The sequence below is a fragment of the Henckelia pumila genome, unplaced genomic scaffold (genome assembly GCF_033568475.1).
Source record: "Henckelia pumila isolate YLH828 unplaced genomic scaffold, ASM3356847v2 CTG_466, whole genome shotgun sequence".
Classification (NCBI taxonomy): Eukaryota; Viridiplantae; Streptophyta; class Magnoliopsida; order Lamiales; family Gesneriaceae; genus Henckelia; species Henckelia pumila.
In genome coordinates, this window is record NW_027331833.1 from 1,239,304 (window position 1) to 1,308,292 (window position 68,989).

Sequence of the window (68,989 nt, forward strand, 5' to 3'; positions counted from 1 at the left end):
TGTATTGTGTGTTGTTAAAACATGAATATTTATCATTATTGTTATCGTTGTTGTCATATTTTTATTTCTAATCCTTCTTTAATTTAAAATTAAAATGAGACACAAAAAATGAAGAAAATCATGGACACATAAAGTTTTAATTCGATTAATAAGTAGTGCACTTCTTTAATATATGCGATAATTTTGCAAGTATATTGTGTAATAGTTGCAACAAGTATCATGCAACGTAGTAGGATTTTAAATTATGTATTGGATAAATAAATTTTTTTTTTTATCGGTGTATTGGATAAATAATTAAACATAGCTTTTCTGCACGTTCAAACTTTAAGTTATTATTAATTGGTTAGCTGCATTTTGAACAACTCGAACATGTTTACGGTTTTTATCTAACCGAATTCTAGTTTACATTGTTTTCTTCGATAGCATGCGAACTTTATCATATTATTAATTATTAACTTAATATAATTATATATTAAATATATTTATTTCAAAACTTTCTATTAATATTTATTTTTTTAGCAATATATAGTTCGGATAACTTGAGAATATGTACTTATAATGTTTCGAGTTGAGTTCCAACTCGAGCAATTTTTTTTAAAAAAAACCTTTCGATATTTAAATCAAAATCGAGTTCATCAAATATATCTAAAGCGAACGGAATTCAAAACTCAAAATTCTCTCACAATTCAATTCAATTCAATTCATTCACACCTTGACCAGAATTCCTTTGGGGGAAGTTTACATTAGAGCATGTACAAGGATGTGAGGAAGTTGGTGTGGTCATGTTAGTAACTTGATCGCATGATGATGTCAGCGTTGATGACTTCATTGCATGTTTGTACAGTGGTGTGGTGATGTTGTAGTGGTGATGTTGAAATATTATTTTTTAATTTATTAAACAATAATTTTTAAACATAATAAAAATATAATTAACAAATTAAAAATATACATAATTAAATTTAATAATTACATAATAAAAATGCACATAAATATAACAAATTAAAAAACATTGTATAAAAATACCGATAAAAAAAATTTAAAATTACAAAATATTCCAAACTAAAAAGCACACAAGAAAAAATGTACATCAATTAAAATTAAGCACAAAATATTCCAAACTAAAAAGCACATAAGAAAAAAAGGTACATCAATTAAAATTAACACAAGTAAATAAAAGTGGACAAGTTCCACTATGCATCCCCATGTAAATTCCAAATATGTTCGATCAGGTCTTTTTGAAGATTGTGGTGCAATTCTCGGTTTTGAATACTGACACAACGTTCTAAAAAGGCGTTGAACTCTACAGTAGGATCTCTTGAAAGGACAACTTTTGGTGGCACATGTTCATCATCTCTAGTTGAAAAATCGTGATCTTCGAGTATATCCTCTCTTTCGTCCTCCACAATCATGTTATGTAGAATGATACATATTTTCATTATATAATCTAGATCAATTGGATCCCACAAGCGAGATGAACCTCTCACTATATACCAGCGTGCTTGGAGTACACCAAATGCTCGCTCAACATCTTTTCTCACCCCCTCTTGATATTGTATAAAAAAATCCTATGTTTTTGCGAGAGGGGTCGAGAGATAGTTTTGACAAAGGCAGCCCAAGATGGATAAATACCGTCGGCGAGATAGTATCCCATGTTGTATTCATTCTCGTTCACCTCAAACTGAACTGGAGGGGCTTCTCCCTTTGCAAGATTTAAGAACAAGTTGGACCTCTCGAGTACGTTGATGTCGTTGTTGCATCCTGATACGCCGAAATATGCATGAAAAATCCATAATCTTTTGATGCAACCTCTTGTAGTATGATTGAAAGTTCTTTTTGATGTCCACTTTGATATTGCCCTGCCCAAGCTGCCGGACAATTTTTCCAAGCCCAATGCATGCAATCAATGCTTCCAAGCATCCCGGGAAATCCTCTTCTAGCATTTTCAGCATTTAGCCGAGCAACGTCCTCAGATGTTGGTTGCCTCAAATATTGTTCAGAAAATATCTCATGCATCCCCCTGCAAAATGTTTTCAAACACTCCAGTGCTGTCGATGCACCTATCCTCAAATATTCATCAACAGCATCGCCTGCAACATCATATGTAAGCATCCGAACAGCAGCCGTAACCTTTTGTAGTGATGACAACCCGAGTTTACCGGTTGCGTCCCTCCGTTGGACAAAGTAAGGTACATTGGTCTGTAGAGCTTCCATAATTCTCAAAAACAAAGGTCTTCTCATACGGAATCGCCTTCGAAAATCATGCTCGTTGTAGACGGGACTGTCGGCGAAGTAATCTTTAAATAATCTTCGAGCCCCGGCAACACGTTCTCGATTTTTTTATTTCCGTTTGTAGCCACGTACGCGACTTGACTCCCCCGATTGAAGCGTACAAACGTTCATTATTAATTTCTGGGTTATTGAACGTGGTGGGGAGATAAAGTCGTCCATCATCGGATCATGTGACATAATTTCATCGTCCGATGATGAAGAACTCATGTATGCCATGAAAAATATTGAAGATTTAGTGTGTGAATATGTTTAAACAAAGTGGAGAATGTGTAAATGAAATGAAAATGAGTATATTTATAGAAAATTTCATGAATTTTGAAAATTATGGCCGTTTGTACTTTTTCAGAATATTTTTAAAAAAAAAATCGAAATTTTTTAAATTTTTTTTTTGAATTATTAATAATTTTTATGAAAAAAATCAGACTGAAATTGATTTGGCCGTTGATCTTCAACGACCAAATCATCCCAGCCCTTCTTTTTTTTTTTGTTCCGTTTTTCTTTTCTTTTTTTTTTTAAATAAAAGGGCCAAATTTTTCTTGCCCTTTATTTATCAACGGCCAGATAATCTGGCCGTTGATTTATTTAATTTTTTTTTTATTAATTGGTGGGCCCCGCATTAAAAAAAGTTAAAAAAATAAAAGAAAACCAATAATGATGTAAAAAAAAAATTAAAAAAAATTAAAAATGGATGGGTTTGACCGCGGCACGGGACCCACCACTTGATCGCACGCGGATAACATCCGCGTGCGATTTCCTCGCCGGGGGCGATCAAGTTGGACATGCTCTTACTCTGGAAACATGCTCACATGTATTTTTGGGATATTTTATCAAAAAAGGCCCGCGACCTTAATTATGGGCATTAATTACTGATTCACATTTCCCGTGTATCGAAGATCGCGACTAATTAATCCCTCGATCCACTGTTATACCTCTTAATCCAGTCATTACCCTCCTAACCATCTCCCCGCGTTTAAACACCACCGCCCAACCAGAATAGAGGGTGTCCAGCACGTGCCCCATTACGAGTGGTGAACAGAAACCTCATCGCAATTAAAGGCGAGCTAAAATCTAGACCGTCGGCTACATTAAATCTAAGTAAATGTTGACCGGACTCAGTGACGTACGGTTGAGATCTTATTTGGTGGGCTAAAATGCAACACTAGATTTTTAGCCCCAACGCGTCTTTCCAGGCTGGCTTTCACAATCCTCATCCTCCATCGAGTTCTTGGTCCTACCACCCATTCAATATTCAGATGCCAAAATATTATTCCTTTGTTCAGTAAAAAACACAATAATAATACATATTATTTTTGTTTATTTTTTTGACTGTTTGTTCTATAATACATATCATATGCTGAATTATATATATAATTATTATTTTATATATAATAATAAAACAATAATGGACATAGACATGTCGGAATCAAGTCTTGCATGTGTATATAATATTAGGTTTAATAAGGCAAGTGGGCAATCCCTCTTTTTCGCTAGTTTAGTTAAAATATCTATTTCAATTAAATTTTAAATCAAATAATAATATATTATAAGAAACTGAACTAAACTAAATAAACAAAAAAGAGTTGGCCAAACCAAAAAGTTTAGTTTTATTCATTCCAATACTTTTTACTCGTCCCCTCCATATCACACCTCCTCAAAATCCCACCAAATCGCCATGCCAACCGATCTCCGTCACCTAGCCACCGCGGTCGCCGCCGTCCTCCTCCCTCTCCTTCTCCTCCCTCCGCTCTCTGCCGCCGCCGCATCCGGTCATCAACAATTCCGTGAAGCTCCCGCATTCCGCAACGGAGTCTCATGCCCGCCGCCGAATGACAACTCCTCCACAATACATATAGCCATGACTTTAGACTACGCCACCCCTTACCTCCGTGGCTCCATCGCCGCCGTGCTCTCCGTCCTCCAGCACTCCTCGTGCCCGGAGAACACCGTCTTCCACTTCCTGGCGACGCCCGACCACCGCTACAACCTCCTCAGGACCATCATCTCCACCTTCCCATACCTCCGCTTCCGCCTCTACTCCTTCAATCCCACCACCGTCAACCACCTCATCTCCTCCTCCATCCGCCGCGCCCTGGACGAGCCCCTAAACTACGCCCGAATCTACCTCGCCGACCTCCTCCCCTCCTCCGTCACCCGCATTATCTACCTCGACTCCGACCTCATAGTAATCGACGACATTGCCAAGCTCTGGCAAATCAACCTCAACTCCCACGTCCTCGGAGCCCCCGAATACTGCCACGCGAACTTCAGCCACTACTTCACCTCCAAATTCTGGTCCAACCCATCATTCTCCGCCACTTTCAGAAGAAGATCCCCTTGCTACTTCAACACCGGAGTAATGGTGATCGATCTAACCAGATGGAGAAACCACGGCTTCACCAAGAAACTAGAGTATTGGATGAAAATACAGAAAAGATACAGAATCTACGAATTGGGGTCCCTGCCGCCATTTCTACTGGTTTTCGCCGGTAATGTTGAAGGAGTGGAGCACCGGTGGAACCAACACGGGCTGGGCGGTGATAATCTTGAAGGTTTATGCAGAGATCTGCATCCGGGTCCAGTGAGCCTGCTGCACTGGAGTGGAAAGGGGAAGCCATGGTTGAGGCTGGATGCAAAGAGACCCTGTACATTAGACAATCTTTGGGCACCCTACGATTTGTTTAAACATCAATATTTATTTTCTGATATCTGATAATAATTGGTATTGGTATTTTTCCTTGATAAAAAAAAAAAAAAATTCATATTCTTGTTGCTAAATCGATCATGGGATGGCCCATATCCATTAATGAAATTAAAGTGTGAGTGAGACGGGGACTGGCAGGAAAAGGACAAAGAGTGGGAGGATATCATGACGTGGCATGAGGGTCGACATTGGAATTCGCGGCGGCGACGGTGGTGAGGATGGGAGGTTCAGCCGTGACGGGCGGCGGTGGATGATAAAATCTATGTATAGTACTTGTGGAAGTTGTCGGATTATAGAAGATTGGAAGATTATCACTTAGCTGTCAAAGTTATCCTGGCATTTGTGGATGATGATCTATTAACGCGTACAAATTTTATACGCGTAATCCATATGTTTCTATACTTGCATACCCATACTGCCTTGGTGATCTTTTATTTACGTTTTTAGGGGGGAAAAGTTGGAATAAAAACAAAACAAAACAAAATGCATTGTGTTTGTAATTTTTATTTATTATTATTATTATTATTTTTGTTCATAGTGATGCACTTGCGATTTGTTCATAATTATGTAGATATTAATCTTTATTCTCGTTTCAATATTGCAGATAATTATTGTTCATAGTGACACACTTGCGATTTTTTATTGGGCCACGTGAATATCCAATTAACATGATATAAAGCTGATAAAATTTATTGGGCCAAAAGAAGACAAGTTCATGAGGCCAATTCACTAGGCCTATATTTAATACTGTGACCATATATGTAGCCTGTGGGTAAAGACGGCCCGGCCTGTCCGAACTTGTGATCCAATTGGGTTGGTCTGTTTAGGTCCGCGTCCAAAGGAGCCGTTAAAACCCCAGCGTGTCTCGTCACGTCGCGGATTTCGGGCTAGACGGGCCAAAAATAATAAAAAAATAATAAAAAATGCAAAAAACAAAATTAGTATTTTTGATTAAAACAATATATTAACATTGTCACACAATAACAAATAATAAATGTCATAATCAAATAAATCATATAAAATTTTGATATTAACTATTATATTTTGTATAAAAATCACATACTCAAATAATATGAATAACATTAGATATTTTGTATAAGATATTAAAAACACATCAAATAATAGTTATAAATATTCAAAAAAACATAATTAAAAAAATAAGTGTTTTTAGGTCATAATTTTAAATAAATGAAAATTTTTAATTTTTAAAATAACTGGTCGGTCGACCAGCCCTAGCCTGCCCCGTGCTCATTTAGGCCCGCCTCCAAACGAGCTAGTAAAACCATAACCCAACCCATCAATTTCTCATGACGGGACGGGCTGGCCCGACAGGCCTGGCCCGTTTAGACAACTCTACCTGTGGGCGAGCACCACATTAATCAAATAAACTGTATAAGAAAAGTCTTGTGCGACGCTGACATGCTTGCCCATAAAAGTATTGGTTAGATGAATTGAACTCCTAACAATTGGACAAACACTCATCTACTCTAACTCGAACATCTCCTTGAGAGCATACCACACAATTTCTACTCATGTATATATAGACAGGGGAGGAAACTGTACAAATATAGTAACACGACGAGTTGAGACGAGTCTGATCGAACTTGAGATCCACCTCACCTCGTCTCGCATCATTTTTAGCCTATCCCCAAAACTTGGGTTGAACCCATGAAACCATTGAACATTAAACGTGTTTTTCAATTCTAGGAATTACACGACCAAAAAATTTCAAAATTAGTTAATTAATCAAAATTAAATCGCAACCATAACATTTTAATAATGAGCTGCAAAAAACTTCAAAATAAATAAATAATAATAATAAGCTGCAAAAAATAGAGATGTTTATTACAAGTTACAACCTAGCTATTTATACCATTTTAAAAGAAACATAATTTGAGAACTCATGTAGGTATGGCAATACTGTGAATTAAAGTTAGATATTATTGCATTCATTATGGTATAAAATATAACTAAATTATCATCAATGTATACACACACTGTTAATCAAAGTTAAAGCCCTAATGCTAACCAACTTTTAGTAGTTTGTGAAACTTTTTCATAGTTCCAAAAATGTCCTTAACTATTCAATTCCATACAAATATCTTTTCATCCTATCTTTTATCTCATATATATTATTTCAATTTAAAAAATTGTTAACTTTAATTTTAATTTTTTTAAAAAACATTTTTTTGCTATATCTTTTATGGATATCCATAATGCGCGCGCTACATATATATACTGCACATCATACATACATATATATCTGTGTGTGTGCATGCACATGCTTTTAGATATGTTGACATGGTCTTAGCTTAGTTCATCGTTCATTTGATTTGTTTAGACTCGTTCAAATGAGACAATTTAATACGAAGTCTAATTTAAAACCGATTGATTATCATTCCTGAATCATTATCAACTCTCCAGGAAATCAATTATCTATCTGTATCCAAGTCTTCAAATTCATCGAGCAATATTTTATTTTATTTAGGCATATTTCCGTAGTTCCATCGTCAATATTGTTGTAAAGCTGTTTGATATTGTTTATAATTATTGTCAAATGAAACGTTTGTTTTCCGAATTTCTTTCAGATTGCGTTTGGATTGAAGGATTTTAAATCGATGGATTTCGATTGTATTTTATGATTAACAATGAAACAATGGATCACATGCATTTTAAATATATGCACTATTATTTACATATTAGTTATCTGAAGTAAAATGTATTTCAAATGATTTCATTATTGGATGAACTTGAAATCCATCGTAATTAACATAAAATACTACGTGGACATGAAAAGAGTGAATTTGAAATTTATGATTTAAACACAAAAATACATTTGAATATATTGAAATCAATGGTTTTGAAATCCTTCAATCCAAACACAAAAGTGTATTTTGTTCCATGATTTCATGAAATTTGGAGGATTTCGAATTAAAAATCTCTTCGAGTGTTTGATAAAAGATGAGTGTCTTTTGTGAGATTGATATCTTCTTAGGTGATATAACTAAACGAAATCCTAGCAAAAATGAAAAGGAATGAGATTTTTTAGGATTTAGGTTATATAAATAAAATAATTTTTTGTAACTTTCGAAACTTACAAAATATCATTTTCTCAAAAATCAATACAATTAATTCGCACACATTTCCTCTCAAAAATAAATTAAATTCACACACGTGTTATCATACATTTGAAAAAATGTTTTAAAATCGATTATTTTAAAAATTGTGTAAATTCTTTAATTTTCTTTTGGACCTCAATAATTTTTAAATATTTAAACTTTATTTATCATAGTTTTGATAGCTATATCTCAATTTATTTTTTATGAAATTTTTTTTTTATTGAAAAATTTATTTTATAAAAAATATTTTTTCCTCACGTTTATAAATCATTTTTCTTGTGTATAATATATAAACGTACACTATATGAGTATTAAATTTTATTAATAAAGAAGAGATTTAAAAATAATAAGTAAAACAAATTCTTTTTAATATCAAATGATATCGATTAACTCTCAAATTCAATTCTTAAATAACATTAACCAAACTTCATAATGGAAATATGGAATTCTAAATCCATGGATTTAAAATCCAAGAATTAATTTCTAGCGCCTTTATTATCAATATTCAATGTCGAGGAGGTTACAACCGTATGAAACTAAGACTCACATCGTCTAATTTAGAAGTTACATTAGTTTAATCATTTAATAATTACGACTGCTGCTCAAATTAAATGTGATTAGTATCACAAGTAATACTGAAAAATTGAAATGTATATATATATATATTGACATTTTTCATTCAGCATGTCCTTATATGATATTAAATTTAATGTATAGAAAATCGATCGAATTTTTTTAGAAATATGCTCTCGCGAGTCTCGTCTTTCGAAATATACACATTCGAAAAAATGGTTTAGTACATACCACCCGCAGGGCACTACCTTACGGGTGACGTGTAACCCCATGATTGGTCAAAATTAGTGGGTCCCACGTGAGATCCATTGATTTTAACCAATCATGAGCCGCCACGTGACCCACAGGATAGTACCCTGCGGGTAGCATCTACTCAACCCGAAAAAACTTTGTATTAAATCAGTAGTACCTAATTTTCATAAAATTCATGCTGCAATTTTATACTCGGAAATATTATATTTATTTCACTAAGTTATTTATTTTTTAATCAACTTTTTGAATTTTTTTTCTGTGTAATCGAGTTGTTGGTCCTCTTTGCCAAACAAATATTGGGTTGGGCTCGGTCCACTGTTTTCAGTAACCCAAATATTTGGACATTGATAGCCCAACAAGGAAGATGATTACGTGTCACTTGTGGTTTATATTACTTTCCCATCCCAATGAAAACCCCTCACAACCACAAAAAATACCTGAATTAACCGTCATTGAAAAAAAAATACATTAATTAATGAAAAATAATCCAAGCAAACGCCAGCTTCCGCAGGCAATCAAAGAATTCCTATGATTTCCCAGTTTGATGTTTGATTGATTTTTTCAGACGAAACCGCTGATTCATTAGAGTTCGATGGCTACTGTGGCCACTGGTGCTGGTGTTGGACTCGGGGGAGTGAAGCTTCAGCCCTTCAATACGAAACCCCTCTCTTCATTTCTTGGCAAGAAGCTAAATATCAAGCATCTTGCTAAATCAAGAGGAGCCGACAAGAGATTCTCCACTTCTAAGGCCAGGAATATAGTGATTTTTGCTTCGGCGGGCGAAAGTTTCAATCTTGTTCATGATCTGTTTCTGGGTGTTGGAGTGGGACTCCCATGTACAGTAATGGAGTGTGGGGATATAATCTACCGAAGCACTCTGCCCAAGTCAAATGGGATTGCGGTTACTGTTCCTGGGGTGATTTTAGCTCTGGGTACACTTTCTTATCTCTGGGCTACTCCTGGTGTGGCGCCTGGATTCTTTGATATGTTTTTTCTTGCTCCTGCGGAGAGAATCTTTAGGCCAACTTATAAGAAGGTCTCTGAAATGAGTGTTTTTTTTCCTTGTTTGATGAGTTTATGATTTATTGATTATGATTGTTTGTGGGTTTTGTGATTTTTGATTTGTGGATAAATCGCAGGATGACATTGTGTTGGGGAAGAAGTTAGGCGAGGGATCTTTTGGAGTGGTCTACAAAGCTTCAATGACTAAGAAGTCTTCAAAGGTTTTTAATTTGACAAATCTCTAGGAAACATTACAATTTCCCCCCTATATTTGTGTATGACATTCAGCTGAATAATTGTGCTTGAATTCCATTGTGATGTTTCTAATATGTGTGATATCGAGCCATGGATCATGTTAAGTTTTTGGTGAAAGACTTAGAAAAGTTATTTACTAATATTGCTCATGTTTTGTCCAAAGTATAATGATGTAGTCCTGAAAAAAGCTACTGAATATGGAGCCGTGGAGATATGGATGAACGAGCGGGTTCGAAGGGCCTGTGCTAATAGCTGTGCTGATTTTATATACGGCTTTCTTGAGGTTTCAGTTACTCCAGTATTTTTGCTCCGCAGCTTTGTAGTGTGACGTTGAATCTCAATTCAAAACTCTTTACACTTTATATTTCAGAGTTCTCCTAAGAAAGGTGCTGAATATTGGCTGCTATGGAAGTTTGAAGGAGAATCCACGCTTGCTGATTTAATGCAGAGTAAAGAATTTCCTTACAATGTTGGTACCTTCTTGGACTATCTTTAAGAAATTATTAGAATGCGATGAGAAAATGGTCTCTTTGTGCCCCAACCCTTGGTTTATGGAACTTGTTCCGCCTATTGTGCTGTTGAATTAGTGTAGTTAGTAACTATGTGACAGTATTCATTTCCATTCATCCCAGATCCATGGAATTCGTTTGGCTGGATAAAAACTTTGAATTATGAAATTCACATTTCCCAAAACTTAATCGGCTTCATAGCCATTCCATTTGGCATGACCTTTGAGTTTTATGAGGCATTAATGTTGGTTGTAAATTGATTCCTGTCCACTAAAACTAAGAAACGTTAAGCATGTAGCCTCGTAAATTTCAAGTTATAGATGTTTATTCCTTGGTTTTTGATTGAATGCCACCTCTGCTGGTTGTAAAGAAAGTACAAAATCAATTTGAATGTGCCCCATTAGTTGTTTTTTTTATATCAGCTTCAGCAACGTTATATCGATGAATGGTAATATAAAGGTTGTGTGTAATCCTAATTACTATCTACTGGATGCTACCATGGTGACTTTGAGAACCAGACATTCACGAACAAAAGATCACATGATTTTACTTTTGGTAGCTTTTGGACAAATTTGGTACGTTATGGCCTGCAAAGTAACCAATGCGATAGTTTGTATCATACCAAGTAGCCGATGCAATACTTTTCTGGTCATGTTTAGACAATATTCTAGTCAGATTCTATGCTAGAATTGTCATATTTTCAAGATCCTTCTAGAGTAAAGGGCAAATACGCGACAACGAACATAGTGCACAGTGACATATTTGTTAAAAATGTAGTTGCTTTAGTTCACGCCTGTGCATGGTTATGTCAAGCGACTTTGTTATCTACCCTCGTTGAGCTACATAGCGACATGATGTCATCCAGACTTGATTTGAAATCTCCCTCTAAATTTCCGCTGATGGTCACACTGTGGAAGTAGATCGAGTTGCATTTCCTTGACAATCCTTAATAACTCATTCCCCCCAGAAAATCACTCACATTCTGCACATTTCTTATATATGTACTGCAGTGTTGTTCAAGAGAAGATTTGACTTAGAACTAATAACTGTAACATGTGAAAGTATTCCATGTCTGCACTTCCGGAATGTGGAGTAATTGCTGGAAAAAATAAAATGGACTTCTAGACTCAAAATATTATCTTCATCCCAGTTGCATTGACATTTGCAACCAAATGATCTATTGCCATTTTCAGGTGGAAGCATTGATTCTTGGAGAAGTTCTGGACACACCAAAGGGACTAGAAAGGGAAAATAGAATCATTCAGACAATTATGAGACAGCTCTTATTTGCATTGGAAGGTCTGCACTCTACGGGGATTGTCCATCGGGATATTAAGCCCCAAAATATCATCTTTTCTGAAGGTGACGGCACCATCACAATGATCTGCTCACGCTGGATTTTTGCTAAAATATTCCTCTTTTACCGGAAATACTTTTCGTTAATGACAATATTGTGGCAGATTCTCGAACATTCAAAATCATAGATCTTGGAGCGGCCACAGATTTAAGAGTTGGTATCAATTACATCCCTAAGGAGTTCTTACTCGATCCAAGGTACCTTTCTTGAAACACAGGATTGGTTTCTGGTTATATTATCAGTTGTAGCCAGTTAGAAACAAAGGTCTGTGGCATGTATGTCTTTGTAATGATTGAAATAGGCAATTTTCATGGTTAAGTCTGATAATCTATCAAATCCACTTAAAACCATTTGTACTGATAAAGGTAGATAACAATCTATCTGATCCTTCTTATATGAGGCGCTAACATTTACATTTAACGATTTATAGTTCAACGTATAGTTGAAAATTGATTGGTTATTTATCTGATTCTTTTTCCCTATAGATACGCTGCACCTGAACAATATATTATGAGCACTCAAACCCCCTCAGCGCCCTCACTACCTGTTGCCACTGCCCTTTCCCCTGTTCTATGGCAGGTTTTCCATCAAAATTCTCTTTATGTAATATAACTGTTGACCAATATTTCACATGCATATCCATTTTGATTCTGAATTCTTCTATCAGTTGAATTCACCAGACAGATTCGACATCTACAGTGCTGGTTTGATATTCCTACAAATGGTAAGTATGTTTGATGAATGATCCTACTGTAGGCCAATACTATCATTTATAAAGATTATTTTTTGGAATATATTATACTGATAAATGCTATCATGATTGTTTGACACAAGATATTTTTTTAATGCAGGCGTTCCCAGCATTGCGAAGCAATAGTGCCCTCATACAATTCAACCGCCAACTTAAAAGATGTGATTATGACTTAATTGCATGGCGAAAAACCGTAGAGCCACGTGCTAGCCCTGATCTTCGACGTGGATTCGAATTGTTAGATTTGGATGGTGGAATTGGATGGGAACTTTTAATGTCCATGGTTCGGTACAAAGCTCGACAGAGAATCAGTGCAAAGGCAGCCTTGGCACATCCCTATTTTGACAAAGAAGGTCAACTGGCTTTGTCGTTCGTGCAGAGTCTAAGGCTACAACTTATTCGAGCTACACAACAAGATTACAGTGATGCTGCAAAGTGGATTATTCAGCTAATGGCCAAGTCAGGAACTCAGAAAGATGGTGGCTTCACAGAAGCTCAGCTCCAAGAACTCAAGGTTTGTATCTAAACTATTCATAAACTGTAAGTACTAATTTACGTCGATATCCTTTGGCATGATCATATAAATACTTCTCAAGAATTTGAATAATTAAAACCAAAGATCCAACATAGTGGCCTTCCAAATTCATGCAGTCATCCCAACCTCCCCTTTGTCCCGCATTCCTCCGTCTGCCTCTGAATTTGTAGGTATTTATTGACTTTCGAGATGTAACAGGAAGTCGCACCAAAGAAAAAGGCGAGCTTGGAGAGGAATGCACTGGCCTCAGCTCTTCGACTTCAGAGGAAGATCATCCGAACAATAAACGAAAGTGTCGACGAACTGAATGAGCGTAGGAAGAGCTTATGGTGGAGCAAATGGATCCCGAGAGAGGAATGATTTTTGTAAAATACACCCTTGGCCTTTTTCTGTTCTCCCATGTAAATTTTGTGCAGTTTTCACGTCTAATACCATGCTGGTTGGGTACCAAATAATGACAGAAAGAAAAACAATTAGTATTGACAATAGAGATAATTAAATATGAGATGATAAAGGTTATGTGCTTTCATAATTACTTACGAGTATTAAACAACTTTATTATATAGCTTTTCCTATCATTACTCGGCGTATGCAGCCACTAAATAAAATTCTCTTATCAATGAATTATATACATCTTATTACTGCATAACACCATTTACATAAATTATTAAATTATATCATAGATTGCATGATAAATTAATGTTAATAAAATGGAAAGAGTATGAACATCAAGTCGACTTTAGTGGAGCAAATACCGCATATAATTTTTTTTTGTGATATATACGTTAATAAAAATAAATGATGAATTTATTTTGGCTACCTCGAGCTCGAAGGCGTGATGAGTTTTGGGCTGAGCTGGAATTCTTGTGTACAATTTTCTATTAAATTAAATACGCATATATAGATAGAGTAGTAGGTAATTGCAATGAATGTATTATATTTATTGGGAAAGTATATATATAGAATGTATTTAATTGCATATATTTCACGTTGGTCAACCATTTCGGCTGATGTAACCAGAAAGTATGACTAGCTAGTACATTCATTCTAGGGGTGGACATAATTCGGTTAAAACCAAAAAAACCGATTGAATCGAAAAATTCGGTTTATTTGGTTCGGTTTTTTTGGTTTTTCGGCCAGTTTCGATTTTAAAATGTATGAAAACTGATTTTTCGGTTCGGTTTTCGGTTTTATGCCCCGAAAAAAACCGAAAAAACCGAACCGACCGAATTTTGATTAAAATAAAAATTTTAATGGATATTGACCATTTGGCATTAAAAATGGGCCTTTTTTAATCACTTCTATGTTTTTTTCTTACAAAAAATAAGCCTATTTTAATTAAATATGATTTTTATAAAACTTAATAGTCGCTTTATTGTTTTAATTGAAGTTCATATTGTTAATTCTAATGGAATAATTTATGTTTTATTGTTATTAGTTCTCTATTATGTATTACATGCATCAAGTGAGATATCATTTTAGTTCTTAAATTTTTTTTAGTATTAACCTTTTTATATTTTGGTTTTTATTTTAGTTTTAAATCCATAATTATTTTAAACAATTCATAATTTTCTTTGTCCCTAACTAATATATGCAGTCGTGCAAAATAAATTTAATTCATTACTTAAACCCGTATAAAACCGACCGAAAAAATCGGACCGTATCACAAAAAAAACCGGACCGAACCGTAATAAAATGGTTCGGTTTCGGACCAAAGATTTTAAAAACCGAAACCGAAAAAACCGAACCGTAATAGAGTAAAATCGAACCAAACCGGCCGATGCCCACCCCTAATTCATTCTATGCGAATTAATATATATATATATATATATATATATCTCCATTTTAATTATATAAGTCATGTATTATTTTTGTCCCAAATATATAAGCATATATTATATTTAGTGATATTTTTACACTTTTTTATTAATATATCTTTATTAACTATACCTTGAAAATTGTGCAATCATTTTTACTTTTTTAGAAAACATTAGATACAGATAAAATAAGATGTTTGTATAAAATTTGTTTTTCCGATATTTTTTCTTAATATGTGTGAAAAAGATAATATTATATATAATCGGGACGAAAAAAATATAATATCAAGCATTAGACATTTTAAGATGGTTTTCGAGTATCCAAAACGCTAAACAGTGACCTAGCTAAAAGCACTCACACTATGGGTTAAAGGGTCAGAAGTTTTCCCCCTAATTAAACCGCCTATATAATACTCCAGTTGGGGGTCTGTTAGGGAGCAATGAGCATGACATAAATATAATTATATATACATGGACATCATGTACGTTATTAACAATCACAAGTCCAGAAGAAACTAGTCAAATCCTAGGGTTTGCTGAATGTGTTTGATCTGCTCATGAACTATCGACGAGTGCGACTGCGCGAATAGTTGAATTAGACGTCTCATGCATGCCTTCTCTTTGGATTTAATTCGGATGTTGGCCGAGTGTTTGGGATATATATTCAGAAATGTTTGTCGCTAAGTATTTTGCGAATTTGCACGATCCTAATTATCAAGAAGCTAATTAAGGGTGTGATTTTAAGGTATCATATATATATAAATATATATTCTCAAAAAATATATATATATTTGAGTTCTTTATCGATTTTATTTTAAATTTTTTGCTGGATAAAAAATTTGGCTCTACTTGAGGGATCGGAGGGCCAAACGATGCATGAACCAAAAATCCTGTCAATTTTCACAAGCGTGTGCTACTTTTCTGATTCAATTTGGTTGCTTTCGCAGGAAATTTCATATGACAGAGACATAAAGCATAAAATCCTAGTCATTTTAGCACCCCCACATAAAAACTGCAACAATTATCTACTAAACCTATGACACCTTATCCTTCCCTTCTAGATTTAACATTTGACCTACCTATACACATAGTCCAATCAATATTTTTCTCCATCAGAAAATAAAAACAACATTTATGTAATTTTTTAGATTTTTATTAAAATAAACACTAATTTTATCATTTTTCCAAACATTTTAGATAATCCTTGTGATTCACAACGTTTACAAAATATTTATATATCATGATATTTCACAACAATCCACACTAGCTATAATATTGTCCATGATGAGGTAAAATACTAAGTTAAAATTCAAAATTAAACCATATATATATATATATATATATATATATATATGATACAAACTATAGAAGATGAACGATTTTATTTTCTAATAAAAAAATGATTATATAAAGTTGAATCATTTATAATTGTGGCACACTGGAACAAATTCAAGCATTTTTTCACTAAAAAAAGAAAATTTAAAAAGTAAATCAAAGTTGAACACAAAAACAAAAGTCACAAAGGTACATTTGAATATTTAAAAAAAAACCTCACCAAAAATAGTTATTATTAATCTCTCGCCCTTTATTAATAATATAGATATGTATATGTGTATATGTTAGTACATACCGACATACGTACATACATGAGATGTGATGTACATGGTTGGCCGTAAAAGAAAATGTGGTGAATAATTGGTGTCATCCTACTCGAACTCGATAAAATTACAGTTAGTTAAGATGTAAAATTTTGAAGTAGGATCGAATTCGAACCCACTTCTCAATTATTCGATGGTTGAGTTTAGGTAGAATGTCAAATAATAAATAAATATTTGGCTACACATTTTTATATAGTTTAGTTTAATTTAATTTAATTTCATCACTAGCTCCAAATCCAATAATTGTAATATATATTTCAATCATCAACTCCAAGTTACAATACATAGCCATTAATCAACGGAAATATGTTGCCTGATACAAGCCACTGCCGACCCACTATGCCGGTTGGTATACACAACAAATATGGGGACACAAATATTCAATTCCACTTATTATAGGTTTCATGGCTTCCAGTAAATTAATGGAGCTAGCTGATGGAATTATATATATTGCATGGATATATATAAGTTATAAATTATATATAATATTAAATAAGATAAGCATATAATGATAATAGCAAGGAGACCATTGTACACACACTCTGACAAATTGGAATTTCATCATTGTGGGCAAACAATTATATTAAATGGACTGAGAAAATAAAATAAAATAAAAACACAAGACGTGATTGATTTTATAACATGTATGTTATCAAGAATCTAGAATTACGTGTGAAATCTTGTCTTCCTTTCGATTTTTCCAACTGAATAATGAATAATATTATTATTCCGTTGGGGAAAAAAAACCCAATAAGAGTTGATTAATTGAATTTGAAACAAGAACAACTAGCTAGCGACTCTAACTAATCGAAATCTTGTATTTAATTAGTACAAAAACTAATGATTTTTTCTCGTGGATAAGATCTAATAAAAATAAGTAGAAAATAGTGTATAATTCAAGATAAAGAAACAACTCGCCCCCAAGAGATGTCTAAGTTGATGAAATAGATAAATATTTGACCATTAGTAGTCATGTGTTGATTCTCCTTACCATTATTTTTTTGGACTAGTCTATCACATAGATCTTTTCCAGTATGATCTATTTGACTAACGTGATTTACGAACCATTGTTTTAATTCAAAAGTTTATTTAATGCGCACCGAAAGATAACCGCGGCTGTTTTTTTACGTCATTAAAAAAAAAAACCAAATTGTGTGCAAGTTGAGTATGGTATTTTAATGGTGGGAATGGAATCCCAAGTGGAGAGGGGACCCATGGGAGGAATTGTCCGTTGAGCTAGGGAGCACTCGCACGCTCTTTCATGTCCCGTCCTTTGCCCCACCACTTCCCCCAATCAATTACAAATTAAAGTCCCCTCCTCCTATTTTTACTCTATAAAAACATCGATCGCCTCACACTTATTGTAAACCACTTCAAAACTCAACTTCTAAGGAAAAAAAAAAAAAAATTCATCACTCCCTTTCCTTTTTAGGCTCGTTTCGAGGTGCAAAATGAAGTTGATTGGTGGCGAGAAGAGAAGGATTTCGAGTAGAGGGCTCGGACGAGTCCTTCGAGAGCAAAGGGCTAGGCTTTACATCATCCGAAGATGTGTTGTCATGCTTCTGTGTTACCACGATTAAGATTCAACCCTTTGTCGATTCGGTTGAGTTTGTTTGTTCTTCTTCCCGATAGTCGGAACGACAATTAATTCGGATACAACAGCTCGAGGGTACGTTTAACTCCACCAAAGAACAAATATCGGTTGATCTTGGACCTAATTCACTCCATTGGAAAGATGTGTCGAGGATTAAAGAGTTCTCTCTGTATATGCTCACGTTTTGATCCTTGTCTTTCTGTAGGATCGCGGTGTAAATATCAGAAAAAGATTAGTCGAAATCTCAACAATTTTGTACTAATTGGCCTTATGGAGCCATTCTTGTACGTATGGGATAATATACCAATTTTGAATTGAAATTTTCATTTTGATTCAGTTCTTGAATGTGTACTGTTTTTTTCTTGCACAATCATCGATCAATTGAACTGGAAATTGGCCTTAAGAAAGATCTTGAAATGAGACCAAAACATTAGAGAAGAACAAATTTCAATAATCGCAATGGCGGATTGTACTCTGCGGAAAAAAAATTGTTCCTTAATTTTGTTATTTTGGTCTTCCTTTTTTGTGGAAAAGGGACATCGAATCTATGGTTGATATCCAATCTTGTGCCAAAGATCAATTTCAGAACTTTACTCGTACATCTGAATTTATCCTAAATTCTCAAATAATTTGACCAGTCTAATTAATATCTTTTTTATGCTTATTATTTTTGCCAATTTATTTATGTTTTAATTTGAAATGCTTCTTTATACAGATTCAAATGCACTATATCAATTTTTATAGTCCACGTTCTTTTAATTCTCTTGTATTTTGGAGGGATGTTTCTAAAATGTTATCCCATTTTTTTAACTCCAACGATCGAGTATCAAGGGGGATGTTTGTATTTTTTTGATTAAATGAAATATCCTTCCTTTTTGTTTTAATTTTATTGATTTTTAAAATTTATTTCTAAAAAAATATCAAACTTTATTATCTTATATACATTTATATTGAGTATCACCCTTTTTTTTTTTCAGTTCTCAGTCATGAACTTTTTCCTCATATGCATGTTCGCTTATGACTTGTCTAAACTTTATTTTTATCTTTTTTTTATTACCTTTAAACTATTTTGAAGTATCCGATATCACCAAAGTTTTTTTTGAAAATAGTCTCACGAATATTTATATGTAAGATTGGTAGAGTCGATCTATATAAAGTGAAAAATAATTATTTTTGATGAGTTGAGTCGAATAAAAGATTCGTTTTATAAAATTAATTCGAGATTTGTGAGATGATATTATAAGATTTTTAATGAAAATAAACATTAAAATCAAAAAATAAAAACACAAACACTCATCAACCGACAAAAGTTTATTTTCACTTACAAAAAGGGAATCGACAATATTTCTTCCAATGATTAATCAGATAACACGAAATCCAAAGGAAAGATTATGCAATGATATCAATGATTTTATGCGTCAACATAAAAAGAATAATAATTATATTATAAATTAGTCCTAAAATCATTAAAGGACTAATAATTATGATTCAAAATCAAATCCCATTATGAATTAGTCAAACTCTTTAGCTAACCTTTTGGAACTGTTTAAAGGCACGCCAACAATTATAGATAAATCAATTATTTTATTAGTCACGCTAATTGTCGTTTCTCGGCCGCTTAAAGCATAATGACGTGCCATTTATTATAAGTATCGTTGTTTGGTATCATATAGTTTAAATTATTATGGGAGGTGGCTTGAAAATTATAATTATATATATTATTCTAAAGACAAAGTTTACAAAATCGTCTTAGGTAATCTCAATTGAAAAAGATAATCTTGTTTAATTTGCATGTCTTGATCAAAACTGTGCTTATTGCTTAATACAAAAATCTACGTGTTTTGTGGGTCCCGCTGATTTCGGCGTTCAACTCATGCTCGAGTCAGCATAGAAATAGACAGTGGAGTGATAGGTTATTTATTTTTGTTTTTTGTTTTTTACATTTTTATTTTTTTGTTAAATATGATTTGTCTTTATTTTCTATATTATAAATTGATAATATTGTTATTTATTGATTGGTTTTCTGCAAGAATATTAATAATTATTCATTCTAAAAAATCGTTTATAATTTTACTGCTCAGGAGATAAAAACAAATTCGAATTATTCGTAGATTTACAAAACAAAAAATATATAAATTTTAAAATATTATTTATTACTAATTTTTTTAAGTCTTTAATATTTATGCTTTATTTCTAAACTTAATTCCAGACAGGGGCGCATCTAGAAATTTTATTAAGGGAGGGCAGCCGGTCAAACTAAAATATCTATATATATATATATATATATATATATATATATATATATATATATATATATATATATTTTAATAAAAGTTTAAATATAATGTTCTCATTTAAATAATATTTTTAGATTTCAAATTTCACTTACAATTTTACCCTAAAACTTGAAATTTTCTCAAAATAATTAATAATAACTTCATTCGGCAAACTAATATATATATATATATATAAATATAATTAATAAATATTTGTAATAATATTCTCGAAAAAAATTATCTCTTCACTGCAGTTGTCGCGACTCGTAAATTAAAAGCCAAACTAACAAGTTCTTAAGCTGACAATTCTTGCTTCAACAATTTGTTTTATGTTTAAAAAACTTAAAACTCATTTGTGTTTTGATTTTAAACTTGATGATTGAAATTCAATTTTTTAAAGACTATGAACCACAATTTTTTGGGCCCCTTTTCACACATTAAACGATGAAAATTAAATTAAATTTTTTAATCATTTTTTGTATTTCTGTGTTTGATTCTTAATTTATGTTCATAAAATATAATATTTTAATTATAAGGGTATATTATTAATTTTATTAAAAAAAAAATTCAATGGGGCAGCTGCCCCCTTGCCCCAATGTGGAGCCGCCCATGATTCCAGATCAAGTCACATTTTCAGAAGAATATTATTCGATGTGAAATGAGATTAACGTAATTGATTTTAATTTTAGTATATAGTGATATTAATGAAAAAAAAACTTTAAAAAATGAGTTTGCTGAATGAAAATTGTGAAGTCAAGACTCAATCCAAGAGGATATATTATATATGTATTTTTTATATATATAAATGCGGGAGAAAAAGACTCTAACACGAAGCGGATCGATGTTAAAAAATGACATCCATCGTGTCGAATATAATTTGTAGTTAACAAAAATTAAAGTTTAAATGATTTTGAATTAATTTTTTTTAATTGAAAATTTATATTATAAATTTGAATATAAGTCCCTTCAATGGATATTCTTTTAATCTAAGAAATAGATTTTTTACATAATTTTATTTTAGTAATTTTTTTTCTCAAATGACGGGGTCGCTTGATTTGGTGTTTCTAAACCTCTGGTGTTGAAGATTTCTTTAGGCTTTGGATAAGAGGATTTGATTTTGTAGGGATTTAAATGATGAGTTTGAAATGATACATATATTGAATGTATTCAAATCTATCATAATCATCATTGTATCTAATAGATTAGCAAAAGATGAATTTGAAATTCACCGGAACAAAAATTCATCCAAATGATCAAATGAGATTTAAAATCAATTATTTTAAAATTCATAGCTTCCAATCCTTCCATCTAAACACAAAAGTTATCAGAATAATATTATTTAATTTAATTTAAACCAGTTTGTTATCTTGCTTTCCTTGTATTGGTTTACTATTTTACTCCATATATATATATATATAAATATATATATATATATATATAAATATAAAGTACTCAGGTAAACGTATTGTGTGCTTATATAGTCTTTTTTTAATTAAAAAAAGGAAAATTGAAAAAAAAAAAGAAATTAAAAGCAAAAGCCTTAACAAAAAAAAATAGAGTACATTTTTAAAGTGACATTTTCGTAAATAAAAAGTTATCAAAGGATCACAAATGCGCATAAAATTTACAAAGACGTAATTAATTTTGTAAAATAAATAATCATCAAAGAGGAAAAAAATAAAAAAAAAGATAGAACACATTAATGTACCAAATCCCCTGAAGCTTAATATAGTGTGTGTATCTATGTTACGGTAGATTAAACTTAAATGGTCTTGACTAACCGATTTGGTATGTTGGTGAAACCCTTTTCAAACATTCCATAACCAATACCATTTTTCATATAACGACAGTGTTTTGGAGAGCTTTTAGAAAGCACTTCTCAACTTTTCATTAACAAATTTTGCAATTTTATGAAATTTTGTTAATGAAAAACTGAGAAGTGCTTTCTAGAAGCTCTCCCAAACACTACCAACATATCTTCTTTTGATTCTTTTTTTCCCTCATACGGATCAAAATACTAACAATCAGCATACTCATGTGTATACATAAAATTAAGAAAATAAATAGCATAAAACATTTTTCATTTCTATATATATATATATATATATATATATATATATATATATATATATATATATACACACACACATATATATATATACATATCTTACTATCTTATTAAGTATGTGTACCCTAGAAAAATTGTTTTTGGTGCCATGGTAAATTTTCTTAAATTTTTCGATTATACCCCACACTTTAAAAAAAAACTATCATGTCTCATTTCCTTCCACTTTCTCTTCGGTTTTTCTTCTAACCTCCTTCTTTCTCTTCCATTTTTTCTACTCTGTCAAACTAAAATTTTCTCAGCCGCACTTTATCAATTTTGAGTCTTTACCAAATTATATATTTACGGAACGCGCATCGCGTGTGGCAGTGCCACGGTGGCTTATATAAATTAAAATTGAAATCCCTATACTAAATAATTTTTAATTGATTTGATGAAAGTTTATTAAGATTACAATAATACACTCACTGTGTAATGAAAGTTTTTTTTTTTCTTCTACTTAAAATACATTATTTTTTATTTTTAATTCAATTTTATTTTTATCTATATTTTAAATGTTTAAATACTTTATCACTATATCATTAATTTGAAAATAAAAATTATAATGTTTAGTCAAATACTTCAGCTGTGTGTAGGGATGACAATTTCCTCCGAATTCGATGGAGAATTCGATACCCGATCCGAATGGAGGAGAACATGGAGGTGTTTTTGGATCCGATTAAATAAATGGGTAATTGGGTATGGGGATCTCGTAGGATGGAGAAAGATGTAGTAATATCCTATCCATACCTTACCTGATACCCGATTAAATATATATATATATATATATATATATATATACACACACATATATATACGTACACATATTAATTTATATTAAATAAATGATAATTTAATGTTTTGTTGAATTATGTTAGTTGGATGGAATAATAAAAATTATTAATATAAAATTAATGATATTTTTTAGGATTTTTATTTTTTATATAATTTTTAGGTTGTAGATTTTATTCTATGTTTCATTTTTTATTTTTGTCTTAAAAATTTTGGTATAAAAATCTAGTAAATAAATATAGTTTTAACAAAAAAATTCAAATTTGGAAAAAAAAAATATTTTTATGGAGTAGATACGATAAATGAGACATGAGTAAGGTATGGATATCCGATCCTTCGACGGGTATGAGGATGGGATTAAAGGTGTAAAAACGGGCCAGCGAAACGGGCCGGCTCACAACCCGTCGCAACCCACCATTAGGCGGGGCGGCCCACCTTTTAGGCGGGTTGGGAAAACATCAACCCAACCCACCTATTTTAGCTGACGAGGCGGGCCAACCCGACGGGTTTACGTGTAAATTGGCGTGTTTTTGCGGACCAACCCGCAACCACCACAACCCACCTTTAGGCGGGGCGGTGCGGGCCGGCCCACCTTTTAGATGGGTTGAAAATTTTTCCAACCCAACCCAACCCAATCCACCAATTTTGTATGGCGGGGCGGGCCAACCCGACAGACTTAACCTATTTTTACATCTCTAATGGGGATGAAACTGAATACCCGATGGGTATGAATATGGGTATGAGGATGAATTTAATAAATAAGTCTGGGAATGAAGACACGATATCCTACCCATGCCCGACCCATTGTCATCCCTAATTGTGTGTAAATGAAAATTAGTTGTAAGGAAGCACAAGATAGCTAGCTAAGAACGATGCTACATTCATTCAGTTTCATTTTTTTTTTATCACAATATATATTTCTCTTTCGAATCTATAACTCCATTAAAAGCATCTACTAATATCACTTCAATTTTTCTTTTTTTGGCTTTAAAAGATATTCAATACAGAGTTATCGTAAAATTCAATATTTAAAAATTTATCAAATAATTTATGATATGATTTGATGTATATATACAACGACAATTTTATTCGTCAAGAAAAAGCCTAACCAACAATTGATTATCTTTTTTTTAAAAGAAAATTCTAAATAAAAATAATAAAGGTTTTTATGTCGTTATACAAAGTAAAAATGACGCATTTTATTTATTTATTTTTTTTGAAACGAAAAACAAACAGTGACACCAATTTTAAGGAACCTCTCTTGGACCACGCTAATATTGCCGACACTGTTACTCGATAAATGAAAATATTGCCCCTAAACGAGATGAGATCAAGCTAATTAATTTTTTGTTACACGTTCATTTGTCATTTTACTAAAATGTTATAGTTGTTTATAGCAATGCATCATAAAAAAATTTAAATCGTAGTGAATATATGTACTTTGAAAATAAATATATGGATGACTAGATTTCTCATAAGACAATTTCAGTGATATTTATTCGTGAAACATTTCAATTATGTTCATATTTACAACCAAAAAAATATTTTTGCATATGCTGTTTAAATAAGATATATATCTCAAAAACTATTTTTTTGAACATAGATGGTAAAGAATGAATAAATCGGATGGGGCAAGTGAGCGACCAATCCATATATAATATAATTATATATATATACATGTATTTATTGTGGTGTCGGCCATAATATTGCGATGGTTAGCATTTAGTTCGATAAGGGTCCAAGAGCACCTCCACCCTTCCGACATATTGCGACGACTCAAATACCAACGAACCTTATCTGCCCACGTGTACTAGCTTAGCTACTCTCAATTTTTATTTTTTGAGCGGTAAGATGTCATCATTTGTTATAATTCGGGTCTAAAACTCGAGATCTCATTGTATAAATGAAACTTTAACTCTAAATGAGTTATACGTCATCGACATTTGTTCTCTAATATTTTACCTTTGGATGGACCTATAATTACGATTAAATATTTTCAAACAAACTTTTTTAAGAGTTATAATTAGAGTTACAGTCAACATCGAGAGTGACGGGAAATAAATTAAAAGAAGAAAAATATTCACGTGTTGGATTATATTCGTTTGCACTAGTCAAAGAGTTAGAGGACTCAATTATTGCATGTGTTATATCAACTTGTAGATACTGAATTAAATAACTCGTACATCAAATTTATATTGTTTGAGTCTATTTTAACTGGAACAAAAAAACATAACAAGACATATCATAATAATAAAATTAAATCTGTAATTTAGTTTCAATCTCCAATTTAAACATTACATTAATTACGTGTTGATTTTTATTTTAAATGGTTTATAATTAATGAGTCAGCATCACAATTCAATTTGAATTCATGGTTGACTACACGGCTCGATCGATTGGTCCCCCATAACTAATTAGGTTTTATTGCGAGAACCCTCTTCAATATTTATTTATTTTTTTTAAAATATATATAATATATAGAAGTCAAAATGCGGCAGCTATACAAAATAATTATGCATGTGATTATGAATTAACCTTTCATTAAATATTATATTGTATAGTACAATTAAGTGCACATTTAAAAATAAATGATCAAGTATTTGGAGGGTTGACCAAATTTTAAAAAAATTAAATTCTTATCACTTTAAAATAGTCATGAAATAAAATAAAATTCTTATACTGGCGAAAGTAAACAAAGTATTTCCCTGATTTTTTTTAAAAAATAATTAAATAAACCAATTTGCCGTTCATATTTAATAAATTCGTCATTCCATACATGATATCATGGCGAAAGTGAACAAATAATATTAATATTTTGACAAATTAGCCAATTTATTCGGTTAAGATAAGTGAAGCATGCAGTTTCATTAATATTTAATTTGACAACTTTTCTTCAAAAAAAATATTTAATTTGACAACAAAGCTTAATGAATGATCTGTAACACTCTTCAGGTTCACGCATATTCCCAATAACTTCCAACTTGTACAACACTACCTTCTCCTTTTTAATTTCAACAAACACATTCAAAACTGATCTACCATTTCCAATAACCCAACCGTTTATATATATATATATATATATATATATATAAACTTATATGTAACGGTGTTAGAGTTAATTTTATAAAATGAATATCTTATTTGACCAAACTCATGAACATATATTGTTTGAATTTTTAAATTATTAATTTTTCACTGTAGATATGGATCAAATGATTCGTCTAAAAAAAATAGATCAGTGAGAGACCGTCACGCAAGATACCTACTTCGTTATAACATAATATTGAAAAAAAAAATGAGAGTTTTTCCTTCATACGTACAGACATACATATATATGTATGTATAAAAAGTTTTTACCGATTTTGTGGCATAATTAAATGAAAATATTAATTAACCATTTGGTTTATAATTGCAAATTTGGGATGGTCGTTCCAAATTAATTACTATTCTATGGTGCTCTCTCTTTATCTAGCTTGAAAATTATTGAAATTATATTAGTAAGAGGGAAGAGTTTAGGTTCATGCATGTAGTTCAAATAAAAGTTAGGATACTTTGAATATTTAAAAGTTGTTTACCAACTAACAAGCACTTCTAAATAGTTTGTCCATCTTTGGGAACCACGATGATTCAAGTTCAAACTTTAATTGTAACAAATATTTCTTTTAATTAAAACATAACAGATTTTGTGGATATATATATATATATACATGTACACTTTTGCTTTAATATTTCTGATTTTAGTCTATGTTGTGAAATTTCAATTCTATTTAGTATTATATTTTTCAATAATTTTTTTTTTTACAATTTTAGTAATTTTCATCGAAACTATTGATGTGTCACCACAATATCCATGAACACCACGTCGAGAAAAAAGGACTATAATTGCAGGGGAAAAAAACAAAGATGACAAACTAATTAAAAACGGAGATTGATAACATGGAGGATTGAAAATAAAGAAATGGAAAAAATGTATTTTTCCTCTAAATAACTAATATAACAATATGAGGGTTTTGGTTTTCTTTGGACCAAAACTGGAAATAAAGGAGTAATAGGATCATCTTAATTAACTTGCATAATATAATTTTTCTAATATTTTTAAAATATATATAGACGTTACCGATATTTTTTTTATTTATGTAAATTTGGATTCTTTACATTACATCATAAATTATAAATAAATCACGAAATATAGGTTTCATATTATATGATGATTTTTATTAGTCGTTGGCAATGGAGGTGAGTGATTGTAACCTTGGCTATTAATTTTATTTTTTATCGAGGTATGGACTTGCAATAGTTGTGGACCAAAATTAATTGATTGTGGCTTTTTTGCTTTTATTCATAATCTCTAATTACTTATTAGCCCAGATACTTCTTACACTGGCCTTTCCCAATTACTCGCCATTCTTTGTATACATATCACATATAATATAAGGTGAATTTAATATTTACCAGTGATGTCTTAAGATAAATTTTGGAAAATCAGTTTTTGAACTTACATGTGTTTTCAAATAGATTCCGGGAAGAAGTCCTTCCCCGCGTGATATTCACTAAAATTTGATGACCCGAGTTCGACCTAAGCCCAAAGCTCCAAATTCGTAGGCGAACTTGAAACCAAGCAAAGAGTGTTAGAGGGGGCCGGGAGGGTGTCCCGGCGTAGCCCCTCCGACGCTCAAGTTAGAAATCAGAAATAAATGAGTGAAGAGGAGAGCTTGGGCGCCCCTAAAAAATGAAAGTAATGAGTTGCAAATGAAGTGAGCAAACCCAATATTTATAGAGTAGAAGGTAGGGGACCACGCACATTTCGTAGGGGATCACATGAGTGAGACTCACACGCTTGTTCATCCGAGACTCGCCCTTGAGGCGAGAATGAAGCTAAGAGGTCTTGCCCTTGAGATGAATCTTAGGCTAAGAGCTCACCCACCTCAGGTATGCTCTACCTTGGCTACTCTCCTCCGCCATCGTCATCCTCAACTCCTAGGCTCGTCCACATCTCACCTCATCACAGGCTCATCCACACCCCACCTCATCACCTTCTCATCCACACCTCACCACATCACCTTCTCACCTCCCTCTACTCCTCCACTCTTAGGCTCATCCTCAACTCCAACTCCCACCCTCACTCCAACTCCAACATGCCTCGCCTCAACCACCTACCTTCATGTGTCAATCTTAACACTTAAACCTGAACCCGGGCCTTGTGTCTTGGCTATGGACTCCAATTGGGCCTAAACATATGATGGGCCCATTCATGGGATATCACCAGTCTCCCCCTCTCAAGTCGAGTTGAATCGCAAGTTCAAAACTCGATTGTTTGAGTTCCATAACCAAGATCTTGATTTTTAAAATTTTTACTCAGAGACCGAGCTATATATTTAGTCATTCTTCTTTAGAAATATTTTCGTTCCTTAATCTTTGGCCAGCCTCAACCCCATCGTCTTCACCCTCACCCACCTCTTACGACATAGCTTACACCATTGCTCCTAATATTTTTCAACCCTTACCATCCTCGCCCTCCTAACCTTCTGCGCATCATTTCGATCTCAACTAGCTTCTCTAGCTGCCTCACCAACTGCTTGACCATTGGCTTCACTCAAAATACTCAAATGTCTGTTTATCTGCTATCTCATTCATCAATCACTACTAACTCCTCTACTAGGCATAGCCTTAGTAGGAAATTCAAAATTTTCATTCACTCCTTATGGCAGGGAAAATACAAATTTTATTTTCCTTCTCAACTCAAGCTCACCTCCTAGTTTATACCCTTAATAACAAAATTCCCGAAAAACTTTGCGGTGCGACATGACGACTTTTGCGGGATTAGTTGTTAGGGTTGAGGGATCAGGCCTATACCCACCATTTGACCCGGCTGTCTTTTTCTAATACTGGAGTACACCCATACTTCTCTTAGAATCGCCTCTTTACTTACCTCCTTGCCACTTTAGCCCCATTCTGTAGCTCGCCTATCACCCTCTCCAACCTCTTCAGCAGCCTCGCCCCTTACCCCTCGCCCCACGGCCTCGTCTCCACCCTCGCCCCTAAGCTCTTCACGCATCCTCATTCTCGCCCTCGCCCCTCACCTCCATCCTCTCCCCTTCACCTCCATCCACACCCTTGCCCCTTGCCTTCACACCTCACCTCCATCCTCGCCTCTTCACCTCCATTCTCACCCTCTCCCCTTGCCTTCACACCTCACCTCCATCCTCGCCCCTTCACCTCCATTCTCGCCCTCGCCCCTCACCTCCATCCTCTTCCCTTCACCTCCATTCTTACCCTCTCCCCTTGCCTCCAGCCTTGCCCCTTCACCACCATTCTCGCCCTCGCCCCTCTACTCCAACTCGCCTTGCCCCATCACCCTCGCCCCACCACTTTTACCCTCGCCCTTGCCAACATCACTCTCGCCCCACATTCTTCACTCTCACCCTTGCCAACATCACCCTCGCCCCACCTCCTTCACCCTTTCCCTTGCCAACATCACCCTCACCGTCACCAAGCTCACCCCATATCCTCATCATTAAGATCGCCCCATCACCTTGCAGCCTCGCCCTCACCAAGATCGCCACATAGAATCATCACCAAGCTCGCCCCAACAACCCAGCACCTCACCCTCGCCCATCACCCTCACCTGCCTCAATCTCCTCCACCAAGTTCCATCCTTATGAGAAAAATACAAATTTTCACCTTCCAATCTCGAACTCCTCTACTTGGTCTTAGCCATAGTAGGAAAAATGTAAATTTTCACCTTCAACCCTCTAAATCCTCTACTTGGACTTAACCTTAGTAAAAAAAATATAACTTCATGTTCCAGCCCTCTAACTCATCTACTAGGTTATAACCTTAGTAAAAAAAAAGATATATATAAACTTCGACCTCTAACTCCTCTACTAGGTTATAACCTTAGTAGGAAAAAAGATATATATAAACTTTGACCTCCAACCCTCTAACTTTTCTACTAGGTTATAACCTTAATAGGAAAATATGAAAGGATTCATCTTTTAACCCTCAAACTCCTCTACTTGGCCTTAGCCATAGTAGGAAAAATGCAAGTTTTCACCTTCCATCCACTAACTCCTCTACTTGGCCTTAGCCATAGTAGAAAAATATGAACTTTAACTTCCCACCCTCTAACTCCTCTACTTGACATTAGTCATAGTAGCAAAAATGCAAGTCTCCAACTTTCACCCACTAACTCCTCTACTTGGCCTTAGCCATAGTAGGAAAAATACAAGTCTTCACCTTTCACCCACTAACTCCTCTACTTGGCCTTAGCCATAGTAGGAAAAATGCAAGTCTTCACCTTCCACCCACTAACTCCTCTACTTGGCCTTAGCCATAGTAGAAAAATATGAACTTCAACTTCCCACCCTCTAACTCCTCTACTTGGCATTAGTCATAGTAGGAAAAATGCAAGTCTCCACCTTTTACCCACTAACTCCTCTACTTGGCCTTAGCCATAGTAGGAAAAATACAAGTCTCCATCTTTCACCATCTAACTCCTCTACTTGGCATTAGCCATAATAGGAAAAATGCAAGTCTCCACCTTTCACCCACTAACTCCTCTACTTGGCCTTAGCCATAGTAGGAAAAATATGAATTATAGGCGAGATACACCTAAGGACCCAAGGCCTAGGAACCCAACAAAACCATCCTTCGCCCTCGATCAAAATAACACTTATTAGTTTTAGAAATAGAAATTTATTTCATTAAAATTCAAACAATTACACGAGTAATAGTTAAAAATGAAATACATCGACAATAAGCTTAAGGATAACATTTTCTAAGGCGATAAATATTCCAAGACCACTTCCAAGCCCCGCCATGAGCATCTCTCAGTAGTAAGCTCAAGAACTAAGTTTCTTCTCACAAGACCCCAATTTTACTTCTTCATGACTTTCCTCCTCTTCAATTACCTGCATTTTTTTCTCAACCATCGACAATATACTTCTTCTACTCCTTATCATGTTAACCTTCATCCGTGCCCTTTTTCCTCCTTCTCTCACCACCCCGTCATAACATCGACGTGCCACCATTTGATCCCCCCGCAAGACCCCAACTTCTCTCCCTACTGGAAATTTGAGCTTTTGATGATATGTAGAAGCAATGGCTTTAAAGTCCTTCATAGCCGGCCGACCCAAAATTCCATTGTACGAAGAGGAAGCATCTACCACCGTGAAGCTCACCATCTTCGTTACCCTCTTAGGATCCATTCCCATGTACATCGGGAGATCAATTTGTCCCATAGGTCGAATAGCATGACCTGTGAATCCATACAAAGGTGTTGAGATAGGCCCCAATTCAAATCCTTCTATTTTCATTTGATCCATCGTCCCTTTGAATAACACATTCACTGAACTCCCACTGTCAACAAATATCCTTGCCACATCATAATTTTCGATTGTGACTTTGACCAACAAAGTATCATTATGCGGAGCCGCAACACCACGAAGGTCTTTGGGTCCAAAACTGATGATGGGATCTTGCGGTAAATTCAATTCCTTAGATATCTCAAAGTTCTCCATCCTCATCCTATGTGCTTCACGTGCTCGCCCAGAATCATCGGTGGCACCTCCTGAAATCATACGAATCACACTTCTCGTAGGATTGTTAGCATCGTCCATCATCCTCCTTCGTTGGTCAAATCCTTGAGAAGGACTCTGACCCTCTATATCCATTCTCGGCTCCTCCATTTCTTGATTTATCCAAGGAGGACCTCGCCTTCGCCTCGGGGGCGAATGAAACTCTTGACTACCTCTTGACGGAGTTCTTGATCTCCTCATAGGTGGAGGCAACTTAGGGCCTTCGTCAATCCTTTGCAAACTTCCTTGATTCTTTCTTTTCTCCTCCACCTTCATCACCTTGTCCCGGTTTTGAGCCAAGGGAGCATAAGGTGAGAATTTCCCTTTACCTCGTGCCCGGTCATCTTCTCTTTCTCCCATCCCTCGCTTCCTACCTCCCTTATCCGCCCCTTCCACATTACTACCTCCTTGCCTTTGCTCGGTCCTTCTGTGTTTTTGAGCATCTTCTAGATTCACGTACTTCTTCGCTCGTGCCAAAAGATCATCGTAGCTTGATTGAGGTTTCTTAACCAGAGACTTGAAGAATTCACCTCCTTTCAACCCTTGGGTAAAAGCACTTATCAGTATATCAGGAGTGGCAGTCGGAACTTCCAAAGCCGCACCATTAAAGCGTTGGATAAACTCCCTCAAAGTTTCTTGGTCTTGTTGCTTCATCACAAACAAACTCAAGTATGTCTTTTGGTACTTCTTGCTACTAGCAAACTGATGCATAAAAACCACACTGAAATCATTGAAAGACCTTATGGAACCGGGTTTCAACATATTGAACCATTCATACTCGACATTTTATACCATCAGAGTATTGATGCAATAAAGCGGCGTTCTCGAATCTTCCCATATGTTCCTCCGGGTCCTTACTTTCATCATATTCTCCCACGCTTGGCTTCTTGAAACTAGCTGGAAGTTCTTCCTCCAAAATCGCAAGGGAAAACGGATTTTCTTTCTTAAAAGTTGAACCTTTACCTCCAAGTTGTTGTCTCAACATCCTTATCTCCCTCCACACTTCCTCCTTCTCTTGATCATCCATGCCCGGAGGAGGTATGGTTCCCCCTACCTGACTCCGCTGACCCATTTCATCCTTACCTGGCACTTTCTCTTGCTCTTTCTCTTGCTCATTAACCAGGTCTCGTGAGGCTTCTTGATTTTTCTTCACGGCCTCTTCCACCACCTTAGTGATAAACTGACCCAACTCTTCCAAGGTTATACTCCCCACCGTATTCCTAGGGGGAGGCTCCCCCCTCCTCGGCCCTAGGCGAGATGAGGTGGTGTGAGCTCTTCTACTCCCTCTCCTTCCAACCATCTCTACGTCTCAACTCAAATTTCCCACAGACAGCGCCAAGTGATATTTACTAAAATTTGATGACCCGAGTCCGACCTAAGCCCAAAGCTCCAAGTCCGTAAGCGAACCTGAAACCAAGCAAAGAGTGTTAGAGGGGGCCGGGAGTGTGTTCCGGCGTAGCCCCTCCGACGCTCAAGTCAGAGTCGGAAATAAATGAGTGAATAGAAGAGCTTGGGCACCCCTCAAAAATGAAAGTAATGAGTTGCAAATGAAGCGAGCAAACCCGGTATTTATAGAGTAGAAGGTAGGGGACCACACACATTCCGTAGGGGACCACATGAGTGAGACTCACGCGCTTGTTCATCCGGGACTCGCCCTTGAGTCGAGACTGAAGCTAATAGGTCTTGCCCTTCAAATAAATCTTAGGCTAAGAGTTCACCCACCTCAGGTATGCTCTACCTTGGCTACTCTCCTCCTCCATCGTCATCCTCAACTCCTAGGCTCGTCCACATCTCACCTCATCACAGGCTCATCCACACCCCACCTCATCACCTTCTCATCCACACCTCACCTCATCACCTTCTGACCTCCCTCTACTCCTTCACTCTTAGGCTCATCCTCAGCTCCAACTCCCACCCTCACTCCAACTCCAACTCCAACATGCTCGCCTCAACCACCTACCTCCATGTGTCAATCTTAACACTTAGACCTGAACCCCGGCCTTGTGTCTTGGCTATGGACTCCAATTGGGCCTAAATATATGATGGGCCCATTCATGGGGTATCACCGCGGATCTGTAATCGTCAGTTTTTTCATCTTTCTTTTTGTTATTTTGGATCTAATATAGTTTAAGTATGATACTTTATACGTAAACTTAATTATGTGTCATATTGACGGATCAAATTAGTTATTATATATTTGTGGCCCAAACTTAATGGGCATCGATAGATAAATCATAAAATATTAATGAGAGAAAAACTTTTATAAAATAATAATACTTTCATGTAAATTTAGTACTGATACCGTGCATATTTGTCAAACTTATCTGATCTCATGGATTAATTAATAACGTGTACTTAACAAAAAATTCTCATTCGACGTAAACGAAAATACAATCGGTAGGAATTCATTATACGTTATCATGACGTCATTAATACGTTGGCCTGAGAAGTGATGTGCCCGAATATGATTTGGTGTGGTGAGACGTTCTGTAGTGACCCGCACCGTGATCACCTACTAATCAGAAGCTTAAGCATGCATTTAACTTAAATAATAAATCATCAGAAATAATAGCGAAATATCATAAATAAATCCTCAAATAAAGATACAACCAAATCGAATGTCCAAATGAATTAATCCAAGTGTATCAGAGACAAAAGTCTAGACAGATATCCTTGCTGGTCATCAATCTCCTAAGCTCTCCTGGAACCACCCGCCTCATCCAGCCGCAGACCTGCTCCATGGAATAGGGTGTCCAGATACAACAAAGTACGGGACGTGAGCATGATAAGTTCAGTACGAGAGTATGAGTATACGGTATTATATGTGCATGTATGCAGGTGAACTGTGTACCAAGACACGAGGTCAAGAATATCTGATCAAGAACAAACTTGGGTCCTGGTATGTGCCACGCTGAGCCGTCGCTACAGGAGGTGACCAACATACTCAGAAGCCCTGATGGTGACCTAACACAAGTACACGCGTCCAACCAAATATCAGTGACCTAACACGAGATCCGTTTCCAACTGATTTTGGTGACCTAACACGTGTCTCTGTGTCCAACCATCTACTGACAGGATAAATATCTCAATACCGGATATCGCAAGGATACAGGCTCAATATGCTCATGTATGCAACATACAGTCATGACATGCTGTATATAAAGACATATAAAACATGCAATCACATAATCCATGCAAACACATAATACATGCATACTTAATCTGGATATCTCCAATAATACTTTCATACCTTATTAAGGCAGATCCTAGAAGCTTCCCCTCTAGGTCCAAGCCTATCTTGCATCATTACAACATAAATAACCCATGCATTACCTAGCATGTCAAACATCACCTACTAGGCTCTAAAAGCCTTAATTAAACTATAGTCTACTACCTATTTACTATAGGGAACCAAAGTCATACCTTCGTCCATCGTCAGCCCGCTGATGACGCATGCTCTAGAGCCTGGGCATAGCCTAGCTACGACCCCTGGACGCCTCGCCAGAGCTCCGCCGCCTGGCTGCTACTGCGGACACAGTCCGCTATAAAAATATACTATTTCCTACTCCAACTCTTAAAGAAAGAGTCCCGAAGCCCTTAAATAGAGCGATTATCGGGAGAGTAGAGGAAAAATTGCACTTCAAAATGAGGAATTCGGACCCCTATTTATAGGCGGAGTTCGGACGGTCCGAACTGGGTTCGGATGGTCCGAACTGCCACTTGTCCGAGCCATTTTGACACCTGGGCTCTGCTGAGTTTGGACGGCCCAAACTGGGTTCGGATGGCCCGAAGTGGTTTGGAGGGCCCGAACTGGTCCGTATGCTCCGAACTGTTTTGGTCCTTCTGAACTCATTTTTGGACCCCCGGGACCTACCCTACCATTTTCGGACGTTTCGGATCTGATTTTCCACTTATTTTTACCAAATAAGAACTCCTTAAACATGTTTTGACACTTTTAAAATTATATTTCATTTTCTAACATGTTTAAAATCACTTAATCTTGTAAAATGAAACCGGGCTACTACACGTTCAACACATTGCATATTGTGATTCTATATTCAGATGTCATGTATGCATTGTTTGCTTATGACGATGGAATTTGCATCCGCTATTTTTTTTATGCGTATCGGGTGAATTCTTAGACTAATATTTTAGTCTGCAAAACATGTTAGTCATGTATGATATCACATGCATCAACACTTCATTGGATTAAGACCTTGAATCGACCGCGCGACAAAACAACAAATGAAAAATGTGTAAATTATGAGACCGAAAATGTAACAAAGAAGCATATTTGCAGAAAACATCGAATGATTAATTAAGAGAGCTGTGAAAAGTTAATTGTTTGGAGCAAAGCCCAAGGGAACATATTTGCAGAACTCTTAAGTTTACAAATATATTCTCCAGTATGCAGCATCTATGGTTACAGTTACAGAAGAATTTGGTCCAAATAGCACAAGTATATGAAAGGAACGTGTGTTCCTTCAAATAATTCTTTCTTATTTGCGCTAAAACTCTTATTAAGTGTTTTGCCTTTCTAAGACTTGTTTAAACAGTAGATATGTATTATTCGGTGGTTGATAATATTTGATTTCTAATAAACTCTTATTTACATCTATTGTACGAATCTAATCAAGGAAGTTTCTCTAGGTCATCAAGACACTATATATATGAGGGAAACGGCTGACCAACACTAAGGAGAAATATCGACGTCTACTGAGGAAAATCAAAAGCTCGAAGTTTGAAGATAATCGAAGATTTTCTGAAGCAGTTTTTTCGTCCGATCGTCGAGTTCTTGTGTTGCCGTGAAGTGTTGAGGATATCCGAAGACAACACTTGTGAAAAGTGTTAGTTGAAGATTTTCTCTGGTCTCTCAGGTTTCGCTACTCAGGATTAACACAATACTATTGGGTTTATTGTTTGATTCTTAGAGTGTTATTTATTTTCTCAATTTTGTTAAAAAAAATAGTTTTTCATAGACAACCACTAGTATTATTTTTGTAAGCTAAATACTTTTCTAGTAGTTATTTTTGTTCTGAGGCATCGCACAAGTACATTGTTACTTGTGCATAATTAATTTTGAGTTATTTATTTTTTAAGTTTCCGTTGCATGTTGTCAAGTGTTGACAATACCTAGAGACAACACTTACTCACAAATTTATAGTTGTCAATTCTTGTTAAGACCTCAAATTCTATCAGTATACATGTGCTAGATTTGAAACATATTATACTTGTATTGACTAGTCCGGAAAAATAGCTCCATGCATCTGCAAGTGCCATGCATGGAGACTTAATGAACACAAATACGCACACGAACACGATCATGCGATTCCAAGAAGATTCAAGGAAAGTAGTCAAATTCATCCGATAAATCGACGTATTAATCTGAGCAATAGGTTTTAATGTAGTAAGTTTGTCTTCACATCTAGCTATTTTGTTCAAGTACATAATTGACACCAGATGGCAGATATAAGATATTATTAAGTTTCAGTGAAATAAGAGTAGAAAAAAAATCCAAATTTACTGCATGCACTAAGATTCAATTTTGACGAGTTAATGCGCAATTACCCAAACTTGCAATAATAAAAAAAACTAACGATTTTTTATATTATTATTATTATTTGTGTATACGTTATAATGATTGTGGAGCTTCATGGATAACAACGTTTTTGGTTCTGTTATATACAATTTTTTTTACTTCTGGTCATATTAATGATAAATTTCTATTTTCAGTCCTGTAATTTGCATGTTTTTTTTAAATCTTTAGTCATGTTACGGTGAATTTTCAATTTTCATTTCTAGTCATGTATCTTGTATATTGTTTTCAATTTTTTTATCATTTAACTTGTATTTTTTTATTTTTGATCTTTTTATGACCGATAAAAAATATCAAAAATGAAAATAACTACAAGTTTAAAGGACCAAAAATGAAAACAATATATAAATTAATGGCTAAAAATGAAAGTTCACCGTAACATGACCGAAATGAAAAAAAAAACATGCAAGTTACGTGACTGAAAATACAAATTCATAATTAACATGACTAAAAATGAATAAAAAATACAAATAACATGAGAAAAAATATAGTTCATCTGGAACTTCATGTCACACAACGTATTAAACTGAAATACATCTACATGGGATCATATCACCTAGTATTATACTATTTTAATGTAGAAAAATAATAAGAATTTATGGGAACGCATATATATTATAAACACACAGCAAATTTGCCACATCGATCTTAATTACTAGTGGATCACCAACCGGACAAACGACTATGGTCCATCAAATACTCCATCTAACAGTCAATTATCTCATTTTTCATTAAAAAGTAATTAAAATGAAACAATTAACCAGTTCATTGACAACCAATAATTAGTTCATTGTAGGCATATATAGACGGTCGATTTTTAACACGAATACACACACACACACATAATAAAGAAAAAGTCTTTTCTCAAAAAAATAATAAATAAATAAATAAAGAAAAAGTCATTCATAGAACCAGTGTTTTTTTTCTTGAATTGTCCAATATTTTCAATAGATTTTCTTACATCTGTCTCAATTATATAGATTTTTTTTTCATTTTTCGATTGTCCGAAATATATAATCTATTTTTTTGTCACTTAATTGTATTTTTTCTTGATTTTACAAATATACTCATATTAAATTTTTTTTGAAAAATATCTAATAATTTTTTGAATGAATTATATAGATATAAAATAGGAAGTTTGTATGTATGCAAACAATTTTTCCAAACATTTTGTGTGCGAAAAATCAAATAAAGCTTATACATTTGGTATAGATTGAGTTATTTTCTAAAATACTTCTCTCATAATATTAGCATGAAACTTTAAATTCTCATTACATTAAATAATTATGAGTATGTCTTTTATGATATATTGAGTTGGTTCGGTCCGGTTTATATATGCAGCGAAAAGTAATACTTTTTTGACATAAAAATAATATTTTTTTCATAGGACATGTCAAATCGAAGATCTGTTTCACAAAATTGACGGTTTTATAAAAGTTTTTCTGTTAAATAATATAAATGTTCTAAAAAGCGCTAGGCAGTAGGCGGACGACGACTCACAGCTAGCGCCTAGTCGCCTAAGCGGCCCATCTGAAGTTTTTTTAAAGCCTAAATAATAAATATCTTGAGATATTCATGAGTTTTACTATAAAATATAATTTTTATGTCATGTTTTTCATTTTTTGTACGAAACTCTTATAAAATAATAATAATAATAATAACAACAATAACAACAACAATAACATAGATATTAATAGATATCAAGTCTTCATACGTAACATGAGATTTAATTTTTTGTTTGACTTTCTTTTCTGCGCTTCCTCGTTCCTTCTGCGTTTGTTTCTCGTGTCGCATCTCTCTCTTTTAGTGTTTGATTTTTGATTTTTTGTTTTTGTTTTTTTATAAAAAATAGTAACCGCATAGGCGGATTTCTGCATGCCTAGGTGACGCCCAAGTCGCCTAGGCGGGAGATTAGGCCAGCGACACCTTAGAACACAGAATAATACATGTAAATCTTGATATTTTTTATTGTTTAAAAAATATCAAATTAATTTACTTAAGAATTTGATTTTGGAAAATGCTAAGTATTATAAGAGTGTTAATTTACGTGTAGAGATCAAATTAGCCAGCTGGGTGTTCAATATTTTAACGTAAAAACTCCAATAAACACGTTCACGGATCAATTTTGTTATGAGATGAATATCCGATTCGATTTGAATAATAAAAAAATTAATTTTTATGAGAAAAATATTACTTTACACTTAAAAACATGGATCAAATCTACCGTTTCATCTCACGTATATAGATCGGTCATGTGACGAGAATAAAAAGAATTAAAATCGAATCTTAGGATTAGGAAGGGTAGATAAAATTAAACATGCAGAAGCATTAGTTGTGATTTAAAATCCCAACTTATACCAACCAAAGTTCATCGATCTCAAGCATCTATAAATAATTTTATTTCTCTCCGCAAATCACACGACCCACATAACATCCTAGGACCAAAATACGAAATTCGAAAAATAATTGAAAATGACCTTGCCACCTTCAAGTAACGGTGGAGCTGATCACTCTAGCCGAGTTCTCATCGTCGGAGCCGCCGGTTTCATCGGTCAGTTTATCGCAGAAGCCAGCCTGAATTCCGGCCACCCGACTTTTATTCTCCTCCGTTCGGTACCGAGTTGCCCGGCAAAGGCAAAGGCTCTGAAAGCTTTCGAGGATCAAGGAGCCACCATCATTAATGTACGTGTCTTCTATTCGATTCGATTTATGATTTTCTTTGAGTATTTTCATTTTTTTTTTATTATTCATGAATGAACTAACCATATTATTTGTTTTTTTTATTTAAAATTAAAACTTAGGGTGCCATAAACAACCAAGACTTGATGGAGAAAATACTTAAAGAGCACAAGATAGATATAGTAATATCAGCAGTGGGTGGCCCTAACATTCTTGATCAATTGGTCCTCATCCGAGCCATCCAAGCCGTTGGGACTATTAAGGTTGGTAAAGTTTTAACATATACCTTTATAATTCTCCTTTTGTTAAATAGCTTTAAAATCTTTGATGTTGCAGAGGTTCTTGCCATCTGAGTTCGGGCACGACGTGGCTCGGGCTGACCCGGTGGAGCCGGGTCTGAGCATGTACAACGAAAAACGAAAAGTCCGGCGAGTAGTCGAAGATGCAGGCATACCCTACACCTATATCTGTTGCAACTCAATAGCTTCATGGCCTTACTATGATAACACACACCCCTCCGAGGTCTCACCACCATTGGATCATTTCCAAATCTATGGAGATGGTGGAATGAAAGGTAAGTTTATGATCATGTAGGCAATGCATGATTAATTCATTTGGTAACAAATATTAATTTTACCAAGTTTTGTAAAATATGATGATGTTTTATTTTTTGTTAGCTTATTTTGTTGCGGGGGCAGACATTGGGAAGTTCACGATCAAAGCTGCGGGTGACATTCGTACACTGAAGAAATCCCTCCATTTTCGACCTTCCTGCAACTATCTCAATATCAATGAGCTTGCTTCTCTTTGGGAGAAGAAAATTGGTCGGAATCTTCCCAGAATCACCGTCTCCGAAGACCATTTACTCGATGCTGCAAAAGGTTTCCATCTATAATTCATAACATAAGCACATATTTGTTGTCAAAACCTTTGTAAGACAGTCTCACGGAGTATTGCACCATACATATCTTGTATGTACAGAATTTTTGTTTCGATTCTCTGGTGAAAACTCTCTGATTTGAATGATATTTTTCCGGAATGTGATTTTGGTTGCAGAGAAAATAATACCACAAAGTGTGGTGGCATCTTTCACCCACGATATTTTCTTCAAGGGTTGCCAGATAAACTATGCAATAGATGGGCCAGACGAAGTTGAAGTCACGAATCTTTATCCAGAGGAGACATTCACAACAATGGATGAGTGGTTTAATGGCTTCATTATTCAGATGAACTCCAAGAAAATTGAATCCAAGGATGAAGAAATGGGGAACCCCAATCCAGTCTTACCAATATCAGCCATGTGTTCTTGACTGAAGGATTTCTTGCGTCTCGTACGTCTGCCTTTTACGTCGTTTTATTTATATATAATTTTTTGGGAATGATTGTATCTCAAAGTAATATTTATTTGTTGATTATAATGAATTTATGGATTGGTTGAGATGGAAATTATATTATAGTAAATATCAAGGATCAGAATAACCACACAATATATATCTGCATATGCTGATGATTACAAACAACGTGACAAAAAAGTAAAAAGGTCAAAAAAGGGCCAAACTCATCACTTCCCAAGTGAAGATAAATATGTTTTGTATGTAATAATTCTAAAAAGTATGGTAAGAAAGACCAAGTCAGCCAACACTAACATGAAAATATACACAATAAAACTATAAACCAAGCTGTTTATGCTGAGATGGTGAAATGACTTGATAAAACTGCAATCACCCCTTAAATCAAGGCTTCATTTTGCTCAAACTACTAAACTACAGTATTTCTCTTTACCTGGCAATTTGTCTGTAAAACCAGCAGCTACACATCATATACAGGTAGACGCTCTTCGATGTATACACGACATATGGGGCATTTCTTGCATTTTTCGCAACAGACACTGTGTTTATAATTCACAAACGAAGCATTAACATTTCTAAACATCGAGACATAAGATAAATTATGAGATGGGATGGGGAGTACAAACAATTTACGTTAAATGCAACATATTTAGGACATTAATATTCAGTTTTCAGACACAGAACAGACAAGATGAGCAAAATGAAGCAACGATATGTGGGATATAGGTAATACCTGCAGAGAACATGATGTCTACAAGGGAGTAGAACTATATTTATTTGTTCATCGAAGCAAACTCGACACAGGATTTTGTCCTGACACAATAAAAAGCAAGAGTATATAATATACACATTTTAAGGCACCTATTTCAATAATTTGAGGGTGTGCTGGGCACCACATTTGCTAATTCTTTGCCTTGTTGACCAAAACATATCATCTCAATCTGTTCCGAAAGACGTAATCATTTTTACTTTTTATCTAGATTATCTATTTATTTGTTCTCGCCAAACACCATCAGAGACAGTGTTCTAAATCCATTAGCATAGGTTACACAACTACATAACAGGAATGTAGAGAGTAAGAAATAAAATTTACTGGGTATTACATTTTGAAGCCTTTCGAACTCGTTCTGGGTAATATTTGTGATGTCTGTTTGCTCAGCAAGGGCAGATTGGAGTTTCCAAATCTAGGAAAAAAAATATTAAACAATCCCAGCACACACGATCAGGCAAAAAAAAAAATGTTGGTGGAAGTAAAGAAAACGAAAATTCCAGCTATTTAAAGACACCATGATAATCACCTCTTTAGCAAGATCCGCCTTTGGCATTTTCTTCACATCATCTGGCGAAAATGTATTATACCTGCTAGGAATAAACAATGTCCATGATTCAATCTCATACAAGGATAGCATATTCTTTTTTCAAAAACATGATAACTATCTTCTACATCTTTACTATATTATAATTGATAAACTCATTAGAGTAACTAACTTTGGTCATTTTAATAGATTTCCAAATTTATCCTTATAATTTTTTCAAATATATTCAATGATTAAAAGGTAAAAATGTAATTTAGCATTAAAAAACTCTCACATCTTATCCCCACTATCCCACTATCTTAATTTTTAATTATTATTTTTATAAAATTATATTATGTGCACATGCAATGCATGTGCTTAGTGTACTAGTAATAATTTATTTCAAATAACATATCCGACGATCATTGAGTGGTTCAAGATAAAGTTCAGAAAATTCACCCGGATTCCCCGGCACAATATAGCCGAGCTTGTTCTTCTCGACTTCCTTCATCAATTGACCACCAGCCCAATAACCTGATACGGAACTAATTAGCGAGAATAAAAGAAAGAATAACAAGGTAATTGCGCACCTTCAGTCAACTTAATGTCAGTACCTCGACCCACGACGCAGGAACCCCATGTACTCATAAGCACTTGGTGGTAGTCTAAAGGACCTACTTGTACCGCCGTCATGTACTAATAATATGATTTTCTCATAAAACCTAAATATGGCAAACAACAATCCGGCGCCTTGAAGCAAAAGAAGGGGAGAAAACAATAATGGAATTGGAATGTATTTAGCACCAGGTGGAGTTCCCTGGAATCGACAACATTATAACTCTTCATCAACATGCGAAAGCATTGGTAAAATCTGAATCTTAAATAATTTGGCATACCTCCAAGAACATGAACAACAAGACCTGAAAGCCAATAAGCGGAATTTTCATCACATGTCCACCAATGTCATGTAAACTGCACGTTCTGCTTTCTTGATTATCATCCTCTGAAGCTACCATGGCACCGTTAGTCCGGTTAAAATATCTAACATTCGTTGAAGATGAAGTGGCTGCTGTAAGATGAGAACGCCTGTGAATTGCGGGATTGTACCACTTGGTGCAAATAAGAAAGGCAAAACACTCTGCAACACTGAAATAATATATTTGCCCGCTTCAGCATGCAACACACAAGACAATTTTTTCAGTAAATGCAGGAAAAAGAGAATTGTATATACCCATAATTGATAAATAGATCCCACCAACCAAGGCCAGTGACATCACCTGCATAAATCCCAGGAAAAAAAAAAAGAAAGAAATATTCAATGAAGATATGACATTAAACCCAATTACCCAAGATGAACAGTATAAACAGTATAAATTGATTAGTTTATGAAAAACTACATGAAGAAATAATAAGAAATTTCAGTTGCAGAAGAAAATATTTACAAGCAAATGTATCTGCATCAAGAGCAAAAAACAATTGATTTGAAGTATAGCATCAACAAGATGCAAGTAAATCTGTTCGTAGCCTGGTTGATGAACACTTATTTTTCTTCTCAAACTATAAATAGCATAGGGCGAGAAAGCCTTGAGCCGTATATGAGATAAGAAAATTAAGAACTATCACGATCATGGTGTCCATATGATAATTATGTGTTGAATTTGTAATTGTCACGAACTCAACCCATGGGACCCAGCCCAACTCAAACAAGAGTCGAGCAGCAGAATTCAAAGACGTGCTATATCAAAGGTTTGCTCAAGGGAAGACTCTCATTTTTGTGGTCGTCGACCGCTTTTCCAAATACGCTCACAATCATTGGCCTAGCCCATCCATATACCGCAGTTTCGGTCGCAAACAATTTTTTCGACATATTCAAGCTACATGGGCTGCCCGAAACAATAGTAAGTGACAGAGACGTAACTTTCACAAGCTCTTTTTGGCAGGAACTCTTTCGATTAAGTGGCAGTGTGGCACCAAACTTTGCTCTAGCTCGGCTTATCATCCCCAATCCGACGTGCAAACTGAGGCAGTGAATCAAATTCTAGAAATGTACTTGAGATGCTTTATAAGTATTCACCCGAAGAAATGGTTCGAATGGTTAGCATGGGCTGAATTTTTGCGATAACACAAGCTTTCACACAGCTCTTAAGGCCACCCCTTTTGAAATTGTTTATGGTCGACAGCCACCAAGCCTTCTGTCATATCACCCAGGCCAGGCACGTCTGGAAGCCGTGGATCACGCACTGCAACGGCGTGACCAGCTCCTACGCCAAGCACGTGATCACTTACTACAAGCTCGAACTGTTATGATTATGAAGCTGCAATATGACAAGAAACACAGGGAAGTAGAATTCAAGGAAGAGGATTTGTTACTTCTCAAGCTGCCGACCTATCAACAGCAGAGTTTAGCATCCAGAAGCAATGCGAAGCTTTCCCCTCGCTACTACGGTCCGTTCAAGGTGTTAGCTAAAGTGGGGCAAGTGGCTTACAAGCTGCATCTACCAGAGAACTCGAGGATCCACCCAATTTCCATGTCTCATCCTTAAAGAAGTTTAAGGGAGGTTCCTTTCCCCTGCACAGTCTCGTCCTTCACCAATGGCAGTGCTGGACAAATGAATGAACCAGGGCAAATCTGAAGTTTTAATACATTGAGGGCCTATCACCTGCAGAAGCTTCTTGGGAAGATACTGCCATGCTCACAGCTCGCTTTCCCTCTCTCGTGTTTGAGGACAACCACGATTTCCAAGGGGGGACAGATGTCACGGACTCGATCCATGCGGCCCAGCCCAACTCAAACAAGAGTCGAGCAGCAAAATTCAAAGACGTGCTATATCAAAGTTTACTCAAGGGAAGTTCAAAAATTAAGGAATTGATTGATTGGATCTTATTTACTTTCCTTTTAATAAGTGCTTGTATCACGAGCATAGATAGCTTAATTATTGCAGATTTCTTGCTAGACAATTGAATGTTTTCTCTCGTATTTAAATGATTGCTGATGGATGGAATAAAACATTCTGCTTTCAAAAAATTACTAAGCGTTGAGATCACGAGGTCCTCTCTCAAACGAGCCTCGAACACAAAAAATCGGTCGACAAGGTAGAAAGCTCAATAAACAAATATCAGTTCTAAACGATCAACCAGTTCACCAACCCATAACCCAATCCTTTACGATGTTCATAGCAATAATTCTGTATGCTTTATTGCCTTTGAGTTGATACTTAAAGGGGAAAAAAAAGTATCCATCTTCCTAGTCAAGTAACACCAGTTTTTTATTCTCTTCTGTGTTTCATTCTTTTAGCTTAGTGTAAAAAAAAACACTAAAACCTGGTACCGAGTTTTAGTGGTCGCACACCAAAAACCCTGCACCCTAGGGTGCAGGTGATCATTACTGTATATATATATATCGCATCTCACACTTTAGTATCTATGCATTTAAGATTGTCAAGTGGATGGATCCCAGGAGTAAAACATTATAAGATCTCTTGATAGCACACAAGGTGAATTACCACATAGCTTCAGCAGTGTAAATGCCGTCGCAGCAATTAAGAAGATCATAGATATTGCAACCCAAAAGTGCTGAAAAAGAAATATGAAAACTTTAGGTAAACAATTAGTCAGAAAAAACAATGATGCACAAGAATATGCCAACATAAATAACAAATTTTTTTGCATAAGTGATATTAATTAAGGTGGCCGATCAGTATTCAAAAATTTAGAAAAAGGTAAATAGACACTTCTTCGTTGAAGAACAAGCCAGTATGCAAAATAAAACATCCATTTCTCGGAAAATTCCATGATAGTATCATCTGGTAAGGGCAGAAGCAGAATTATGACATGAAATGGTTTTTTTCACAGATGAATGCCACTTTTACGTTCACTATTTTTTTTCCCAATTTTTCAGTTTACAGTTTCTTGAATATAGCAGTTTCATAATTGAAAATTGATATAATTCCTTCAACACTTACTGTACAAAATATTGCATGTGATGGAGTGAAAAGTTTTGGAAATAAATGAGAACCAGAGCTTCGTGTGACCCAAGAAAACTAATCCGTATCTAGACTATGTGATGATTTAGTGTATCACTAGTCTAAGAATAGAAATTTCTAACTTCATCATGGTGTACATTGAAAGAGAGCAGTAATAACCACTTTAAAGAACTTGAAGCAACGATACAAATTCAGTTTTTGGAATATTTAGTGAAGGCTTTACACAATCTTACAGGTAGAGTTTCCCATATTGCCTCATCATTGATACTTTCGTCATCTCCAGGCATAAGGGATCGACACATCCTTAACAACAAAACAATAATAAATAACATAGTCACTCTTGTCTAAACTCGTTCACACAATCCTGAACAAAAATATTAAATCCTTGGGATAAAAATACAGAAATAACTTCTTTACATGGAAGAAAAGTATTACCTGATGTTATCAACCAAAATCGCAGTTTCCAGGGCTAGCAGAGGTAGAAATACAATCTTCAAATTCACAGCTGCCATTCACGAAATTTCATAAGTTATATACAGTTATCGTTACATGTTTATAAGCTAAAAGAAAATAAAAGTGACGTTTAAGAAAAAAAACAAAGATGGACCAACGTTAAATCGATTGTGCAAACTTTAAGCAATTACCAAGGACCAGAGAGCGAGATAAATTACCATATCTTCTCTCAAGGTGTATACACAGAAGTAGTTCGAAAGCGACGAGCAAAGGTGTGGCCATGACAGAATGAAGCGGTGCCCACTTGCCATAGAAGAGGGGAAGTCATTTTTTAATTGTAGCCAAATAACACATTTAATTTTTGTTAGCGTGGTGTTGGTGGTGGGGTGTGTGTGTGCATTTACTTGTCACGTGAACTAGTGATATATTGACGAATTGTAAGGTATCATACTCGACGATCATGAGGCATAGATGGGGCAGGTAAGGAGAATCTCCCCCTTGCCACAACCGCATGAAATAACCAGAGAGGAGAAAATATCAACCTACAGGGATAAAAAAAAATGGAATCGACTCAATTTCTGAAAAGCCTGGAAGATAAACACACATAAAGGCTAAATAGGCAGGGTCACTACCAGGGGCAAAAAAAGAAGAAGATTATTATTATCAAAGCCCTACCATTTTCTTTGGCTACATAATGACTAGAAACGTATTGATTTAAAAATCAATAAGTGACAAACTATGAAACAGCAACAAAAGACGAATGAGGCTGGTGTGATCTGTAAAACATTCATGCAGATAAACAAGTTTGATTAACATTCCTAAATGAAAATAGATTCTGCAAATAAGTACTTATAAAGCTTGGAAATCCATTACTCATTCTGCCAAAGTCAAATCCGAACTGCACAGAACTTCTAAAACACGTTTAACTTCCTTTATGCATGAGTCCAAAACTATAAATTTATAAATATATCGGAGAACAGCAAGATAGGATTACATTTTCATTCAAATCAAAACAACTGCCAACAGCATGGAGCTTCATGTCAAAGATCACTTCTGGCCAGTAGTTAGGAAGACATATTATGACCTCACCAACCAAATTAAATATAAAAATTGCAATGATTTCAGATAAAAGAGATTAGTGTAGGAACTTGAAAATAAAAATGCAGAAAAGCTGGAAAGCATACTCAATAAAACAAGTGAAAGTGGGGAGAAGGAGACAAAATAATCTATATGAATCACCACATGCAATCAAGCGTACGAAACTCCCACAAATCTAAACAAACAAGAGTCCACATTGTGTATCCCAATGATGAGAACATCACATCAAGATCTCCTGTGCAAATTATACAAAGTTACAATCTTTCTTGATAATCAAGCATAAAATCAATTAAAATTGCTTGCAAATCAAACACAGGAATTATATAAACAGAAACAAAACGATTTCCTTGACGCTCAAGCACAGGAAGGAACAAAAACCCCCCAAAAAACCTTGAATGAAAAAATGATCGAGAAAAGGAATACATACCACCAAGTACAATTAACAGCACCATGAAGCTTGAGAGAAAGAAAAAGAGTGAACAAGAAGAGCAACCCATGAGCCACGACTACTTGTAAAGACTTGAAAATTCTCCTCCAAGTCATCGTCCCCTCCCAGATCACTTGAATGCACAAGAATACTCACAATTCTTCTGCATCTAAGTCGGAAAATAATCAGTAATTGGGGGGAGAAACTGTAGCGATTGATGGGGAAATTCAACGGAGGTTTTGAGGGCAAAAAGAAAATAATAAAATTAAAAAAAAAAAATCCTTTTCAGACAAGAAGGTTTAAATGTTTGGGGAGGCTTCGCTTTCAAGGGAATGACGATTTGCTTTGTTCTTTGGTGAGTCGGGCGGAGTGCAGACTGTGTAAAAGGTCGAAATTGTCCTTCTACTGGGAAACAAAAGGTTATAAAGATGGGGATATTCATGGGATTTGGGCACACTCTGGAATTTCCTCATATATTGTGTCCTATTTTAGCAATTTTTCAATTTCAACTTTTTTTTAATTAATAATGTCCTCTTTAAGCAATTTATGTGGCTTGTTATGTGAATTTGATTAAAACATGGGTGAATTGGTGTTCAGTCCCTAAATCCAAAAGCAAATTAAGAATCAGACCCTTGTCAGAAAAAAATTGTTTGCACTCCATGGGCCCACATTATTTTTCTCGGATAAAATTAAGTACAAAACATTGAAAATATGGTACAAATACAAGATATTTGAGCACTAATTGTTCAAGATCGAGTACAAAAAATACAATTTTGACTATAAAATCTAAACATTTTTATTAATGTGAACTTGAAACATGTGTTTGAGTACTCAAAAATCATATATTTGTACCAGATCTAACACATTAGGTACTCAAAAATCACACATGCGTACCATATTTTCAATGTTTTGTACCGATTTTCATCCAAATAAGATAAATGTGTTATTAATATCAATATTTTTTAGTACTCGAAAATCATATATTTATACTAGATCTAACACATTTGATACTCAAATATCATGTATTTGTACCATATTTTTCATGTTTTGTATCAAATTTCATCCGAAATAAAACATGTGGGCCCAGGGAGTTTAAACAAAGTTTTTTTCTGACAAGGACTGATTACCAATTTAAGTTTTGATCTAGGGACTGAATTATAAATTATCGTTAAAACATATAAGTTTAATTTGAAAATAATAATTTCAAATACATAGATTTCGATCAATGTTTTATTGATAATAATGAAATAATATATCAAATCTCTATATTTTAATTATATACACATTAATTAAATATATAAAGTAATGTTTTCAAAATCGAACCGGACCGATCGTTTTGACCGGGAACGAATTAAAGTTCCGATCTCGTGCACCCACAAAAAAAGTTTTAATGGTCAAATCGGCTAGAATCGATCGAACTGGTCAAGAACTGGAACACCGGTTCAACCGGTTGAATCGGTTTTTCTGATTATTTTTTTTTTGAAAAAGTAATTTTTTATTATTAAAACCTTAAATTTAATATTTTATTATATATACATGATTGTTTTGAATTTTATTTCAATAAAAATATTATTTTAGTAATATTATATTTTTTAATTAATTATTTATTATTTAAAAAATGTATAACTATAATTGAAATTTGAATATATTTATATAGTTATTTGATTTTAAAACCATGATAAATATATTTTTTTGTCTATTTATATACATATTTTAAGTTTTTAAAATTTAAAATATATTATTTATTATATTATATAAACGCTTTTTCGGTTTAACCGTCTGGTTAAAATGGTCCGATCAGTTGGACTATTTTTTTAAAATATACATTTCGATCACCAGTTCGATTATGAAACCGTTGATATAAAGTAGAATGAATTTCAAATGACATCATTATTTGGTGAACTTGAAATTTATCCTAATTAACATTAAATAATATGTAAATATCCAATATGTTTGGTTTGGAGGATTTCTATGAGATTTGATGGAATTTGGAATTACAAATATTATTTTGGAAAAATAAGTTTTTTGGTATAGTAACTTTACTCAATTTGGGTTTTGGTTCATTGACTTTTTCGATGCGGGTTTTGGTACACTAACTTTGCATTTTCAGTGTTTTTTGGTCCAACTGTATACGTGTCAGCTTCTGATTGGTCCACATCATCATTTTGGACCAATAAAAAATTGATACATATGCAGTTGGACCAAAAAACACTGAAAGTGCAAAGTTAGTGTATCAACACTCACATCGGAAAAGTTAATGAACCAAAACCAAAATATGGACAAGTTAATGGACCAAAAAACTTATTTTTCCTATTATTTTAGTGTAATGTAATTGGTAAAATAAGATTTCAAAATAAGATTGATATTTGATGGGATTTCATTTAACTAAATGAATTCTTATGAAATTGGTCGGATTTTGTGGAATTTAATAGAATTTGAGTTTTAAAAAAAGTAATAAATTTTTAAAAATTATATTTATATAAATTATTGATAGATTTTAAGTCTTATTTGCAAATTTCATAAAATATGATTTATATAAAAAATTATATTATAAGTTCACACTATTATATTTTAAATTCTTACCAAACATCAAAATAGAATTTCAATTGCATGAATTCGAAATCCAATTCTAATTTCAAATTCAGTTCCAAATCCTATTTTTATACATCCAAAACACTGGAAAGAGTGGATAAGTTTGTGGTCTTATTTCTTTAAATAAAAAAATACATTTAAAATCAATTGATTTGAATTTTTTTTGTCCGACACAATCATAAGTCTTTTAAAGAAAAATAGCATGCATATAAGTCTATAGAGAGGGTACAAAAAAAAAATTAACAAAAAACATGTCAATCTCACCCCAAGAACATGACATAATGGTAAAGTAATTAGAGAAGAAGCGGAAATCACAAGTTTAAAATCTTAGATATGTGATACCCTACAAGTAGACACATCACAAGTTTAGACCCGATTCGAGTTCATAGTTAAGAACCAAGACTTGGATTTAACTCTAAGCGGTAAATTAGCCCACAAGGGTAGGTGGTGGATGCGAGACATATTGGAGTTGGAGTTGAGTCAGAGAATTAAGTGACAAGGGTAAAGATGAGTTAAGAGGTGCATTAAGGAGCTGAGGGTGACCTTGGGAGTTGGGAAGCAGAGGAGGTGGGAAGATGAGGAGGTGCTAAGAAGGTGGGGATGAACCAAAGAATTGAGGATGATGATGGTAGAGGATACTAGCCAGGGTGGAGCTCACCCTATAATTTCAGCGTCGCCTCAAGGGCAAGACTATAAATGAAATTACCCTAAGAGAGCGAGCATCGGATAAGAAGCGTGTGAGCTACAGTACACACACATGGTCTCTTACTGAATATGTGTAGTCCTTTACAGTTTTCCTTATAAATATTGTATTTGCTCATTTCATTTGCAACTCATTACTTTTATTGAAGGGGTGCTCTAGCTCCTCTTTTACTTATTTTATTTTTTTGTTCTGACTTGAGCGTCGAAGAGCTACGCCGAGACATCCTCCCGGTCCTCTCTAACACTACTTTTTGCTTGGTTTCAGATTCATTCCAAACTTAAGGCTTTGGGATCGGATCGAATCGAATACAGACCTCAACTCGGGACTTGCAAATTTTAGCGAGTATCAAGATGAAAATTAATTAATATATAAGCTAAAAATGTTCAGATTATAAAAGCATCTCCAATGATCGCCACGGTGTTAGGTTGAGCAAAGCTGCGTATAATTTTTGTTTTGTTTTATAACTATATATTTAATTGCTTAAGATAATCAACTTTTATTTAGTTAACTCGTTAATGAAAACTAATATATACATGATGTAAATTGTAAATTTCTTAAAGTAATTTTTAAAGAAAATTAGATCAGTTAATAAATTATTTGTTGTAAATAAAAATTATAAATAAAAATTATCATAGAGTTTAGATTTGATGAGTTGGAGATAAATTTTGTATTTGATGTAGAAATTAAATTTTTTAAAGTTATTATTGCATTAAAAATATTGTAATGATCAGTTGGAAATGAGTTAACAGTATCTTGATTTACTCAGAGAGTCGACAAATAAAAAGGGAATGTCTAAAAGGTCTTCTTATCCAAAGATTAGTTAAGTGAAACTCGAGTACCTAGGTTGAAAAAATTATAAGAAAACATGTCACGCCTCTCAATTTTTAGTCATTTTATATATCGTCAACTGTGTTTACATCAGTTTTTTCTTGGGCCCTTAGCGTAGGGCAGAGTCGGTCCTTGTTGTCTAGAGATTTTGGACGAAACTATAAATTTTGCCCTAAGTTTATCTTTCGATCAATAATTTGTCTTCCATTAGAACTACTTCTTCCAAAAAAAAATAAAAATTTACATCATTCATAATAGCATATATACCTAATAAAACACTAAATAACAATAATAAAAAATTAACAAGCCAATAAGAAGAAAAAGAGTTTCTCGTGAGATTGTGAAATATAAACTTAAGTGTTGCAAGACAGCATGACCCAATGATTTTTCTCTTCACCGGTTTTCGGAGCGAATTTTTTTTATAGGTATAGAGTGAGATTTTGATAAACAAAAAAAATTGTGAAGATATATATTTTGGGTATAACTGATTTATTTTTAGAATTATTTTATTTGATATATATATATATAAAGAATTTTGGGCTCCTAATTTTTTTCAAAATTTTTGGGCCCTGAGCAGGAGCCCTGGTAGCCCTCCCTCAGGACCGCCTTTGGAGCAGGGGAAGCCGATGTAATATATCGTTCACAGAGTATAGATATTAGATAACACAATATAAATGTAAAACAAATGCTGGGAATATTCTTATATTCAAATTGATCTATTTTCATGAAATTTCGTAGAATGAAAATATATGATATTTGAAAAATATTTTTAAAAATCAAAAGTTCACATTTGACAGCGTACCATGAGAAAGTTATAGTGTCTCTAGTTGCTTTAAAGCAATGCTCAAAAAACTTCCGCACAATTGATCCAAAGGGCCTTTTAAATTTTCAAAAATTTGGTAAGATTATATATATACTAGTAATCGTAGCACACACTTTATGTGTGTACTGAAAAATTAATTATCATGAAGTAAAATTTAATTTTTGTAATCAAAAAATAAATTTGAATAGCTAATTCATCAAATTGAGACGTGAAGTAGTGGAGAGGTCATAATGAGAGTTGTCTTTTTGGTTAGTGGTTGGAGATGAGAAGGGTAATATAAAAAACTTTTAAATATTTAGACTTAAAAATGAGAAATCAAAGTAAAAATGAAGGTTAATTGTGGAAGAATATTTTGGTGTGTTCTTGACATATCAAAATAGTTTCTATAATATATCAACTATTATAAAATAATATATATATATATATATATATATATATATATATATATATATATATTTCTATATTTCTATAATTCTATCAGTTTTGAAAATAAACTCATTTTTACATGCTCTTGTTTTTTTTTATTTTTTTATTACTTTTAACCATGGCGCAGGCTGTGGTGGTTGTTAATTTTTTTATTTGATCGAACCTTAATTTCATTTTATATAATTAAGGTCCCGTTTGGACATATATACTTATAAAACGTTTTTATAAAAGTGTTTTTTGAAAAATTTTATAAAATGTTTTTAAAGTTGTTTTAAAAATAAATATGTTTAGAAAACTATTCTATAAAAACATTTTAATATTTTAAAAATAATATTGTTCATCTTTGTACTCCATAATTTCATACTGATAACATCTCTTAAGTTTTCTTTAAACACTAAACTTGGAAAACACTTTTTAAAAAATATTTTTCAAAAAAAATTTACAAATTTTTATCCAAACACATACTTTAAGTTTTTCACTTATAAAAACTAAAATATTTTTAAAGTACATGTCCAAACGGAACCTAAATTAATGAAATATTGTTTTAGTATATTAAATATTTCAAAGAAACAAATATTCACAGAAAGCAAATGTATATTAATATATTAAAACTGAGAAACAATGGCATCTGGCCCATTAGCTCAGTTGGTTAGAGCGTCGTGCTAATAACGCGAAGGTCGCAGGTTCGAGACCTGCATGGGCCAGTTTTTTGCTCTTACTGGTTTATGCTTGTCGCGCCATGAAAATTGTAAAATTAAAAAATCTCCCCAAAATATTGATAAAGTAGGCCTCCAACTCTCACATATTTTATTTTTCACACCTTGAATGAATGACGTTATTGACGACTTTGTCTCTGCTAACTTTAATTTGGCTAAAAAAGTTTGACATTTAAATTAGGTCAGGTTTAATAAAAAAAAATTAGACAATTGCAAATAATCCATATTTAATCAACTATTCACTAATCTTCTTATTTAAATACATTGCTTCCGAAAATGGCAAATAATCCATTTGTAAGCAATGTTATAGTTTTTTCCCACAAAAAACTCCAATTAAACAGTTTTATGTGTCAATTTTGTGAAACAGATCTCCTGTTCGATCGGACTCGTGAAAAAATATTACTTTCTATGCAAATATATTACTTTCAGTTGTAGATATGAATCGGATCGATCCTCATGTACATATATTTTTAATTATTCTAAGTTTTGTTTCGGGTTATTGCAATAATGATTTTGTTGTTTTTATGCGTAGGTGTTTAATTTGTTACTGACTTAAAACACATATTTCTCAAAAAAATTCTTAATAATAAAATGTTTGTTTCAAGGAATACTTAAATATAGTTTGTGATTATTGAATTGAAGAATGATGACAATGATCAAATTAACTTATATTTTAATTTCTATGCTTCTCCATTTTAATTAAATACAAAATGATCAAACTTATACTTTAATTATATGATTAGAATTTTAAAAATATTACTAAGTATCACGTCAGAATTATGTAAAATCATAAAATAAATTATGTTAATGAATACATATTTAATATTTTAAATTTTTTGGCAATTAAAAGAAATATTGAAAAATAATTTGACGAGTGTAGGTAGCTAAAAGGTTGATTTTAACAGTTAAAAATATATTAAATAGAAACAACACAAGACCAAATATAATCATCACACATTAATAAAAAGTAGAGGGGAAAGTCGAGTAAATTTGGATTAGATATTTAGATATAATTACCACACAACCAGTGCAACTAAAAAATCTTGCACTATATATAATTTCATACATAAACACCCCGAGCTGGTCAACACACATATTCGATGACCATTACATAAAATTAATAATAAAAAAAGGGACAAAGTGTAACATGCCTTAACTTTAATAAATATACATTAATTCCCACAATTTACTACATCACAACCTCCAGCGCCTCCAGAAAACACAAAGTATTTTCATCGTTGGTAGAATTTCAGTACATCAGAGTTCGACGCCCCAAGTTCATGGAGGCAATAGCGGTGGATGTGGGCGGTAGCACCGCCACTCGTGGCGGCTGCCCTGCGGAAGCGGTGGCGGTAGCAAGATATGTTATATGACCATTGCATTATCACCAAATTTCTTGAAGATATGCAAAATTCACCACCAAGCAAGATATATATTATATTACTTTCCCTTTTGATATTGTAACTATTGTCAAAATATTAATATACCAACATAAGTAATTTATCAAGACAAAACACAACCCAAAAGCCACACAATGTTAAAAAAAAAAATGAGGGGGAAGATTTAATTTATAAAAAATGTAAAAGGAAAATATATTTTAGCATATAATATATATATATATGTTTTAAAGAGAGCTGTGTTCAAGGATATATACTTATATTGGTTCTTTGCCTTTTAACACTGGCGGAACCAGACTCCTCACCATTGGATTTCTCCATCACTGCTTTGAGTGCTTCTTGTATTGAGCTTATACTGTATTGCTGATTCTGATCTTCATTATCAGTGATATTCGGATCTTCTTCTTGTACGTCGTCTCCAGTGATGAACAAAACATTCTTAACCCGGCCACCGAGCGTGGTTATTTCGGCCTTGAGAGTTTTCAACCTTAATGTTTTGAGAGTCTTGATTAGGTCTGGCAAGAGGTCGGATCGGTCCTCGCAGCAAATGGAAGCTTTGATCAATAGCTTACCATCTTCTTCTGATGCATTATCCACTATTAGTTCGTCGGTCTCCGTAGGGACCGGACTAGTTTCCGCTATTAGAGAAGTTTGGCGCTTTAGCTCCTTCACTTGTTGGATCACTTCTGCTAGCAATGAAGCTTTGTCTGTCTGAAATAAAGCATATATAACATATATAATAAACCTGCCTCTCATGAAAGGGTTTGTGGAAAAAGAATTAATTGCAAGAAAAAATATATATATATATTAAAGCTTGGTTTGCAGAAAATGGATACAAATTCGAATCATGGGACCAAAATCCCGACTTCTTTTAGCATTGTCCGGTGATAAATGTGGAGGGTGGGGTTTGAGGAAACAAACATAGGTAATAATAAAGTGTAAAAAACGAGCCGAATTACTGACAGGAATGCTTCTTTGTCTGTCTTTTTTTAATCTTTAAGAATCCTTCTATTAAATAAGTTTGACACCAAATTCCGGCAAGAATTTTCCATGGAAGCTTTTGGACTGCTTCTTGGTTTCTCTTTATTATATCAAACTCAGCGATATTAACGCTTTCTTCCCTTCCCTTTTTTTTTTTTTTTTTTCCAATTCCTCGGAACCAACACTTGGAATATTATTGTGGGCATTTTTTCATCAATAAAAAAGATTTGACTAGTTTTTGAATAAATCACAAAATGTGCATATATACAAAATGAGAGCCCTTTATGTCATTTCTCCCACCTAATCAATCATATATCCACTAGTCACATGAAATCCAATTCCTTTTTTAAGTACCTAAGAAGAATCTTAGGATGTAATCTTAGAAAAATCTTCGAACCCACAAAAGATTACACAAAAAAGCCCAAACTTTAGGTAGTTTAATTTGGTGTGAACACTAAAAATATTTCATGCGAACATGTATGTTATTTGTTGGTGCGTTAACATATATAATAATGATTAATGCGATAAAGTATTAATTAATTTGAATCCAAGTTTGGCTTACTTTAGTGGTGCTAGGGAGTAAGCTCCTGAGCTTAGCAAGATGATTATTGATCCTTTCTCTACGCCTCCTCTCGGCTTCACTGTGGCTTTTAGAGGCAGCAAGAGCCTTTGCATCCATAATCTCTTGAGCCGTCATTTTCTGCAGCTCAGCATGGAGCCCAAAAGGGGCCGAATTGGGGCTTACCATCTGGCATAAAGACTCGGAAATGAGCCTCATTTGGTGGTCCGAACCCGGTCCGTCGTATCCGAACTGTAACCCGGATGCCATTCGGTTGAAGAAACCACCGTAGGACGACGATGTTGGCGGCAGTGGCGGTGGCGGCGGAGGAGGAAGAAGAAACGGGTCGTGATCACGGGTCGAGAAAACCGGGTTAAATGAGTGGACCGGAGGAAGTGTCCATGGCAGGATTTGTGATACCTCAGGGAACGTCAAAGTTGATCCTCCCCCCACATTACCTCCGACTCCAATATAAGCTGCATCACTAGTATTTTGCTGCTGCATTTCTTGAATAAGCGATGGCTCCTGAATTTGGCCGAAACCCTGATCAATATTAGTGATATTATGAGTTATATAATGTGAAATGTTTTCTTGATTCCCTTCTTTCTTGTTATTTCCATACATAATATATAATATATATGGAAGCCTCTCAAACCCCTCGAAACCCCACCTCAATTTATAAGTGTCCGCATGTGGGATTTGGAGTATAATTTCTTGGTAAACCAAAGCTACAAAAGAGGTCAAAAATGAAGCGAACTTTAGGGTTGTTTCATAATCATTTCATCTTTTTTACACATAAAGATGAAAAGAAAATAATAAGTGTAAAGAATCAAGAAACTTGGATTCTACTTCACACAGGAGGCAAAAGGGGATTATGTGAGTAGGGATTTAGCATAAAGATTTGTACCTTTGTTTTTTGTTTTTTGTTTTTTTTAATACGAGACGACGGAGAGCTTGTAGTATGTTTGCCCCTTTAATCTTTAGACCTTTTTTTGCTTCTTCTCTTCCTCTGCCGCAGCCTTTAAGAAGTGGTGATTTTAGTGAATGGTAAAGAGAGAAGAACCCCTTTTTATCTTACCATTAATTTAATCATCTTTTCTTTTAATTATATTGTGCATTGTTGGTATGCTAGCTAGCTTTTTTTGGTTTCTTTGTTTTCTCTTAATAGGCTGATCCCCCATCGTGTATTCCACCCGGTTGGTTTTCATGGTGCATGCGTGGCGTATTAGATTTTATTTTTTCTTCTTGTTGATAAATATTAAGTGTATGGTATACATGTACATATCCCTTCTTTTATTCCTGAAAAAGCAATTCAAATTTTAGAAGAGAACATAATTAAAAAATATTATATTGTTAGTATAATATACATATATGACCGATTAATATATATTACTTTATTTTTATCAGCATCAAGAAAATTTTTATGTACACACACATATATATGTCCGAAATGATTTTAAATAATCTCCTTATATTTTATTTAAATAATCAATAAGTTACATAATTCATTCTTCAAATAAATGTAAACATAAGAGATAGATACTGTACAATGAACTCTTATAACAACTACTTTATAAGTGTCTTCGTTTTACGATATTGATTGATTCTAATTGATACATATGAGTATATTATATATATATATATATATATATATATTCCAATTCCAGTAAATAAAATATAGTTGTTAAATAATAATTAAAAAAAATAAACATATATATATATATATATATATATATTCCAATTCCAGTAAATAAAATATAGTTGTTAAATAATAATTAAAAAAAATAAAACATATATATATATATATATACTAGTGTGTGATGATAAAAAGGGTATTGTACCATGGTCAAGCTTCCCCACGTTCTTCCATATTATGCCCTTTCTCTATACCTATTTCCACGCCAAAACTTTCTGTTTCCCCAAGACCCAATGTAATCATTGTGTCTTAGAACACACCCCAAACCCCACCATACCCCCCCCCCCCTCCCCTAGCTACCTCACTTTATTATTCCTTACAATTTCTGTTTCTATATTCAATTCCTTCCTCGGTTTCAGTTTCATATATATTTACTCCTTTTTTTTTTCTCTTTTGGAATTAACTATACACGATTCCTCTTCTTGCAAATTGCCACAAGCCCGCACCTGCCTACATTTACTAAATAAATTAAAGAGCCAGCAAAATATTTTTTTTTCTCTTTGATTTTTGATGTTTTCTTTATGCGTCCAATTTGAAGGATTTTCAGTTATGGTATGTTGAAGATTATTATAATTTTTTTTTTTAAAAAAAGATGTAAATGATGAGCTGGAAGGCTTTTTTTTTTGTCAACCAACAGTGGACTTTGATGCAGTTTTCTTGTGTCTTAAATGGAGGTGCCATGATTCAGATTTTGAATACTAGGTTGCTTCTCAACTTTAAAGGCTGAGTACCTGTAACTAGATATGTGCCCGATTCTGGCACTTGAAGAATATTTTGGTTATATATATATATGATTTATAATATGGTCTGATCTTATAATCTTCAACAGTTTTCGGTGTCGGACTCCTAACTCAAATCATGGAGGCAATTTCACTTTGGGGCCATAATTAATCAACATTTGTGTCTCCAAGATGAATTTGAAATTCCATTTATATATATTTTGCAGCGAAAGAAATTTCAACTACAAATTTTTCATTTGTGAATTCGATATTTACTTTTGTTAATCACTGGAAAGTTGCATGCCAACACACACTATACGGCGCCATATGCAACGTGAAACCCTTTCAATATAATTTGGTGACATTGAAAAGAAGGAAGACAAACATGATGTGAGAGAGTGAACTTTTTGGAGATTATTCTGATATGTTGATGAATTAATTTGACGGAGGATTATAAGCTCTGTACGAACACAATGTTGCACATTATTTATCATTGAGAAAATTAAATGAATGTTTTGGTCCACCAATCTGTCTAATTTTACGTTGGAAAATTGCCTTTTTGGTCCGGTATGTTTGTTATTTTGCGATTTCGGTCCTCTATATTTTCATGTTTTAGTCCGCTATATTTATTTTTTTTGGCAATTTTAGTTCATTTTCCGATGTGGCGCTGATGTGGCACCGATGCAGTGCTGATGTTTTCGAAGAAAAATTTCCAAAAATAAAAACATGCAGAACTAAAACTGAAATATGAAAACATAGAAGACCGAAATCGCAAAGTGACAAATATACACGACCGAAATTGCAGTTTTCCCTTTTACGTTTGACTTACTAAGATTTCAAAGTTTGGTTTTAAATAGTACGCTAACATTTATTTTTTAGTTACTTCGGACCAATTGCTGATGTGATATCGATATGACAAATCGGCATTTTCTGACAATGCAACGTTAGCATTTTTCAATATAATATCATGTCAGTATTTTCGTGTCATATCAGCATTCCAGAAAAACAAGACGGGATCAAAACTAAAATTTGAAAATTTAGTGGAGTACCAAACCCAAAATAAGAAATATTATTGGATCAAAGACGTTAATATCCTTTATCGTATGAATTTGAATCTCGGTGTGAAAATTGCAATATTCATTTTTATATGTTAATTTGTCTATTTCCAATTTGATTTTTTATGTTGTTGAAACTAACTATGTAGTGTTTGAGACTGCTTTAGCAACATACATATATGATTAAATTTTATTTCCCTCAATCTCTCATTTTTTCAATGAGATCGATGTTACCTTCCTATATATGTGTACTAAAATTCAAATGACACTACTACAAAAAAGCAAAAAGACTACGGTGAAAAAACGTAGTTAATTTGGGGTATAAAATCGAAGTTAAAAGCCATGTAGTTAAAAGTGCGGTCATAGACTACGGTTTTAAACCGTAGTCTATGACCGCAAAAGACTACGATTTATAAACTGTAGTCTTTTGTCTTAAAAGACTACATTTTAAACTGTAGTTGTTTTTAAAAAACCGTAGTATTTTGGACTACGGTTTTAAGAAAACCGTAGTCTTTTGCGACAAAAGACTACGGGTTTTAAACCGTAGTATTTTGTCGTAAAAAACATCGTTTTTAAACCATAGTAGTTTGTAAGAAAACCGTAGTATTAAGCGACAAAACACTACGGGTTTAAACCGTTGTTTTTTAACCGTAGTCTATTGTCATAAAAATAATGGTTTTACGCCGTAGTCTTTTATAATAAAACCGTAGTCTTTTGATATTAAAGACAACGATTTTCATCGTTGTCGTTTCAAAAATAAAACCGTTGTCTTTAGTCTATATAAGAATCCAATGCGATTAAGAATCAATTTACATAAAATATGCTGTCCATAATATTTAAAACATCATAAAATGTGCAATTAGTTGATCAAAACTACGTACAATTTCCACAAATTGGTCATAATCTACGTACGTACCAACTACAAAAACACTAGTCATACACCATAAACGTTTGAGTAAATTAAGTTTAAAACATCAATTTAAACAAAATGATTGTGCCACAACATTATACAGACAACAACTCCTCTGCTATATGAAAACAGCACAAAAGACCTTTCTGGATACTCTCCTCAACAATATCTGATACCTTAGGAGAAGGGAACACCAAAAAGGTGAGCATCATCCTATCTAGATACTGTAACACCCGGTATTTTTAATTACATAAATCCGCCTGCATAATTAGGATATTTAATTATTTAAATTTATGATTTATGGGTTAAATAATTATGTGAATTAGTTATGCATGATTTAATTTATTTTTAAGCATTTAACCCATAATTAGTGATTTTTATGATTTTTAGTATTTTTATTATTTAATCGCGTAGACGGGACCGTGGACGGACGAGATGACAACTTTCTAGCCAAATTATTTTATGAGCCTTTTTGGAGCCTTAAAATATTATTTTGAGTTTTATTATCTCAAAATTTTAAGTATTTAATTTTATTTAATTTTAGGGGTCATTTTTATCCAAAATTAGTCAAAATATTGACTTTTTAGTATTTTTAAAATTCCCCTAAATTAATATTTCGAGATTTATTTTATGTTATCAGATTTCTAAAGTTTAATTAAGAATTTAAGTTGTGTATTTAATATTTAAAACCTTTTATAGTTAATTATTTAACCTATATCTTAATTAACACAAAATAAAACCTAATCTACCCAAACCCTACTAGCCGATCCTTTTCTTCCCCATCAGCCGTCACCCTCCATCTCCTTCTTCACCGAACCAACCTCCAAGAAGACTCCATAGCCGGTTTTCAAGGTTTCAAGCAAGCCAAAGTCGTCCCGTCGTCCCGAAGTCCTTCCTACACGTGTTAAATCGATTTCTACGGTGAAAGGCATGATTTCTTCTCGACTTTTCTTTATCATATCAGTATGTATTACGTAGGCTACGGTAGACATCGAAATCCTTTCAATATTTTTCAGAAAAATCGTAAATGGTGTTGTTGTTTGCGTGCATGATTCATGATTCACGAATTTTTGGATGGCATGGCTTGGTTCAGGGCTGAGGGTTCGGTCAGGAGAGGTCCTAGGGTGCCTAAGGATCGAACCATGGCAGGGCTTGGGTCTGAGAAGGGCTAGGCCGATCGGGTTCTTGGTGGAAGAGTGCAGTCGGCGCAGGCTAGGTTTTGGGTTAAGGGGCTTCGGGTTCCTTGGCTAGGGTGCATGGGGACCGGGGCTGGGCTAGGTTAGGTCCGCCCGGACGTGGGCTACGTCCGGGCGGCGGCGCTCCGGCCAGGGGCGGCCGGAGCGAGGCGGCAGCAGTCCCTAAAGGACTGCTGCACGCGACGGCTGCGAAGAGAGGTAAGGGGGAGGGGTTTCGGGTCTAGGGTTGCAAAGTGGTTCCGGGTCGGGTCAGGTAGTCCGGGTCGGGTCTAAAATAATATGGGTTAAGTTAAGTGGGTCCGGGTCCGGGTTATTTTAAATGGGTTAGGGTATTTTTATTTTTAAGTTTTAAGTTAATTAGGAATTTAATGGACTAATTAAATTCCCAAAAATTTAATTAGTACCATTTAATTTATTTGGGTTCCATTAAATTATTTTGGGTTATTTTATTTATTTTGGGCTTTTAATAATTTTTAATTAAGTTTTTAAGTTGTCCAGCAGCTGTATCAATCCACGAGAAAATTGCATGTGTCCTGATTATATATTTAATTATTTTTATGCATTTAAGTTATTTTAATATTTATATGTTAGTAAGGAAATTAAATTAAATATATATGAAGGACACACAATTTATTTAAGTACATGCATTCATGAAATCAATTTTTATGCTATGATTTAATTTCTATGGTTGAGCAAATAAAATATTTTAGGTGGAAATTGAAGTAGTGTGGCTATTTATGTATGGGCAGTTTCTGCCATTTATGTATGGGCAGTTTTCTGCCATTTATGTATGGGTGGTTCGCCACCAGCCTCGTACGATGGTTTCTTAGACTGATCAGTCGCACTATGGGTCACACTTACGGATAGGACCATTCGATGTTAAGAAAATAAATGCTCAACAACTCAAGTATGTATGTTATGTATTATGTATTTATGTTTATTTAAGTAAGTTATGTTATGTAATTTTTAAGCATGCTCATTCATGTATATGTATGTATTAGTATTAAATTGTTTTAAATTAATTTGAACCCTTGTTAGTATGCATGTTGGGCCTCTAGGCTCACTACACTGATATGGTGCAGGTGAGTACGTAGAGGAGCGGGTTACTCCTACCGGTGGTGAGGACGTATGAGCAGCGCTGCAGTAGCCCCGTGACCGTGACAGCTTCTGAGTCACCATGCTTGAGTCTTATGATACATTTTATTATTTTTATAAGGGTTGAGTTGTTTGGAATATTTTATTAAATATTTTAGTGCATGCACACTTTTTATTTATTTTATTTATGCAGTATAGTTTAAATTACAGGGTTGACTCAGATGTTTAATTATTTTAAAGAAGGCATTTTTCTTAAGTATTTAATTGTTTATTTATTTAATCATGTATTTATTTTAAATATTTTATTCTGTGCATATATGTATGGGCATATATGTACATATATTTATTTAGTAGTATAAAAAAAAAAAAAAAAATTTTCCGCATATTTATTTATTATAGAGTTAGGGTCGTTTCAGTTGGTATCAGAGCACGGTCCTTGGAGGGGTCACTACTGCTTTGCGAGCTCAGAAATCCACGCTACCGGTCTGTAAGTTTTAAATGTTTATAGTATGATTTAATTTCTATAATTTAAGTTAGCCTTAAATTTTAAACACTTAGTTATGCAAGGCGATTTACGTAAATAAATATGTGGTGGTGCAGAATGCCTCCCAGACAGGTGAATCGACGTGGGAGACCTCCACCTCCACCGCCACCTCAGCAGCACCCCATGACAGCACTGGAGCAGGCCAGTGCCACGATGATGGCGGGTATTACTGCCTTGCTGGAGCAGCAGGCTGCCCGTCCCAGACTGTCCCACGAGGAGGACGTCGCAGAGAGGTTCCAGAAGAAGGGGCCTAAGGAGTTTGTGGGGACCACCGATCCGTTGGTGGCTGAGGGATGGATTCGCTCTCTTGAGTCCATCTTCGACTATATGGGGATCACAGACGCCGACAGGGTGAGATGTGCTACGTACATGATGCGAGGCGATGCAGCCCTTTGGTGGGAGGGTGCAGTTAGAGGGGTCCATTTACCTACACTGACGTGGGCCGAGTTCAGGCGTATTTTCTACGCCAAGTACTTCACTGAGGATGTGCGCAGTCGCATGATCCGGGAGTTCATGAGTCTCCGTCAGGGGGACAGGTCTGTTGTGGAGTATGTGAGCCAGTTTGAGAGGGGCTGTCATTTTGTGCCCATGATTGCTGATAGTCCGCAGGAGAAGCTGCGACAGTTTGTGGAGGGCCTGAAGGCTGAGATCAGGCATGACGTGCGTATGGCAGACGTCTTTACATATGAGTCTGCAGTCAGCAGGGCCTTGCGTTCCGAGGAGGGACGGAGGGAGATACAGAGAGAGCAGCAGGGTAAGAGGCAGTTTGCGCAGTCAGGGTATCAGCGACCATCTTCGCAGCCACCTGCGAAGAAACAGTCTACAGGGCCATCTAAGGGCCCGAATCAGCAGAGGCCTCAGGGGAAGCCACAGCAGCAGACTAGGGGCGGGGCCCCTACTCCAGGGAGATATCCAGTGTGTCCGAAGTGCCAGAAGATGCATTCCGGGCAGTGTCTATTGGGAGCAGGAGTCTGCTATCGTTGCAAGGAGCCAGGGCATCAGATTGCCAACTGCCCGAAGAGGCAGAATGTCAGTGGGCGAGTATATGTGATGCAGGCAGAGGAGGCTGACCCAGATACCTCCTTGATCACCGGTATACCTAACCCCTAGAACTTTTTCAATTCTTTGCTTTTGTTTAATTGCGATTATATCTGAATGCCTGTTACATGAGTTTAATTATCAGCATGCTAGAATAAGAATTTTGTTTCTTTGTGATTAGAATTAAGGATTTTAGTGTTTTAACCTTGGGAGCATAGTGGTATGAATTGTTGGGAATCTTCTGCGTGCAGGGAGAATTCTAGTTGGAGGCAACTCCACGTTTGCGTTGCTAGATTCAGGAGCCACGCATTCGTTTATCTCCCGAGATTTTATCAGACGGATAGGCATTTCACCGGAGGTTGTAGACAGTGGTTACGATGTTACCATGCCATCCGGACAGATTATCACTACCACTAGTGTCATCAGGGATCTGGCATTGGAGTTGCAGGGACACTCCATTCGAGCAGATCTAGTGGTTCTTCCATTGACTGGGTTTGACCTGATTTTGGGTATGGACTGGCTATCAGTTAATGGAGCTTCGATTGATTTCCGACGTAGGACAGTGTCAGTGAAGCCAGCAAGAGGTGAGATGTTTACTTTCTTTGCATCTCAGTCGAGCAGTATTCCTCAGATGATATCACTTGTTCGTGCGAGGAAACTGTTGCGCAATGGATGTCAGGGTTTTCTTGCTAGTGTGGTCACTACCTCAGACGTTTCTAGCAGATCTTTATCAGACATAGAGGTGGTACGTGACTATCCAGATGTTTTTCCTGACGATGTTGCAGGAGTTCCACCAGTGAGAGAGGTGGAGTTCAGTATTGAGTTGTTGCCGGATACTGTGCCTATCTCTAAGGCACCGTATCGACTTGCTCCTACAGAGATGAGAGAGTTGAAGGAGCAGATTCAGGAGCTGTTGGAGAAGGGCTTTGTTCGTCCTAGTTTTTCTCCATGGGGAGCTCCAGTGTTGTTTGTGAAGAAGAAGGACGGCAGCATGAGATTGTGCATTGACTACCGAGAGCTCAATAGAGTCACAGTGAAGAATAAGTATCCGCTACCGAGGATAGAGGATTTATTCGATCAGTTGCAGGGAGCTTCGGTATTCTCCAAGATCGATCTGCGATCTGGTTACCATCAGCTGAGAGTCAGAGATTCAGACGTGTCTAAGACTGCCTTTAGGACACGATATGGACACTATGAGTTCTTGGTGATGCCCTTTGGGTTGACCAATGCTCCAGCAGTTTTTATGGATCTCATGCATCGTGTCTTCCAGCCGTATCTGGATCAGTTTGTCATTGTATTCATTGATGACATATTGATCTACTCGAGGAGCATTGAGGAGCATACACAGCATTTGCATACAGCCTTGCAGACTTTGAGAGAGCATCGACTGTTTGCAAAGTTCAGTAAGTGTGAGTTTTGGTTGGAGCAGGTGGCGTTTCTAGGCCACATTATTTCTAGGGATGGGATTGCAGTGGATCAGTCCAAGGTGCAGGCAGTGAGGGATTGGGGGATTCCAAAGAATGCTTCGGAGATTCGTAGCTTCTTGGGTTTAGCAGGATACTATAGGAAGTTCATCAAGGGTTTTTCCTCTATTGCAGTACCCTTGACTTCCTTGACCAAGAAGAACGCGAAGTATAGTTGGAGTCCAGATTGTCAGAGGAGCTTTGATCAGCTGAAGGATGCACTTACTTCAGCACCGGTGTTAGCTATGACAGTGCCACATGAGGAGTTAGTGGTGTACACCGACGCGTCCAAGCTTGGTTTGGGCGCAGTACTTATGCAGAGTGGCAGAGTTATCGCATATGCGTCGCGACAGTTGAAGATTCATGAGCAGAACTATCCGACGCATGATTTGGAGCTTGCAGCAGTGGTATTTGCGTTGAAAATCTGGAGGCACTATCTTTACGGCGAGAAGTGCAAGATTTTCACCGACCACAAGAGCCTCAAGTACTTCTTCACCCAGAAGGAGTTGAACATGAGGCAGCGCAGATGGCTTGAGCTTGTTAAGGACTATGACTGTGACATTAGCTACCATCCGGGTAAGGCTAATGTAGTGGCAGATGCTTTGAGTCGGAAGTCGTCAGTGATATCATGTTTGACTGTACAGCTACCACTACAGACCGAGATTCGGAGATTTGGTTTGGAGTGCTATCCGAGTGGCCATGCACCGAGCTTGTCAGTGTTGACAGTGCAGCCAGTTCTGCGAGATCGGATTAGAGAGGGACAGTCTACTGATGAGGAGCTACAGCGATGGAGACAGAGAGATGAGGCCAGAGGTAATCTCTTGTATACAGTGGAGGATGGCATCGTTCAGTACCGTGGGAGGATGTGGGTACCGAACGTTGATCAGTTGAGAGCCGAGATTCTAGCAGAGGCTCATGCATCTCCGTACTCCATTCACCCCGGAAGTACGAAGATGTACCGAGATTTGCAGTTATTGTATTGGTGGCCTGGGATGAAGAGTGACATCGGGAGAGTGGTGTCAGAGTGCTTGACTTGTCAGCAAGTCAAAGCAGAGCATCAGCGTCCAGCAGGACTTCTTAGACCTCTCCCTATTCCGGAATGGAAGTGGGAGAATATTACGATGGACTTTGTGGTTGGCTTGCCGAGGAGTGCCAGAGGTTGCACAGCGATTTGGGTGATTGTGGATAGACTCACCAAGTCAGCTCAT

General features: G+C 34.9%; 7 protein-coding genes, 1 non-coding gene and 1 pseudogene across 11 annotated transcripts; 5 read left to right on the forward strand and 4 right to left on the reverse strand.

Moving 5' to 3' along the window:
* Positions 1-1,190: 1,190 nt before the first annotated feature.
* On the reverse strand, positions 1,191-3,309 carry LOC140872489 (uncharacterized; annotated as a pseudogene).
* Positions 3,310-3,812: 503 nt separating this feature from the next.
* Positions 3,813-5,525, forward strand: LOC140872430 (probable galacturonosyltransferase-like 3). The gene has a single exon (XM_073275247.1). It carries the CDS (start codon positions 3,962-3,964, stop codon positions 4,997-4,999), a length of 1,038 nt encoding a protein of 345 aa, XP_073131348.1. The 5' UTR covers positions 3,813-3,961; the 3' UTR covers positions 5,000-5,525.
* A 3,852-nt stretch (positions 5,526-9,377) lies between these two features.
* Positions 9,378-13,907, forward strand: LOC140872542 (serine/threonine-protein kinase STN7, chloroplastic). Its single transcript, XM_073275410.1, has 10 exons — positions 9,378-9,970; positions 10,074-10,157; positions 10,355-10,474; positions 10,562-10,660; positions 11,894-12,062; positions 12,161-12,254; positions 12,543-12,636; positions 12,725-12,781; positions 12,909-13,322; positions 13,542-13,907. Exons 1-10 carry the CDS (start codon positions 9,527-9,529, stop codon positions 13,701-13,703), a joined length of 1,737 nt encoding a protein of 578 aa, XP_073131511.1. The 5' UTR covers positions 9,378-9,526; the 3' UTR covers positions 13,704-13,907.
* A 4,253-nt stretch (positions 13,908-18,160) lies between these two features.
* Positions 18,161-18,748, forward strand: LOC140872663 (small polypeptide DEVIL 4-like). Its single transcript, XM_073275552.1, has one exon. The coding sequence runs from the start codon at positions 18,270-18,272 to the stop codon at positions 18,396-18,398; it is 129 nt and encodes a 42-aa protein (XP_073131653.1). The 5' UTR covers positions 18,161-18,269; the 3' UTR covers positions 18,399-18,748.
* A 12,677-nt stretch (positions 18,749-31,425) lies between these two features.
* Positions 31,426-33,460, reverse strand: LOC140872490 (uncharacterized). Its single transcript, XM_073275334.1, has 2 exons — positions 32,939-33,460; positions 31,426-32,862 (listed from the first exon to the last, which is right to left on the reverse strand). Exons 1-2 carry the CDS (start codon positions 33,458-33,460, stop codon positions 31,426-31,428), a joined length of 1,959 nt encoding a protein of 652 aa, XP_073131435.1.
* Positions 33,461-40,090: 6,630 nt separating this feature from the next.
* LOC140872519 (leucoanthocyanidin reductase-like) lies at positions 40,091-41,873 on the forward strand. The gene is made up of 5 exons (XM_073275368.1): positions 40,091-40,438; positions 40,558-40,698; positions 40,772-41,009; positions 41,113-41,316; positions 41,492-41,873. The coding sequence occupies exons 1-5, from the start codon at positions 40,229-40,231 to the stop codon at positions 41,743-41,745; spliced, it is 1,047 nt and encodes a 348-aa protein (XP_073131469.1). The 5' UTR covers positions 40,091-40,228; the 3' UTR covers positions 41,746-41,873.
* Positions 41,874-42,008: 135 nt separating this feature from the next.
* On the reverse strand, positions 42,009-49,346 carry LOC140872518 (uncharacterized). Its single transcript, XM_073275367.1, has 14 exons — positions 49,041-49,346; positions 47,967-48,057; positions 47,734-47,818; positions 47,498-47,567; positions 47,296-47,365; positions 46,583-46,652; positions 44,311-44,356; positions 43,976-44,225; positions 43,694-43,896; positions 43,539-43,613; positions 43,083-43,143; positions 42,888-42,968; positions 42,518-42,597; positions 42,009-42,323 (listed from the first exon to the last, which is right to left on the reverse strand). Exons 1-14 carry the CDS (start codon positions 49,154-49,156, stop codon positions 42,245-42,247), a joined length of 1,377 nt encoding a protein of 458 aa, XP_073131468.1. The 5' UTR covers positions 49,157-49,346; the 3' UTR covers positions 42,009-42,244.
* Positions 49,347-55,042: 5,696 nt separating this feature from the next.
* On the forward strand, positions 55,043-55,116 carry TRNAI-AAU (transfer RNA isoleucine (anticodon AAU)). The gene has a single exon. It is a non-coding gene; the product is annotated as a tRNA-Ile (tRNA).
* A 1,032-nt stretch (positions 55,117-56,148) lies between these two features.
* On the reverse strand, positions 56,149-59,080 carry LOC140872593 (transcription factor bHLH30-like). Of its 4 annotated transcripts, XM_073275485.1 has the most exons (4): positions 58,973-59,080; positions 58,069-58,608; positions 56,783-57,236; positions 56,149-56,463 (listed from the first exon to the last, which is right to left on the reverse strand). In XM_073275485.1, exons 2-4 carry the CDS (start codon positions 58,567-58,569, stop codon positions 56,378-56,380), a joined length of 1,041 nt encoding a protein of 346 aa, XP_073131586.1. In that variant the 5' UTR covers positions 58,570-58,608; positions 58,973-59,080; the 3' UTR covers positions 56,149-56,377. The 4 variants fall into 4 exon arrangements, with proteins under 4 accessions (XP_073131586.1, XP_073131584.1, XP_073131583.1 ...); XM_073275483.1 differs by lacking the exon at positions 58,973-59,080 and having other exon boundaries at positions 56,831-57,236; positions 58,069-58,689; XM_073275482.1 differs by lacking the exon at positions 58,973-59,080 and having other exon boundaries at positions 58,069-58,689.
* Between the last annotated feature and the right edge of the window lie 9,909 nt (positions 59,081-68,989).

Coding starts and splice junctions, on each gene's coding strand:
- LOC140872430 (XM_073275247.1), top strand. CDS start 3,962: ATGCCAACCGATCTCCGTCACCTAGCCACCGCGGTCGCCGCCGTCCTC.
- LOC140872542 (XM_073275410.1), top strand. CDS start 9,527: ATGGCTACTGTGGCCACTGGTGCTGGTGTTGGACTCGGGGGAGTGAAG. Junction 10,158..10,354: donor TGACTAAGAAGTCTTCAAAG/GTTTTTAATTTG, acceptor TTTTGTCCAAAG/TATAATGATGTAGTCCTGAA. Junction 10,661..11,893: donor GTAAAGAATTTCCTTACAAT/GTTGGTACCTTC, acceptor TGCCATTTTCAG/GTGGAAGCATTGATTCTTGG.
- LOC140872663 (XM_073275552.1), top strand. CDS start 18,270: ATGAAGTTGATTGGTGGCGAGAAGAGAAGGATTTCGAGTAGAGGGCTC.
- LOC140872490 (XM_073275334.1), bottom strand. CDS start 33,460: ATGGTTGGAAGGAGAGGGAGTAGAAGAGCTCACACCACCTCATCTCGC. Junction 32,863..32,938: donor CTGATGGTATAAAATGTCGA/GTATGAATGGTT, acceptor TTTATGCATCAG/TTTGCTAGTAGCAAGAAGTA.
- LOC140872519 (XM_073275368.1), top strand. CDS start 40,229: ATGACCTTGCCACCTTCAAGTAACGGTGGAGCTGATCACTCTAGCCGA. Junction 40,439..40,557: donor AAGGAGCCACCATCATTAAT/GTACGTGTCTTC, acceptor ATTAAAACTTAG/GGTGCCATAAACAACCAAGA. Junction 41,010..41,112: donor TGGAGATGGTGGAATGAAAG/GTAAGTTTATGA, acceptor ATTTTTTGTTAG/CTTATTTTGTTGCGGGGGCA.
- LOC140872518 (XM_073275367.1), bottom strand. CDS start 49,156: ATGACTTGGAGGAGAATTTTCAAGTCTTTACAAGTAGTCGTGGCTCAT. Junction 43,144..43,538: donor TATTGTGCCGGGGAATCCGG/GTGAATTTTCTG, acceptor TATTCCTAGCAG/GTATAATACATTTTCGCCAG. Junction 42,598..42,887: donor AGTTCGAAAGGCTTCAAAAT/GTAATACCCAGT, acceptor TTATTGTGTCAG/GACAAAATCCTGTGTCGAGT.
- LOC140872593 (XM_073275482.1), bottom strand. CDS start 58,689: ATGTATGGAAATAACAAGAAAGAAGGGAATCAAGAAAACATTTCACAT. Junction 57,237..58,068: donor TACTCCCTAGCACCACTAAA/GTAAGCCAAACT, acceptor GCTTTATTTCAG/ACAGACAAAGCTTCATTGCT. Junction 56,464..56,782: donor AAGGCAAAGAACCAATATAA/GTATATATCCTT, acceptor CCGCTTCCGCAG/GGCAGCCGCCACGAGTGGCG.